This window comes from Cetorhinus maximus, chromosome 6, assembly GCF_964194155.1.
Source record: "Cetorhinus maximus chromosome 6, sCetMax3.hap1.1, whole genome shotgun sequence".
In the NCBI taxonomy this organism is placed as follows: Eukaryota; Metazoa; Chordata; class Chondrichthyes; order Lamniformes; family Cetorhinidae; genus Cetorhinus; species Cetorhinus maximus.
This window is the reverse complement of record NC_135884.1, coordinates 88,696,164-88,768,252: the sequence shown is the minus strand read 5'-3', so window position 1 is coordinate 88,768,252 and position 72,089 is coordinate 88,696,164. Positions and strand designations below refer to the sequence as shown.

The window sequence follows — 72,089 nt, the reverse complement described above, 5'->3', positions numbered from 1 at the left end:
TTTTAGTAGTAAAGTATCCAACTTAACAGTTTCGATTGGAGGACTGCTTGACTTTGTCCATCCTGGTAGATTTGAAGATAATTATCTTTGCTACAATAGAAACAGAAACTGCTGGTAATACTCAGCAGGCCTTGCAACATCTGTGGAGAGAAAAGCAGAGTTAAAGTTTCAGGTGGTGACCTTTCATCAAAACTAGGAACAATTAGAAACGCCTTTAAGGATGGGAGATGGGGGAGTGTGAATCAGAAGAATGGGATAGAATCCTTATAGAGTGCAGGCTGTGAGGAAGTGTAGTCGAGGTAGCTGTTGCAATCAGTGGGTTTATAATGAAGATTTGTTGGTAGCCTGACTCCAGAAATGGAGAGAGACATGGAGGAAGGGAAGACTCGGGAGGTGGACAATGTGAAGATAGATGGAAATTGAGCAAAGTTTATGACATTTTACAGCTCAGGGTGAGAGCAGGAAATGGCACCTCATCAATAGAGGGGATAAAAGAAAGATGAAGGAGGGGCCTGAATAAGAACAAGGAATGTTTCATATATCCCACATAAAGCCAGGCATATCTCGGACTGATGCAGATAGCCATGCGACTAATTTTTGAGGCAGTAAGATGAGATAAAAGAGAAGTTGTTCAATAAGAGAATAAGTTTGGCTAGGCAGAGGAGGGCGGTGCTGGATGGTGACCGGTTGTACCTCTGTTCAAAGAAGAAGCAGAGAGCCCTCAGGCCGCCCTGCTAGGGGATTGAGGTGTAGAGAGATTGTGAAGGGGAAATTGCTTTTGATGCTGCCTTAATGCTCAAGCAATCATTGCTATAAAGAAACAAATTCGGTTTATGTTACCAGATCATTGAATAAATACCAGGACAAAGTTTGATGATATGTTGAAAGGGTTGGTTGAAGTAGGTTGAGAAGAAGCTTGTGAGCCGAATGGTCTGTCTCAGTGCTATAAATGATGAGTAATTTAATGCAATCATGAGTGATAAGACTGGAAAACCCAATTAAGGGCAGATTACAATTGATTTTAAAATTATCTTCGTGGTCTTTATGGTAACACAATATCAACGTTTTTTTTTACCTTCTCACCACCACAAGTCTCCAGGCAGACTGGTTTGTAATTTGCCAATTCTGCATTAATCGCTTGCTCCAGATGATAATTACAATTCTTTATCAGGGAAAATGGGTTTTCTGCTATATGCAGCAATTGGTTTTCGCCGATTAGAATCTGATTTCATACGGGCAATGGCTTCTTCGTTACAGCCGATTTCGCTACAGTAATTAATTGCCCTGCAAGAGGAGGCTGTATCTATCTTCGTGTAATTCTATATTTGAATCACGTGAAAGCTGATTATTTTTAAAACAGTAAGAGCCTGGTTACGATAGCGGTGTCGTGGCGGACAGTATGAAGACTGCACCTGCAGCCGCAATCCTTTTTTTTTTCTTAGCTTGCAATCTAAGTGTCGATGTAGGTCAGTAAAATTGTGGGCGCAACTAATAGTGCAAGGATTCCATTAGAAACTTGGTTAAAATGTTGCTAGTCTCAGTGCCCCGTTGAACTCCAGCCCAAAGACAGGAACCTTTCCAGAATCAATGCATAACACATTTATAGTTATGGTCAGCTCACGGCTTAAGGGTATAAGAGGACAGAGGAAAAAGATGAACGTCAGGCAGTTAAGAAAGAGCAGGCAGGCAATGCAGAAGTCCCCTGAGTGCATTTGACTCCCCAACTAGTATTCAATTCTGAGTGCAGTTGTACTGGTTAGGACGATGGTTCTTCTGAGGAAGTGCAGCCAGAGTCAAGTCTGCGCTGCCTTGGCTGCCTTCGTTATACGTGGGGTGGAGGAGCAGGTGGAAGAGTGGAAAAGCAATATTGATATAGGATTCTATCGTTAGGAGGACAGATAGACGTTTGTCTTGTCGCAGCCGTGAATTCCGGATAATCTCTTGCCTCCCTGAGCTAGGAACGAAACTGGCAACGAGAACATCAAAGGTGGTCATCTCAGGGTCCAAGTGAGCAAAGAGATAGAAGGGTAGGTCAGATAAATGCATGACTGGAGAGATGATGCAGAAGAGATAGATTTAGATTGCTGTGAAATTGAGACCATTTTCGGGGGAGATGGGACATGTACAGGTTGGACGGGTTGTGCCTGAACATAATTGGGATCAATGTCCTTCTGGGGCCATTTGATACTATTGTCGGAGACAATTTAAATTGACTTGGCAAGGGTGTGTGCACCAGCATGTAATATTAGAGGGGGAAGCAAAAATGCACAGAGAATTGGATGAGATAGATAACATTAGAGTAGGATATATTAATATATTAGGTGTGGCCAGAGTAGGAAGGCCGGAAATAAGGCCGAGGTAAAGTTTACTGTGCGTGTATGTGAATGCCTCGAGTGTGGAAATTAAGGTAGGTGAGTTGCAGGCGCAGAAAGCAACATGATGTTGTGGCAATAGTGGACGCGTGGTTCAAAGAAGGATTCTGGGTTACTGGGTGTTAAATATTCCAGTATACAAGCTGTTCTGAAAATATGGGGAAGGAAAGAAAGGTGGAAGGGTATCAGTGTTGTTTCGGAGGAAATTTGCAGTACCAGAGAGAGAGAGAGAGAGGATTTCCCAGAGGCGTCAAGGGCAGAATGTATTTGGTTAGAGCTAGGAAGCAATAGAGGGAGCATTACATTGTTGGGTGTGTTCTATAGGCCGCCAACCAGAGGAAAACTTATAGACAAACACAATTGCGAAGAAATTAGAGAGATGCCAGAATTATTCCGTGGTTATAATGGGCGACTTTATCCTAATATGCAGTGGGATAATAACAGTTTAAAGAGCAGAGACGCAAAACCGTTTCTAGAATGTGTTCAGGAGAATTTTATGATGAATGGGGCATTGCTGGGTCTGGTTCTAAGGTTTACATTATCTGGGTTTAGGTTATCTGGTACTAAGGTTTAGGTTACCTGTGGAAAAGGAAAATAAGCAATTCAGGGTCGGAATAATTCATTCTGGGAGGCCCAATTTTATGGGGTGAGAAGGGTACTGACCCAGGTAAATTTGGATCAAATATCGGCAGACAAAGCTGTAATCGAACAATATGTTTTCTTTTAAGAGGAGATAGTTCAGGTACATTTGCATTGGGGGAATGGTAGGGCAAACAAATCCAGAGCTTCTTGGATGATGAACGAAACGGAGAGTAAGGTGAAGCAGGAAAAGTGAGCAGATGACAAATGTCAAGTGGATCAAACAATTACAAACCAGATTTAATGTAAATGTTTCAGAGGCGAACTGACAAAAATTAATAGGAGCAAGTGGAATATGAGAAAAGACTGGCAACTAACATAAAAGTTAATCCAAGAGACTTCGATGGGCATATAAACAGAATAAGGGTAGTAAATGAAGGATTGGAGACGATAATGGACCTAAAAATGGAGGCGGGAGCGTGACTGAGGTACTAAATGAATACTTTACTTCTGTCTTTACCAAGGGAGAAGATGCTGCCCAAGTCATAGTGAAAAGTAAAGAGGTTGAGGCACCTAATAAGCTAGTAAGTGAATAAAGAGGAGGCATTAGATAGACCAGCTATACTAAAGGTTCACAAGTCACCGGCACTGGATGGGGTGCAGCCAAGCATACTGAAGGAAGTAAAGCTGGAAATTGTGGAGGTGCTGGTCATAATTTACCAAGGCTCCTCAGGGGTACAGGGGTAATGCAAGAGGGCTGGAGAATTGAAGATATTTTTTTTTAAACTTTGTTCAAAAAAGGGTGCAATGTTAAGCCCTGCAATCACTGGCCAGTCAGTTTAACCTTGGTTGTGGGGAAGCTTTTAGAAATGATATTAACTGTCACTTCGGAAAATGTAGATTAATTAATAAAAGTCTGCACGGACTTGTGAAATGCATTTTTAACTAAGTTTCATTTCATTTTATTTCACTTATTTCATCCCAGAAGTATTTGTCAATCAGGAATTCGAAGAGAGTGAAGAACTCAAGAGAATTACAATCACAAGGGAAGTGGTGCTTAGCAAATTGTTCGTACAGCAGTTTGACAAGGCCTCGGGTCTTGATGGATTTGATCCTTTACTCTTAAAAGAAGTGGCTAGTGAGATAGCTGATGCTTTGGTTTGAATCTTCTAAAAATCACTACATTCGGGGAAGGTTCCATTAAATTGGAAAATAGCTAATGTAACTTACTTATTTTAAAAGGGAGTGAGACAGAAAGCAGGTAACTATATGCCAGTTAGTTTTATACCTTTCATAGGGAAAGTATTAGGAGCTATTATTAAACATGTTATAAGAGGGCACTTAGGAAAAAAATCATGATTATCAGGTACAGTTAACATCGTTTCATGAAAGGGAAATCCTTTTTAACCAATTTGTTGGAGCTCTTTGAAGAAGTAACAAATGCTGTGGATAAAGGGGAACCGGTGGATGTACTGTACTTAGATTTTCAGAAGGGATTTGGGAAGGTGCCTCATCAAAGATTATTGTAGAAAATAAAAGCTCATGATGTAGGGGGTAACATTGGCATGGATAGAAGCTTGGCTAGCTAACAGGAAACAGAGGGTAGCGTAAATGGTTCATGTTCTGGTTGGCAGGATGTAACGCATGGTGTTCCACAGATACCAGTGTTTGTGCCTTAACTCTTTACAGTTTACATAAACGATTTGGATGAAGGGGCCAATAGTATGGTTGCTAAATTTGCTGATGACATAAAGATATGTAGGAACGTAAGTTGTGAAGAGGACATAAGAAGGCTACAAAAGGATAAGGATAGATCAGGTGAGTGGGCAAATATCTGACAAATGGAGTATAATGTGTGAAAATGTGAGGTTGTCCATTTTGGCAGTACGAATAAAGAAGAGGCATATTATGTAAATGGTGCGAGATTGCAGAGTTCTGAGATGCAGAGATATCTGGATGTCCTGGCACATGAATCGCAAGGAGTTAGCATGCAGATGCAGCAGGTAATTAGCAGAGCTGATAGAATACTATCGTTTATTGCAAGGGGAATTGAATGTAAGAGGAGGGAAGTTATGCTTCAATTATACATGGCATTGCTTGAGATCACATCTGGAGTACCGTGTACAGGGTTGGTCTCCTTACTTAAGGAAAGATGTAAGTGCATTGAAGCAGTTCAGAGAAGGTGTACTAGATTAAAACTACGAATGGGTGGGTTGTCTTATGAGGAAAGGTTGGGCAAGCTAGTCTTGTATCCGCTGGAGTTTAGAAGAGTAGGAGGCGACTTGATTGAAACATATAAGATTCTGAGGGGTATTGACAGGGTGCACGTGGAAAGGATGCTTCCTCTTGGAGAACCCGGGGTCACTGTTTCAAAATAATGTGTCACCCATATTGGAGAGAGATGAGGAAAACAATTCTCTCAGATGCTTGCAAGACATTGGAATTCACTTCCTCAAAAAGGTGGCTGAGGCAGAGTCCTTGAATATCTTTAAGGCAGAGGTAGATAGATTCTTGACAAGCAAAAGGGAGAAAGGTTGTCCTGGGTAAGCAGGAATGTGGAGTTGAGGTTAAAAACAGATCAACCACGGCCTTATTGAATGGTGGAGCAGGCTCGAGGGGCTGAGTGACCTACGCCTGCTCTTAATTTGAATGTTCTTGAGATTTGCTTGAAAATTTTGAAGTAACAATAGCGGTTGATAAGGGTAATACGGTGCTGTGGTGTGCATGGAATTCCAAAGGGAACTTGATAAAGCGCTGCACAACGGGCTTGTGAACAAAGTTAGAGCTCATGGAACAAAAGCTATAATGGCAGCATGGATACGGAATTAACCCAGTGACAGAAAACAGAAGGTAGTGGTGGATGGCTGTTAATCGTACCGGAGGAAGATTTATGAAGGAGTTTCCCAGAGGTTGGTAGTAAGGCCCCTGCATTTGCCGTTATATATCCCTATGACATAGACCTGGGTGCACAGGGTGCAAATTCAAAATTTACGAATGACGCAGAATTTGAAAGTATTGGAGGCAGATTCAATCGAGTCATTCAAAGAGGAATTGGATAATTACGTGAAAAGGTAAAAAATATTGCATGGCTATGGAGTAGTCCGGCGAAAGGGGCTGGATCATTCACTCTTGCAGATGGTCGGCACAGGTAGGATCTTTTGCTGTGCCGTAACCATTATATGATTCTATGAAAGGTCAAGCCTTGATCTTAATTCATGCTGCAAGTAATGTGTCGCTGAGAAACTTAAATGACTTAACATGGAAGTAAAAGTTGAAGACAATTAATTTTGTGGCTTTGCATTGATTACCAATAGACCACGCCGAGTTCGAGAATCCCAGGGGACTTTCTCAAGACTCAGAAATTCCTACTGATTTCGAAAATGTATTACTGTTTCCCATAAGGAATTCTACTGTTCAACAGAGGAACTTCTAATTAATTAAAAAGACGATTTTAGAAATTTTAATTTAAAAATGACTGTTTTTTAGATTCTTAGGGGGCTTGACAGGATAGATGCTGAGAGGTTGTTTTCCCTTGTCGGAGAGCCTAGGACCAGAGGGCATAATCTCAGATTAAGAGGTCATCAGACAGAGGTGTGGAGGAATTTCATCCCTCAGAGGATAGTTAATCTGTGGAATTCTTTACCAAGAGGCTGGGTCGTTAAATATATTCAGGGCTGAGGTAGACAGGTATTTAATTAGCAAGGGAATCAAAGGTTATGATGAAAAGGTAGGAAATTGGAGTTGATAATTATCAGATCAGCCATTGAATGGTGGAGCAGACTCGATGGGCCGAATAACCTACTTCTTATGGTCTTATGGTCTTTAGCCGCAATAAATCCACTTGGTTGTAAAGCGATTCAGTGGCTTACTGTATCCCTGGTCTAATGCAGTAAGATGTTATTCGGGGCCACACAACCATTCCTAATGCCTGTTTGAAAAAAAGAAGCTTGCGACCCGAGACAAAATATCCCTGAATAGCAGCATCTCAAATCCACTTGCATTATCCAACTGACATGAAGTCAAAATCTGAATACCCAGCGTTTCATTTGTTAAACATCTGTTAGCTAATGCAGCAAGTAGAAACTGGGTATTCATTTAGGTTGAAACCACAAACATATATGCAGATGAACATGGTAATGTGAATGGACTGAAAATAAGGTTGAACTAGTTCTCCCTACGAGCTCATTTCCGCGCTCGAGCGCACGATCGCTGAATCAGTCCTGAACTTCCCCTGGTTGTTAGAGCTGACTTCCCGAGAAAACAAAATTGCGGCGGCTGATTTGGTACTGCTGCTTGTTTCTCAGGTGACTGTCAGTAAAATGGGTTCCGGCAAGTGCGGGATTGGCAGCTTTTCTCACCCTATGCCGCGACAGGCATAATGCATGCTGAAGATTCTATTCAGTCAGATATAGCGAACAGCGAAAATTTTCACGAATGCCTCACAGAAAAGTGGGATTTATAGGTAATGTTTGCAGTTCATAATCGGTGGCGTGGACAATCTCAAGGCAGCCTGAGATAGAAGAATCGATTCCATTCAAAATAAGTAAAATTTCTTAGAATCCACTCAATACCGTTTCCTCCATGAGTAAGCCGTACATCCAAAACCGAAGGCCATGGTGCTAGATCAAAGGAATGTTTTACGAATGTTAAAATTATCCTAAGCAGATGGTGGGAAATAATTGGGGTATTTCGCCAGGATTCTGAAGGGAAGAAATGCCAAGAAACTAAGAGGGAGAAACACATTGCTAAAGAGATTGGTCATAAGGATGGCTTCAAGACTCAGAGAAAGTGGTTAGGTGAAGATGGATGTGCTCAAGTTATTTAGATAAATGGAAGACATATGACCAAATTCAAAGGCACTTCACTATTCGGCCTTCCTAGTTCAAAATCTGTCACTTTTTCCTTACCCTTTGCGTTGCATGGCCAAGTTAGCATTCTATCATTCTCTTCAATACGGAAGGTATAAGTTTCAGAGTTTATCCTGTCAAGTAGAAACTTTAACGAAACACTGTGCAAATTTGAAAGATTTACATACAATCCATAGTCTTCCACTCTATCCATTCCCTTTTGTTTTTCCCCCACTCCCCTTTCAATTGCTTAAGACCTATTACACTTCTACAAACGTAAAATGCTCCGGATGCGGAAATCTGAAATTAAAACAGAAAATGCTGGAACTACTCAGCAGGTCATTGATCTGAAATTTTAACTCTGTTTATCACTCCATTATTACGATTCTAATTTTCCCAGTACTGAAGGAGGGTCAGATATAGAGCCTCATCGTCGCTAGTTCAGAATCCCGAGGACCCCTCACATCACTATGGGAGCACCTTCACCACAAGGAATGTAACGGTTCAAGAACACAACACATTACCTTCTCAAAGAGATTTAGAGATGAGCAGTAAATGCTAGCCTTGTCAGCGATGCTTAAGCATTAGGGGGGATACGATGGCGTCGTCGCTAGGCTAGAGGCCCAGTGTAATTCTCAGGTTCGAATCCCGCTACAGCATAAGTGAATGTGATCACACCATTGTCGATTTGTTGTTAAAAACCCATCTGGGCCACCAATGTCCTTTAGGAATGGAAATCTGCAGTCCTTACCTGGCCTGGCCTACACGTGAATCCAGGCCCACAGAAATGTGATTGACTGTCAAATGCCCTCTGAACAAGGGCAATTATGGATGGGCAATAAATGCTGACCTAGCCAACGAGGCCCGCATCCCATGAATAAAAAAAAAATCGCATGAATGTATTGAAAAGCAGCGCAGTTGATTTTGCAGTGTTTTCATTAGATTCTGAACCCAATGGGAACTTTCACCCCTCTATGAATTTACTATACCAATGCTTTCCAGCGATATCACTCTGTCAGCAGAAAGCAATTGCAAAAGACAAGAGCCGAAATCTCCGCATCTGAAACCTTCTTTCACCCAGTTTGCGTAGAGAATTGCAAGCCTGCTCTTACTGCTGCTAGTTTCTGAGTTCTGCATTACTCGTCAAATAACATAACTACTAAACTGTTGTTCTAGCTATGACAGCTTATTTAGGATAATTACACATCGTCTCAGCGACTGGTGGCAACTGGTAATTTGTGATAGGTGGCAATGGCTTCTCTTCCGGCTCCCACGATTTTACCACTGGCGTTCCCTGCCCTATTTCATTTGTACACGTTGCCCCTTAGCAACACCATCGAAACATACAGCTTCAATTTCCATGATGACACTCAGCTGTAACTTACAAAACCTCGCTCGATTCCTGCTCTGTCTCTAAGTTTTCAGACTGCTTTCTGAATTCCAGTGATGAGTGGAAATTTGTTCCAATTGTATATTTGGGTGAAGGAAGACATTGTCTTTGGTCTCTGCATCAAAACTCATTTCCTAACCGTCGGTTCCACGTCTCTCCTTGGCAACTGTCTGGAGTGAATCAGAGTCTTTGCAACCTTGGTGCTATGTCCGACTCCGAGAGGGTATGCTGAGCGTATATCTGCATCAGTGTCCAAACAGTCCGCGTTCGCCTTTGCAGCACCGCCCTCTCGGGTTGACTATTTCATTCACTCCTGGCCAGTCTCCTTCGCTGTACCCTGTGTGAACCTGAGGTCATCTAACAGTCTGCTGCCCATTTTCTAACTCTCATCAAGTCCCCTCATCCATCACCTGTGTGTTCGCTGATCTACGTTTGCTGCCAACAAAACAATGCCTTTTAAAATCCTCAACTTTGTTTTCATGACCTGCCCCCTCCCTACCTCAGTAATCTCCTTCAACCACAAAACTGTCGGAAGTCTCCGTGCTCCTCTAATTCCGACCTCATGAATATCCCCAATTTTGATCACTCCACCACTGGCAACCGTGCGTTCAGCTGGCAAACATCTGTAATTCCCTCCCTAAATCTCTCCGCCTTTCCACTACTCTCTCCTCTTTTAAGATGCTCCTTAAAATCTACCTATTTGATGAGGTGTAGTGGTGATGTCATGGGACTAGTAATGCAGAGCCCCAGCTAATGCTGTGGTGACATGGGTTCAAATCCCAGCAGAGCAGCTGATGGAATTTGAATTCAATTAATAAATCTAGTATATAACGCTCGCGTCAGTCGTGGTAACCATGAAACTATCACCGATTGTTGTAAAACCGGTCTGGTTCACTGATGTCCTTTAAGGAAGAAAATCTGCAGCCCTTACCTCGTCTGGCCGACATGTGACACTGGACCCAAAGTGTGGTTGACTCTTAACAGCCCTCAATAAAGGGCAAACAATGATGGGCAATAAATGCTGGCCTTTCCAGTGAAACCCACATTCCCATCAACGAATAAAACAAGAAGGTTTTATCGCCCAGGGTATCTTCTTATGTGGTTTGGTGTCATTTTTTGCTTTATAACTCTCATAAGAGCACCCTAGAACATTTTATTGCCTCAAAGGCGCGATAAAATAACAAGCTGGTGTTGTAAAATGATCGGTTAGAAATTCAGTTGTTTTAACTCTTATTTTTTTATTGAGCTTGTTAAAGGGGATTCCGGAAGCTGCCGAAGATCAGAACGGTCGCAAACGAGACCCATTTTTAAACCAACAGGCATAGGATGTGAAACGTCAGTTGATGGTTTACAGATTAAGTGCTCAGCAAACCGTTCACACAGTGGAAACCACGCCGTCAGTTCATTTAGACATCAGTTGAACCTTTATCTCGGAATGTTGTCGAATGTGGTCTTTCTGTTCATGTTCCTGTCCCGCCCGAGGATCATTTCAACAGGTACCGGAATATTCTCTACCCAGCTGTTCCATTATACAAAGCATATCTTTCATAGTTACCACATCAGTTGAATTCAATATACTTCATCCTTCTGCAAACTCTTTTGTATTTCCACGCAAAAAATATGTACTAAAATGCCTGGTTTCGCATTGAATGCAATTAATTAATACAAACCTTAAATATATTTTATAACAGGTGCTCCAGGAACCTCGATCAGCGTGTCTCAAAGTCCCACAGAGGTAACTACATTAAGGGGATCAGACATCACCTTCTACTGCATAATCCCACTTTCTCATGACAATGTAGAGGTCGAAGTACGTTGGTGGAAACAGGGTGAGGATGAATATCTGCAAAGAGGAGCCGATAAGAGAACACGCTTTGGTATGTATGCTAAGGGAGGTGGTTTCCTTGAGCTGCAAAACGCGACTTTCCAGGACTCAGGAACCTATCGCTGTGCAATGATCCGTCAGGGAAAATATAGTGGAAATGGAACAGGATCCCAGTTAACTGTCTGCGGTAAGTGACCGAATTGAGCAGGAACGTCAAGGGCGCTGTGTTGTCATTATTTTATTATGTTGTCTCTGATATTATCAAGTAACATTATGCGTTTACAGTGAAACTCTGTACACAAATATTAATTATGCGGTTGAATCTGACATTTCATTTGCTGTGTTGTTTAAAACACAAAGCTTATTACAAAGGCGATGTAATGCTGATTCTGGAAATCTGAAGTATAGCCATGAAATGCTGGAAATACTCAGCAAAGTCAGGGAGTGTGTGCGGAGAGGGATGAGGAGATACCGCCTCAGATATATGACCTTATTTCAGTAGAATGTGACAGGTTTATCTCAAAACGTAGTTTTTACACTAGACTTCTTATTCCAGCGCCCCTCCCTCCCGAACCTCATATTATTGATTCCCCAGCGGGGAAACAACATATCCTTATCTACCCTCTCAAGCACATTCAGTTCCAATGAAATCAACTTTCAACCTTGTAAATTTCTAAATTTCTCACGCTCCGCCTGTGCGAGCTATCCTATTCCCACTAAAACCCTCCTTTTATTTTCAGTGTTGGACAGGTTGTTTTTCTCTCTTGGGGAGACAAGTAGGTAGAACTATTGTTGCTAACAGGAGCCAGCAAGGATGCCATTCCTTTCCCATTTCTTATGCTCAATATCTCTCCACTAACCTGATTTTCCTAATTTTCTGTTCGCAGCTGCCCCAGCTCCATTAAAGATTTTTCCTAAGCCTCCCGCAAGCAATTCATCTACGTCTCTGACTCTTGTGTGTCAAACGGCTGCGTTTTACCCGGGCGAATTCACACTCGTTTGGTATAAAAATGGCATCAGTATCTCAACTGAGATAAATCCGATTAAACGGCAGAACTCTGAAGGACTGTATGAAGTCTCCAGCTCTTTGGAAGAGCCGCAGCCTGTGCAGAACGAAGCTGTTTACATCTGTTTGGTAACTCACATCTCTCTCCGGACCCCCGCCATTGCCATTCACACTGTTACCAATTCCTGCCCAGGTACGAGGCCAACAGGCCAAGAAGTGAGGTTAGCAATTTGTAAAATTCAAATAAGGGCATTTCTTAGTGTTTATTGACATTCATAATCATACAAATAGTTTTAAAATAAACTACCGGAAAATATAATCTTTCTAAGTAAAATATTATTGACCCAAACCTGTTATCAAACCGAAATAATATTCTTGCCGTCCACTTGTCTGTGGAGGCTCGGCAGGTTCCAAATTGTTAAAAAGAAAAATGAGCAAGCGGGTTATCTCTTCCACCCAATTATTTTACCTACCGTATTTATTATGAAACACTTCTCCAACAGATTTTATATTTTCTGTTATCAGTTTTCCTCACATGAGCTGCAGAACCATGAGGGACAGTATGTTTGTTTGGCATCATTGTAAATAGGTCAGAAGTTAGTCTTGTTGGCAGGCCGCAATGCCAACTTTCAGTGAACCAGAGGGTCGGAGCGGGAACGTGTTTCAAATGTTTCATTTGGATTGCAGTCCAGACCTGCAGAATAACTGGCTGCAACGCCTCTGTTTGTTAATATTCATTTTGTGTACTTAGCAAATAATCGTGCGTTTGGTTTCCCGCCACTTTCAGGGACGGTCTTGTTTCAGTTAATATGCTGCACACAATTGAGTTAACATATTAATCGAATTAATACATTCCACATTTTTTTCTTAGCAATGGTGAGTCACGTGTCACTAAATCGCTACGATTTTATCAAACAAGACTGTAAGAGCAAAGGAAAAGTCAAATGCAAGAACAAATCTTTCGCTACATGGAAATGGACTCAACGGAATTTTAACTCTCGCATGTCAATGCTTAGAATACCCAAAAACTGGTGCTCTCCCTCGCACATTATTCTGGTCTCGTGCTATCCATTATGAGAAGAAGTTCGTTTTTCCATAAGATCTAGAAAGATAAATTAAGAATATTTTGAAATATCGCTCTCCTCCGGATATACGGCCTAGTTGCAGCAAATATGCCGAGTAGTTTAACCAACACATTATTTCGATGTCTCTTTTTATTTAGTGGCCGATATAAATTAGAACCCAGCACCAATCATTTTAATCTTGCAGATCCTGATGGCAAACATCATTACATTTGGATTAATCGATGTGCGGTGGGTGGATTGGCTCTTCTGGTATTCATGACCATCATTGGGGTGAGATTCTGTTTGAAGAACAGAGGTAAGTATTACTTTAATCGTTTGATTTTAATGCCAATCTTCAGGGGTTACGGAAAGATCGTGCTAGGAGGTACTGCATAAGTATAGCGCGATTGCGACTTATCTGATGCAACAGAAACTGAAATCGTGTGCTGCAAAACGCGATTGAATTCACAATCTTATAATGTAAGAACTGTTACAGAATTAGACTGGAAAGAACCTGATTGTTTGTATATTTCCAAGGGAAATGTCCACATTTGGGTATATGACAAATGTTGCCAGTGTCCTCTCGCTATTCTTACTCTTACTAATGACTTCGTGGATTCGGGTTTTGAACAATCTCCAGAAAATGTAAGTTACCAAAAGAAGTGAAGATAGGAAAGCTACTTGCTCCATCCCAGAAATGTGGAATGTTTAATGCAAAATCCAACCATTTGCTAAGGGCTCTGAGGAAGCTTTACTGATTACTGGTGTAAGTGGAAGTTTATTCCAGATATTGTTCTCCGTGTGAGAAAGAATTATCATTGTTTTTATTCGTTCACGGGGCGTGGGCTTCGCTGGCTGAGCTAGCATTTATTCTTCATCCAAGGTTGCCCTTGAGAAGGTGGTGTTGAGCTGCCTTTTTGAACCGCTTCAGTCCACATGGTGTAGGTATACCCAAAGTGCTGTTAGGGACGGATTTCCAGGATTTTGACCCAGCGACAGTGAAGGTACGGCGATATAATTCCAAGTCAGGATGGTGAGTGACTTGGAGGGGAACTTTACGGTGGTGGTGTTCCCATGTGCCTACTGCCCCTGTCCTTCTAGATCATAGTGGTCGTGGGTTTGGATGGTGCTGTCTAAGGAGCCTTAGTGAAGCCCTACAGTGCATTTGTATAAGCGAGTGATTGAATGTTTGAGAACGTGTTGCCAATTTAGCGCGCAGCTTTGTCCTGGACGGTGTCAATCTTTGTGAGTGTTGTGGGTAATGCACTTATCTAGGCAAGTGGGGAGTATTCCTTCACACTCCTGACTTGTGCCTTGTAGATGGTGGACAGGATTTGGAGAGTCAGGAGGTGAGTTCCTCGTCGCAGGATTCCTAGCCTCTGACTTGCTCCTATAGCCACAGCATTTATATGGCTATTCTAGTTCAATTTCTGGTCCATGATAACCCCCAGGATATTGATAGTGGGGGATTCAGTGATGGTAATGCGATTGAACATCAAGGGGCGATGGTTGGATTCTCTCTTGTTGGAGATGGTCATTGCCTGGCACTTGTGTGGCGTGACTGTTACTTGCCACTTGTCAGCCCAAGACCTGGATATTGCCCAGGTCTTGCTGCATTTGGACATGAACTGCTTCAAAATCTGAGGAGTTGCGAATGGTGCCGTACAATGTGCAATCATCAGCGAACATCCCCACTTCTGACTTTATGATATTACCTCTGTTAACTGTTCAGCTTCCAAAGTTACATGTGTGGTAATATGTAGGTACGGCACTGTAGTATGTATGTTACTGCACGAGTAATACAAAGGCCTGGATTCATAATCCAGATTAGATGGGGAAGGTTTTGAATTCACTTTAAAAAAAGACAAAAATCAGTACAATTAATTTGAGGGCTGTCACAAAATGCCAAGTAACTGACTAAAGTCGTTTCCAGGCGGGATCTCAGCGGTCCAATGCGGCCTGAACTACATTTGACTCCAAAACAAAAACAGAATTACCTGGAAAAACTCAGCAGGTCTGGCAGCATCGGCGGAGAAGAAATCAGTTAACGTTTTGAGCCTTCATGGCCCTTCGGCATTAAAAGCTAAAAAAGCTTTTAGCTTTTTGTTTTTACATTTGACTCCAGCCCTACATCAGTAAGCTCAGTTCTTAAATAGCCTCTGAAGTGGTCACACAAGTCGTTTAGTTGTTTCTAGCTAAGGACAACTACAAGTGGACACCTGCTTCCTGACAATAAATTAAACAATATGATGGTTCAGCTTTTTCTGCACACTTAGTGTTCTCATGAATTTCCATTAAGACAAACAGGGTGCAGTCGCTTTCTTTGCAGGCTCATGGGTCAAATTTATTCCGAGTGTCCACATAACTCACTATCCGGACAATGAAAACCCAGTCCGGTAGCTCTTTGGGCTATCATTAATGATCAAAATTGGTTACAGTGTTCAGTGGTCCGGCTGACTAGAGCACTCTGCAGGTTGATCATTTCCTCGTATGACTTACATCACATTGTCTTGTCTATGTAGTTTAATGTCCTATAAGAACATAAGGATGTGAGAAATTGGAGCAGGATTAGGCCATTAGGCCCCTCAAGCCTGCTCCACCATTCAACAAGATCATGGCCGATGTGGCCCAGGCTTCAACTCTTCTTTCATGCCAGCTCCTCATAGCCCTCAACTCCCTGATATTCCAAAAATCTATCTACCTCTTTAAATGTTTGCAGTGACCTAGCCTCCACAACTCTCTGAGGTAGAGAATTACAAACATTCACTACCCTCTGAGAGAAGAAATTCCTTCACATCTCAGTTTTAAATGAGTGTTCCCTTATTCTTTAACTATGTCCCCTAGTTCGAGATTCCCCCACTAGTAGAAACTTCTTCTCAGCATCTACCCCGTAAAGCCCCCTCAGAATCGTGTACGTTTCAATAAGATTGCTCCTCATTCTTCTAAACTCTAATGAATAAAGGCTTAACCTTTTCAGCCGTTCTTGATAAGTCAACCCCTTCATCCTAGGAGTCAGCCTAGTGAATCTCTTTTGAACTGCTTCAAATGCAAGTATATCCTCTTTTAAATACGGGGACCACAACTGTACACGGTACTCCAGTTGCGGCCTCACCAACACCCTGTACAGTTGTAACAAGACTTCCCTATTTTTAAACTCCAACCCCCTAGCAATACAGGCCAAAATTCCATTTGCTTTCTGAATTACCAGCTGCACCTGCATGCTAACTTTTTGTGTTTCATGCTCACACACAGATCCCTCTATGCTGCACTTCTTTGGAGTCTCTTTCCATTTAAATAATAGTCTGTCTTTTGATTTTTCCTACCAAAGTGCATGACCACATACTTTCCTACATTAAGCTTCATCTGCCAAGTTTTTGCCCACTCACCCAACCTGTCTATATCCCCATGAAGATTTCTTATGCCCTCATCACAACATGCCATCCCCCCTATTTTTACATCTTTAGCAAATTTGGATACATTACACTCTGCCCCTCCTCCAAGACATTAATACCGATAGTAAATAATTTAGGCCCTAGGACTGATCCTTGTGGCGCTCCAGTAGTTATGTAATTCCACCTGAAAATGACCCATTAATTTGACTCTCTGTCTTCTGTGAGTAAACCAATCCTCAATCCATGCTAATGCATTGCCCCCAATAGAGTGAGCTCTTATCTTGTGCAATAACCTTTTACGTGGCACCTTATCGAATGTCTCCTAGAAATCCAAAGACACTACATCTACCGGTTCCCCTTTATCAACTCTGCTTGTTATATCCTCAAAGAACTCTAGCAAGTTTGTCAAACATGACTTCCCTTTCACAAAGCCATGTTGACTCTATTTGATTGTGTTAAGCTTTTCTAAATGCCCTGCAATTTCTTCCTTAATAATGGACTCCAGCATTTTCCCAACGACAGATGTTAGGCTGACTTGCCTATAGTTTCCTGCTTTTTGTCTCCCTCCCTTCTTGGACAGGGGCATCACATTAGCGGTTTTCCAATCCCCTGGGACGTTCCCGGAATCCAGAGAGTTCTGGAATATTTCGACTAATGCGTCCACTATATCTGCAGCCACTTCCTTTAAAACCTTTGGATGCAGGCCATCAGGTTCTGGCAACTTGTATACTTTTAGCCCCAATGGTTTCTCAAATACTTTGTTCCTTGTGATAGAGACTGTTACATGATCATTCCTCCCATTAGCTCCTTGCTTATCAGATATCTTTGAAATCATCATGAAGACCGATGAAAAATATTGGTTTAAATTATCTGGCATTTCCCTGTTCCCAGTTATCAATTCTCCAGTCGCATCCTCCAAGGGCCCCATGTTCACTTTAGCTATTCTCTTTTTCTATACCCGTAGAAGCTCTTGCTGTTTGTTTTTTTTTATATTTCTTGCCAATTTACTTTCATAATCAATTTTACCCCTCTTTATTAGCTTTCCCATTGCTGCTCCAGGTTGAATATTTTGCGTCAAGTCAACTAAACCCTTGGTCTCTTTCGGTTTCCCACCACCCCATCACCCCCCCCACCCCCCCCCCCCCCGCCCCCCCCCACTTAGTTATTTAAATAGAATCCATAGAGTTTGTTTTTTTCATCCCAGCTGCCGCACTGACTGCCATATATATGTGTGTGTATATATATATATATATATGTGTGTGTGTGTGTGTTTGCGTCAAACTTTACCTAGCCTCTAAAAGTACGTTTGAAAGCACAAATATAGAAAGTGACTATATATCGTAATCATTGAAAGTAATTAAATTGCATTATTTTCCAGGTAAACAAGAAAGTGTAACAATAATGAACCCCAATGACGAGCTGGTAAGTTCATATTGTTGATCCAGGAACAGGATTCTAATTTATATAAATCATGTTATAATCGAGGTACTTTGTCACAACCTATTTCGCAAAAACAGCTGCCTCTATTTGATTTGTCATTAAAATCGTGTTTTGAAAATCATTTGACATTTGTTGGGATGCTGCTGAAGGTGGGTAAAGAAAGATGAAAATTGAAATTGGTTGCTTCATTAACATACAGCTATGTAATTATGTTAAGTACAGCCATCTTTAGATTTATTTCGGGAGCAGAGATTACAGGCCCAACATGCTGAAATTGTCACTTGTGTAAACGTATCTGTAACACTATTGTACCGAAAATCGACAGGATGAATGTCAGCTAAAATTAACACTTTAGTTACCGGACTAAACATCGACACATTTTGAAATCTATTAACGGTGATTTCCGCATTTTATTTGCAGCCCAAGTCGCATTTATGTTCAGTGTTTAATCAAAAATTTGTAAACTGGTGACACTAATTAACTAACCAGATAACGAAATATTTTCTTTCTGTCCCATGCAGAGAGCTGAGGACAAGTTCCTGACATATGCTGCAGAAGACTTGAAAAAGTTCACTAAAACTCCAAGACAAAAAGGTGAAGAGGAGGTGACAGCAAACGCTCAGGTGGGTCTAAGAAGTAGATGAGAGAAATATCGATTACTTGTGAAGTGCCAACACTAATGAAATGGCCGAGTATTTGACGTTACTGTGTTGTCTCTAAACCTGTTTGTATAGTATTCTGATGACTCTGCCTTGAACAGAAACTACATACAGGTAAAAACGGCCAATCAACGACATATTGAAACGTTGTTTTTTTTCAGATAAAACAAGGGATGGCCCGGACAAGATAACATGTGCGGTTCTAGAATTGTTTGGATTTGAGACAGGGAGACAATGTAGAAATAACAAAAGAAGCACAGAGTATGCCGAGCTACAGACGAAAACACAAAGGCGGTTTACAGAAAAGCAATTTTGGACGCAGAAATCGGCTGTTGTTGTAGACTAATGTGCCCCGCATCTATATCAATTTCACTGAAAATGAAATATGGCGGGTTGGAAAGAGCCGGGATCCGATACGACAGTTTACCGCCTAAGCAGTGAAGGGGCAAATTATCCCCATGCGCGTGTATATCCTTATTATCCAATTACTGGGCCGTGACACATATCATAGTATATAAAATAACCACTTTGGCTCTTTAATTATTTGAAGATAATTAGTCGAAAATATATTAATGTAATGAAAATAAATTTCAAGTTAATTTTCTATTATCTGAAATATAACTATTATATACTGTCGTAAGTTACAAGATATGCTTGATATGCTTATCGTCATGCTGTAACTATCTTATTATCATGTAAACAAATGGATTTCTTACATCTATTTACATGCTTTTCCGTATCCTTCTTTAAAAGGACGTTCATGGCTTAACAAATCAATTTCAGTCTAATAAAGTCAAGTACAACATTAACTCTACCTGTTATTCTATTTAAGCCTCGACGCAAAAATACACTCAAGGGAGTCCATGTGGCATTTTATGATAACATCTTCAAAGGCTTATGCATCTACACAGCAAGGCCAATGCTCCACTGCACCATTTGAAATCCAACTCTTTAAGGTTCCTGGCGTTTATCTCCAAGCAAAAGTGCAAACATTTTTCAAATTCCTACATTTGTTGCTTAACCGGCCGAACTGCGATGCCTATCTGTGTTCCTCTGTAGGATTTCACATTCACCATACGCCCCTTTCCATTGGATGATTGCTTCAAATTTGGATGTTATTCCCAAAATTCAGGTGAACCGGTAATTTATACGTCTCGTAAAGAAGAACAGCACCAATTCAGGCGGCTGTGTAACATCAGTCATCAAATATTTCCATTTCTGGGAGCTTGCTTTTGCAATTGCGCTTTGCTTTCTACTTGCAGGGACCTTGCTATCCTTGTGACCAGATTCAACTTACTTCGTTAAGGTGAAGTCTCTTTCATGATTTAATTTCAAATGCCTTCCGAAAGCCCATGCAAATCACATCCACAAACTTCTCTTTGTATTTTCCCTCTGTTATTTCTTCAAAGAATTCTCTAAGAGAAAACAAGCGTTATCTACCGTTCAAAAATAGGTGTTCGTTGGTCTTGATGAATTTGTGTTTCTACAAATGTGTGGCAAATTTTGTCTAGAGTGATAGAGGGCCCATTAACTGTAACTAAATGATCAACAACTGTTTAACTACGATTATGTTTCAAATTATTGTCGCATTCGGTTTTCTCGTGTAATAATAGCATGTGTTGCAGCGTTATTTTGATGACTGGATAATGAAACATGACACGTTCGTGAGCAGTGAAAAAGTTAATGTGTGCAAGCGATTAGCTAAATATTCCGCTTTGTGGTTTTGCAATATTTACAGATATTGCGAAACATTGACACAAGCTTGCCGGTTTCTAAAACTAGACATGGCTCGATAGCTTATCTCCGCTGCAGCAGTGCAAGTTTTAAATTTAGCTGTTAATTGCAACACTCTGAAAATGTTCCTGGTGCTACGTAGCAACGATCATTGCGTCACGCGGTTCAGTGCAATTGCAGAGACAAATAATGTTTACTTGAAGCGGAGATTACATTTGATATTTTCCATTGTAAACTTTCCTAACTCATTTGAAATTGAACCTGCCATTGCGCCACCTTAAAGTGGCTGAATTGTTTCAATTTTTTTTCACTTTCCAATGCTATACTAGACCTTGTGGGGCATTGGTGGTTTCTCTACCTCTGAGCCATAAACTCCCAGGTTGTGTCCCACTCCCGGGTTTGATGGCCCCGGTAGGTGCGTTTATAACGTGGTCAAACAGGATGATTATCAATCTGAAAACCCTGCCTATGGCAGGAGCGGGTGAGTCCCCTGGTCAACCAGAACCGTGTGATAGCTGCAGCGCTATAGCCTCCTTACTTTAAAGGACAACAAGCGCAGATGCCTGATACGGTCTGTACTCCGTATCAAACGTCCTCTTCGCTTTGAGGAATTACAAGAGAGAGAGGTAGTCGCAACATCTGCCTAAATACTATTTCAGGTCGTTTATTCATCTACACACAAGTTTCAGCACGCTAAGCCTGCTTGTGCACTTGGCTGAATTTAACGTACTGCAATGCTGTCAGAATTTATCACATGGCATTCAATTTGTAAGTTGTGGACAAATTTCTAAAAATGTCAAAAGGATTTGATTAAAGTAATGCAAATTTTATTTAATTGCCTTTTAATTGTAGCAATTTTCAGAGCAGAGCTGGTAATTAATGTTATCCCAGTACTGTAGTTTGTAAAGGAATTCTTATGGGATATGTTGCTATTCAGCTTCATCCACATCGTGATTCTTTGCATACCACTGAAGGTGGCTTGGATATGTTGGAAAATTGTGCTTTCCCTTCAAAAACACACTGCATTTTATTGCATTCAAGACATGGAAAATTTCGAGCTCACAAACGGAAGCTCGAATACTGCCGAACACGCACGCTTGAGTACGTACGCGCAGACGCGGACACACACTCACGCCAAAATCAGTGTCTGATCCTACCCTGTGAAAAGGCATCTAATCTGCAGTATTAAAATGCATGCATTATTTAAAAGGTCAACACATCAATGAGAACCGTCTTGGAAGGCTCAGAAAGGGTAAAATTAATCATTTCGCTGCCTGCACCTTAACGCACAGCCAACTCCTTGTTACCAATCACGATCCCTATGTTCACAATTGCGTGGGCATGGCGCTTCATGACTTTTACACCATGGTTACACGTGTGAGATACAACAAGGTGGGCTCTCAGTTATATCCAATACATTGCAGACATAAGAATTAGGCCTCCGGCTCCATATAAACAGCTGTGTATCTCACCGACAGCGTCATCCGGAGTAATCGGCGTGGCTCAAACTGTAGTGCCTCCGGTGGAGATTTTAGTGTATAAAGATAGCGTGATATTTACAGAATGTATACTTCGCAAACAATGGAAACATGGTCTGCATCCGGCCTAGCCTTAGGCGATGGCATTTATGGCCAAGATAGAGGGAAGCTTCTAGCCGCAGGAAATTATTTTTTTCCTGTCTACTAAGGCAGAAACGAAGCTGAATTAATTTTTAGCTTGCAACCACAGACAGTTAGATACACGCAGATGTACATGTTCAATCATCTACAGTCAAGTACATCTGTAGCGGTTGCAAGTTTAGCAAAGAAAAGGCAGTTTCACCCTTATTTCAGAAATATTCAGGAACACGCACTTTTGATACAAATGCACCCTAATAATTACCTGAGCAATTTCTTTCTCTGTGACCTATTAACTGTTTTTCCATTTGAGGTTTTTACCTAAGATATAAGAAGGGTGTCTCTTGATATTGTGACCAGCTATACCAGATTGTCCTTTCAACCTCAGAGGAAGCACGGATCTTTCAAATATTTCTCTAACTCGCTGGGGGCTCAGGAAACAAATGACCCCAGAATTGCAGCGATGAACAACGCGGCACAGGAAGGTCATTATTTTCTAAGCCCTATTATCGATTGAAATAATGTTTACGCACTGAGGATTGACAGTCCGCCTCAGATGTCGTGAAGTTAGCTTGAAATTCGTGCATAGAAAAGATCAATTGGTTATGTGGTAGATCTGATTATCCACTGATGGACGAGAGAGAGCAAAATGTCAACTTTGTAACTAAAACTCCCGCCTCTAATGACTGCTTGTGTTATGCCTAAAGTGAAATAAGCCTTTGAACAGTGCCTCTGTTAACATTACAAGACATGTCGACATGAAACGATTGCTACGATTTGGGTTATTTTACGCTTTCTACTCTTCCTTTCTATCCGTTTCACTTTTTCCCTCCTTAGTCGCAGTCCGTGATCTCAGTTGGGACTCCAACCACGCAGCGATTCTATTGTTGGGTCTGCAGATGGATTCAGATTGACAGCGCTATTGTTCATCACAAATTAAAGAAGTGCTCATCCTCAATACTAACAACAGGGTGTAAATGCACCCTCACGTTACTTGGTTTTGATACGCAGTTGATGCAAATTTCGAGCAGTATCAATCTTATTGCACGCAATGCGGATATTTAAGGGGGCGGGGCTTCTTCTTGTAACGCTTCTTGAATATTCGAATGATTTATTTGCCGGAGGGCGCTTTGCCCAACAAGGTATTGACGCCGAATCTTGGATCTGATTGTTTCCAATCGATGATCACGCAATATAATCGCGCCTCTGACTCGCTGACCTGACATAATCATAAGATCTGGAGCTGAAGCACAAATGATTTTTTAAACACAAATATCTTCTCAATATAATAAATCTAATCTCTAATTTTTATGGATGGCTTCAATGTTAGGGCAAGGTAATCCTAAACCTTATGAACAAGTAGCTTTACCTGGGGAAAAAACACTTGATGATCCCAGTTCTTCCAGCCAGAAACCTACGATTCCTCTGTTACAGCATCCAATTGCCTCTTCGTGTTGTTTCCATTTAGGTACCTGAAGACCTCTTCCATTGTGGATCAGACTCTGTGTTACGAAATTCTTTTCGTTTTTTTGGCCCTGGCATCTAGCTGGCATTGCAAGGCCATACAAATTAGTGATGCGTATTTTGTAGATGTACTACAGTCTTTATTGAATGGTTAGGTATACACAACACATACACAACTCTAGGGTATTGACTCGAAAATGACGAAGGGAACGTTTCTCCATGTCAGTATGGTGTGAGACTTAACAGGAGCACTTGGAGGCGATTGAGCTGTCTTGACGTTGCTGATCTCATCCTGCTCGTTGGTGAGGATCGAACTGCTGTGATCTATCACCCCATAAGATCGTCCCTAAATAAGTTCTAAAGTGGCTTACATCCTGAAGCCGGATACTGCTCTGAATTTGCATCATAGTGCGTGTTTCACAGTGGCTGGTACAACCCAGCTAACAGCACAACTTTTAGACGATCAGCCTGAAATTTCACTCCCGTCTATATTTTCGTTTCTTTGAAATAAACACCCGAAACTCCATAATTTGCGAACTGTAAGATATATGACCACTGTATGTATTAAATTATCTTAATAATAACATGATGAATAATATAGCATGGGTCACTTTTGACAACAACGTGTTATTTCAGGACACAACGACAGTAAATGTCTAGGCCTTAACACTTAGAATTGTACCGACACAAATGTTATTAAAAGGCAGCTGATTAACCAGTGTTCAAGTTGTAACAATACTAAGTTAAGTTTTCACGAAATTATTTCAAGAAAATATATTGGTGGCAACGATTTTCATGGGTGACAAATATCACAATAATTAACCGTGTTCAAAATTTCCAAGCTAACTTTCCTGCCGAAGTATTATTTACCCATCAACAGCTCTTAACTGTCTGTCAAGTCCAAGGACGTCAATAATTGACAATGACCATAGATCTTGAGCGATACCGACCTCTTGGATACAGATGGGCATGGCAACAGAAATGGCCTCTTACCAACAACTGTTTTTATTCTCATTCCCCGTCTCTTTGTCCCTTACACCATTAATTCCTTATACTATCGCATTACTGTTAGCGCTGTCCCGAATGTTTCCCCCGTTTCACCTTCTGCTGTGAATATATCAACCAGGACGCTCTACCTAATTTCTGCAGACAGTTGAATTTAAGACTTGTTCCTTCTGCAGTCTTCCAAGCCATACACATTCTTTGCTTCCTCTGATACTCGCAGGGTTTTTTTTTCTAAAACTCGAATTACTATTAATACTAACTGTCTCATGATTTATCTTTTTTTCACCTTACGCTTTGCAATCCTAACCCTGAACGCTCCTGTACACTGCAGCTTCTGAATGTAAATGAAGTTACAATGTAGGGTGTATGTGGCATTGAGCTTGGAACATTGAGGCCCCACCTGTCACAATTACAGACGCCCACAAAACACATCGAGTTGCATTGGAAAGCTCAAACAATTCGACAAATTATTTTATCAAATACAGCGTATTATGAAACTTTAATGATACCTTTCAAAAGACACATAAGCCTGATGTTGCCTTGAGTTAACATTGGGTGGTGTAATGAGGGTTTTATCTGCATGAAGCATACGCCTCCATTTCATTCTTTAAGCACGGCCGTTCGCACCACATTCATAGGCATCTCGTCACATACGTCATCGCCTCATACTTCTCATCAGGTTATGCACTGTGTTATTTCGCCAGAATGAGACTTTTGTGTTATCTTCAAACGTCCAGGAACAATCGCTGAAATGACTACGAGGGCTGTGTTTCAGAGCATGCAGCTCATATGGATTATCTTCATTGGTACATTCCATAGTTCGCTCTTTGCCTTTATGTTTGTCTCTCGCTTTCTCTCTATCCATCTCCCTGTGTTTTAACACTAAAAGCAATGTTCATTTTCTTTAATAGTTGTTGCCGATGCTCTGCTTGAAGTGACCCAGACCCCTGAAAATACCTATTCGATGACTGGTGCAAATATTTCATTCAGCTGCACATTTTCTACTTTTCAAGAGGATTCAGGTGTGAACATTTATTGGTGGAAACTTGGCGAAAAGGAATTGATGCAGCCAGGATCAGACAGCAGGAGACGATTTGTAACTGAGAAAGGAAGAGCCTCCTTCCAACTGCTGAGTATCGGTGTCGAGGACTCTGGAATGTATTACTGCGGAGTGACAATTCCGGGAAACAGGGTCGCAAATGGAAGTGGATCAAGGCTCGTCGTCAGTGGTAAGAGAATTGTAAAGAGGCTAGGCTGTCTCACAGTCTCACAGTTATTCAAATAAATAATAACGAATAACATCCCTTCCGTGCCCTCTTGCGCTTTCTTTTAACATTTGCATTAGCAATCAAATGGTCCAATGGGAAAACTTTAGGTCTGAAATACAGATGCTGTTTATTTTTCAACATCTTACTTGCTTCATTAATAATTATTTCTGCTCTTTCATGCATTCTAACTTGCACAGGAAACGTTTACATGTCATTCAAGTGCGGATGCAGATTGTGAAATAACGTGAAGGGATTTCAGTATGAATAATATTTTGAGCAGTTAAAATGCGGTTTCCTAATCATCAAAAAATAAATACCATGCTAACAGTGTTCCTATTGAGTCTAATGTCAATCAGAACACGAACCCCTCTCTTCCTGCGCTAAAACGAATGTCCATATAGAGTTTGTAGTGTCTCTAAGAGTTTTACAAACAATAAAGTATTTTTGAAATGTAGTCATGTTTTAATGTAGCAACCTGGCAGCCGATTTGCACACAGCAACGTTCTACAAACATAAATGAGACGCCTACCAAGCAATTGGTGACCGTGTTTGGAGGATAAGTAATGGCCATGACATTATTTCAATGCTTTTCTCTGAATGGTGCCGGAGGATATGTATAGTTCAGGAGGGGCCTTGGTTTATCTCATCCGAAACACGACACTTATTACAGTGCAATGCTCCCTCCATATTATGCTGAAGAGCTAGCCTTGATTATGTGCTCAAATCCCGGGAGTAGAGCATGGAACGCATGACTTTCTCGGAGTTAAGGGTGCTGCCATTGAGCAATGGAGGGTATTGTAAAATCCAAGTCTGAGGAATCGGACTCTCAGATGCTTTGCTTTCATTTCTGTTCTTCATTCAGTCGCTTTGGTCAGTTCCTGCCTGATTAACCCAAGAACTTGAATCGCCTCAAATCCCTTCAAAAACGCATATGTCATCGATAAAGAATTTGATGAATTTATTCATGAGTTGTGCAAACTCTATTCACCGCAGTTCTTAATGCCCTGATGTATTTCACACGTTGAAGTAACCCGTGAAAGTTTAGCCTTTGTTAAGTCCCTGATTGCCATATAAACCACCCTCGATGATACTATGCCGACCCTTTTTATTTCTCGGATTACAGTAAACAACAAGAAGGGGATGGGTGTGGGATTACAATTCCTCTGCTCATTTTAAGTAGCGACACAGTCTGAGGGCAAGCTGCAAATTTCGTCGGGTCGCAAATGGAAAGCATATAAACTTTTCACAAACACACTTCTATTCACTACAAAATCATCACCAATGTTTCATCCGTGCTTTCGAATTCTTCGACCTAACTAGGTAATACAGGAAAGTCGGGTTTCGAGAATTTACACATGGAACAATATAATTGCACCGAATTGTCTGACCTGGAATGCACTGCCTGAAAGGGTGTTAGAAGCGGGTTCAATAGAATCTTCAAAAGGAATTAGATAAGACCTTGAAGGGGAACATTTGTCGAGCTCGGGGGAAGAACCGAGGCGTGAAACTAATTTCACGGTTCTTCCAAAGAGCCGAAACAGGCACGATGAGCCGACTTATTGTAGTCGTACTCTATGATTCTCTAACCTACGATAATTATACGGTAATGTTTTCACTTCAGCATTGACGCACAGATTGATAGCTCTTTTATGGTTACAGCCGACTCGAAATCAAACCTCGCGATTGGGAAAGGTCCGTCATAAAAGTGAATTCCACTCAATGTTCCAGAATAGACGGGATATTAACTTTCTTCTTCGACCTTTCACCAGCACCCCCAACTCCAGTGAAGATTGTTTCCCACGCATCTGAAAGTAATGTACCCGGCTCGTTGACTCTCGTGTGCGAAATGGCTTCATTTTACCCGGCGGGGCTGACTATCACTTGGTACAAAAATAATGGAAGCATTGAGACTGGAATTCATACCACCAAACAACTCAGCAGAGCCGGAATGTATGAAGCTTCGAGCTACATTGAAGAGGCACAACCTATCCAGGGGGGAACTGTCTATGTCTGTCTGGTTTCTCATGTGACCCTCCAGATTCCAGCCATGGCAAGCTACATGGTTCCCAATTGTAACTCAGGTATGATGTTACTTTTCATAGAACACAAAACATTTGACATGGTAAGAAATTTTTCTTCCGTTATTGAAACCGAACGTGTTGGAAATTCCACTACACTAACAGACAGTAGAAATAAAGTACAAAGTATGCTTGTAAAATCAGATCAACATTAAGAATGCTGCAATTTAATATTTTTTCCAGTCTAATTAGGTTTCCAGTTTCTGACCTACCACCTACTCTGGAATAATGACAACATTTAAAATGGAGGGAACTTCCAACTTCGACCGGGCGTAAAACTACCGGTGTAGGTAGTTACCGCCAGATTTTGCTTTCCACTTGTTGTTTTCCGACCGCCGATGTTGGAAGTTCGCCTAATGCAAGTACATCTCTGCTGCTCAGTAAACATTGCAATCCACAAAACACTTTTTTTTAAAAAGAAAATTCATTTTCCCCACTGGTCAATTTTATTCATCAATATCCCCACTTCATTCAAACTGGCTCACATCTGTCAAGTTTCAAATAGATAAACACTGGTTTAGTGCATCAGGATTGTAACGTTAAGTGGATTTCATTAGTCTGGAGCAAGTCTGAGACGTGTATTGAAGTTCTTCACTCGGAAGTGGCAAATGGGAACGAATTCCTGACAGCTCTATGGCAAATATATCTCTGAACATCACCTGTGCTCGCGGTTTCTCATAGATTCTGAAATTGGTATTAAGTAATACTCTGCTGGCTATCAAATACTTGCCGCATTTCGACCATTTTCTTGAAACAATGGCAGACACATTGTTTGGAATTATTGGAGTGTTGGCGATACAAAGGGGTCTTGGGAGAAATTTTACAATCATATTCGGCAGTGAAAAAGAATATGCCTAGACATAACTAACAGAGTAAAATTTCACAAAGATACAACTCCACATGGTGCTGAGGGGAAACAATACTTCAATTAATGAACTCCTTAAAGCAAAAAGATCTATTTTTCATCGCATCAATAAAAACCGCTCCTGTCTCCCAGTGTGAAAAAGGACACCGAGACGAAATATTGGTGAGAATTGAAAGGCCAGAGTTCACCCAGAGTGATAGCACAAAATGGGCTGTAGAGAGTCAGCAGCCCGTTTTTGCACTTCTGCTGATTACCTTATCGATTTCGGCAGATCAAAAGATGCGATGTGTCACTTCTCCACCCTTATCACTCTTGGTTTAGTTTTAAACAGCGGTAAATGCATTTCCATCAACTAACATTTTATTGCCCATGCTAAACTGATCAAACAATTCTTCAATGTCAGATTTTCTTTATGGGTGTGACTGCAGATGACACCCTCCACAATGTACAGCTCAGTATGTGAAAGTTAAATTAATCTTTCAGGTCGTGACAGTACTACGTTCTCATCTTATTTACCGATCTTTGGGTGCGCAGGGTTCGCATTGGTATTTTTGGTGTTGGTGACCATCATTAGAATGTTGTTCAAATTCAACAACTATAAAGGTAAGATCACGCTATCATTTAATTAAAATACAAACCACAATGAACAGGAAGCAACCAGTCAGCGGAGAGAAAAGATTGATCCCCGCTTGAACTCAATTTTCTGTTGCCGCTGGAATTGAGTTCTGCTGGTTGTTGGTTTTTGAAATAGGCCTGTGGCTTTGATTACAGCATTTATTTTAGATTGGTATGAGCTTAAAGATGGATCGTGTTTTCGGTACGCCACCTCCCAACGCACCCCGATCCGAAAATCTCATCTCTCGGATCCATGAGACTAAATACAGTCGGAGAAGAATTTATCCAAAATTATTTTCTCCATCGTTCAGGCTTTTTTTCTTGCACTGAGCAATTTTGCATTACTATTTACCATCCAACAACCTACGGCGTAATCACAGGTTGCGGAGTTTGATGATGCTTTCCTACTCAGTCCTCACGGTAAATTGACATTCGCTGTACTTGCTGAGCCTTATCGTGTATCATTAACAAAGGCGTTTTGAATTTTGTGTCTTGGTAAGCAGACTGAAACAAGATGAAGCAAACAATTGCGGCGAATCTGTAAGTTAATGCCATTCCTTCGACTGATGTTTCAAATGCAATGTGGTAATTTTGCGTTGAGCTGAGAACATTTCAAATCTATGTTAGATTAGTGTAACACTTTTGCATGATTAGTATTAATGTAACCCTGTGTGCTTGTCTAGTTTACCCATATCAAACAGGGACGTCAATACTTGTCAGTAAAAAACACTCCCAAGGCGAGGTTGGCGCCGAATTCGGACCAAAATCATTTGCACAGGCATTACATATACCAAGACAGCCCAGGCCCAGGGGTAGAGTTTTTTTTGACATGACCAGTATACAATCTAGGAGCATCCCCATTATAGGCAGGCTCCATGAGAACGCATTGTGCCCGGTTGGAATGGGACAAAATTTGAGCGAGGCTCCTTGAAGCAGGGCTCTGAGAATAGCAGCAAGCAGGCTTTGAAGGCTGGAGAATGGTTGGGTAACTTGGGTCCAACTTAACTTTTAGTGTTCTGCTTATTTTGATGCGAGACTTTTACGGCCGTTTTGTCTGAGATGAGGGCGGATCACGGCGCAAACACCATATTCACGTTGCATGCCAGCATTTAGATATCGAAAGTTATTCCTACAGAAAGCAGGCAAAAACAGCTCTTCCCTGTCCCTCCTAACCTTCATGACTATGTTGGGCTGCAGCTGCTGCAGCCGCCAGGTCCCAAAGTTACACGGGATTGGACCGCGTAATGAATCAATGTCATTGTTTTCCTGACCAATGTACCCAAAGGAAAATCATTTAATTAGGCAAAGATCTGGAAAATAAACTTCAAACGAAATTCAACGTTTGGTGTTTTATTTTTAAGCCTTCATACCCTTTCTCCTGAGATTGGCAGTTTAGTTTCAGTTTGGCGCAGCCCTGCAACAGCAAGGATTTTCTGGCCATCCCGCCGGGCGAGCTCCTAAGTAAAATGGAAACCAATTTGGAGCCATACAAGAAAATTCCAAGCTGTTGCCCACGGAGCATTTGCTGGGGCCAATGGCAACAAAATGAATTGTAACATTTACCAGTTTGCTTTTTTTTATGACTCATGTGAATCTAGTTAGGGACACACATAATGGTAGTTTTAGATTTAAGTTACACACTTTGGACACTCAAAGTTAATTCAGTCCACGTCCTGGAGGCGCATGTAGCGTTAGCATTTCAGAGTTTCAGCCTGGTCTTAGGTGTTAAATTCAATCTTTTGTGTTGACCTTCACCCGAAACTACTTCACCTGGATGGGAATTTGCAATATTTCCTCTATTACAATGGCGACCCTGTTTCGTAGGGAATCATTGGCTGTTCATTTGGATAGGCTGAGACCGTGAATGATGCTCGGTAAATAAGTAATTTTCTGTTTTTGTATAACTGCTGCCTGGAAATGTTGCTCATTGCTTGGAGTTAAGTTTAAGTTTATAGGCCTTACTAATACTTAGATTGATAGATTGATAACTGGTCGGGGGTTTTAGTTTTGGAGACCCTTTAATGTAAAAGAATAAAGATCCGAGTGAAGTATTCACACTTTGAAGGAGCTTGGAAAATAACTGGGGGAAATCGATTTCCACTGACGATGAGTGGGTAACTTGAGTATGGAAATCTAATATCATCAAAGGAGAATCTTTCTCAGCGAGAGGGTTGTTGGAAGGTGGAATTCCATACCGGAAAACTGGAAGCAAAATCCATATAAGATTTACAAAGAGGGGCGATACCTATTTCAAAAAGAAAATAAATAATTTGGTATGGGGGAAGAGACTAAATGGATACTCTGTTCTAGGAACTGGCACAAGGACAAGTATGCACAATTCTACAATCCCAGCACTATATCAAATATGAAACAGTGGATGCAATGGCCATTACATATAGTGCATCTGGGAAATTTTCTAATGAATTTTAAACTAAATTAACAGCCATGGTGAATTTGGGATGATCTATTTGAAGACATATTTCAGGGGATTGGATATTAAGTAAATGAAATTGCCCGAGGTAATTAGGTGGCTCAACAATGTAAATATGCTAACCTAAAGACGATCCAAGTATTATGATGACAATTCTGTTTTATGATGTAATCTGTAGATTAATGAAGTTAAGATTTAACTTTACAAATCATTGCTTTTATAGACCTTGTAAGAAGCATTTGATAACCCGCCAATTTACACAGCAGTCGAACTACTTAGTTCTAATAAAAATGGAAAACCTAGAAGGAAGGAAAAGGGCACAGAATACGCAGATATAAGGAGTGTGCGATTCGAGACATAAGCGTCGATAGTCCACACAGGATCAAATTTCAAATGACATCAATGCCTGTATGCGCCTTTTCCTGCCTCACATGACCAGAAAATCCACATAGGATGCCCTCTGTTTTCATCAACATCAGACCTTGTTATCACCCAGATTAAGTTCAACCCAATGTTATAGCTAAAGCTTTACAACTGGCCGGAATTTTGCGGTTGTAATAACGGCGAAACTGTCAGAAATCCCCGTCATTTTCCCCTGACACCGACAACTACTTTGAGAGTCCACACATGCGCAGAAAAAATCGGAAAACAAAAAGTTGATGTCAACGAACATCTGCTTCTGTTTAACGTGGGCTATGGAGGTCACCACGGACTGCAATTTCCTATACAATTATAATTTGACGGGACCATCCTCCTCTTTTGGGCTGTTAACCTGTTTGTAAAAATCCTTGGAAAAAATACGCCTCGGTGATTGAGGAGTAACTTGTTCCTTTTTTAAACAGCGTACTAACTTCATCATTACTGCGAAATACCTTGGCTCACCCTAAAAAGCCAATCTTATATTTGTGAAATCTGAAAGTTCTCCATTATGTTAAAAATACAATTTATTTTAAGTCATTTTACCGTCTGCTTTTAGTGATATATTTGCGTCTATCTAAACCCAATCATAATAATTAATTTTACTATCTGAAAATGTAAATGAAAAATGAAAGTGGTTTTAACTTCATCGTTTGCTGTGTGTGAACAATTCAATGTGGTTAGTTGCTTACCCGTTTGCTGGCATCACCCATGATACAGGCCAAGGCATATCGTTGACTTGACGTTAGGTTTAAACCACCATCGGAAAGAGAAGGATGCAAAAGGATTGTTGCATATTTTTGGGCAGCAGTCTTCGAGTTCAAAGGGCAGGACCATTACTTTGGTGCTGACGGGAAAACACGCAGCGTCCTGCAATAACACATTCCAATGACAAGGCGCGTCCTACTGTAGACTACATCACGCCTGCAATTATGAATTTAATTTTACCATGCAGGTCTCACATGTCTTACTATTCCCAAATTATGCAGCTTCAGATGTTTATTTCAGATAAACAAAGATGCGTGATATTTTGCGCACTGTTTAAAATTCACGCTGTGGACGCTTGTGTTCCATATATTGTATATTTTGCATCTACTATCAACTAAATGTTCCAAATGTTTAAATTTATTTGCAAACGATCGCCATGTTGGCTGCTCAACCGAAGGTATAAATAAAAATTAAAGGTTGTATTCAATTAAAATGTTTATTATCTCGCTACCTATTTAAGAACAGTAGCTGTAGTACACGATTGTCATGGATTAATTTACTAATAATTGTTTATTGATTCATTTGCCGGTTTAATGTTGTACGGTTAGGGCTCTGCATTTGACAGTTCAGTAATCTGAATAATTCTAAAATGTAGACCCCATGTTTGCACAGTCATCTCTATACAAACAGAACGGTAGGTTTAAGAAATGTTTCTCATAAATGACCAATTGAAACTTGTGAGCCACATCAACCAGCACTATTGTCTGTAAAAGATCAATGAACTAAACTGACAAATGGATGATTATTGGTCCAGATCAAAGGGGACACCTCTGCAAGATGTTGATAAGGGGCATGATTGCCCATTGTCAATTAAGGCTGGACACATGAACTTCCTGGTAGGCAGGAAACCCGAATTTGAACTGTTTTGGGGAAAATATTGGGTTCTAGTCGGATGACCATCACTTCGCGGCATATAAGAAGAGAGATTTTAACAGTTAGATACAGAGTAGAAGACAGGGACACATTGGCTTGCACAATCTCAGCGATGGAATTAGTCCCAAGAAAAGGCGGAATTTTGGCTACACCGATTACATTTTCAACTCTCAAATCCACTAATTGATAATCGGATTGTAGGATCAATTACCTCTCCATCTCCCGTATGAATCGAAGGCCACGAGAATTGAGATCGGCTTTCTAGCCCTACTACCTAGGTAGAATGTCAACAGAGCCAGAGATTGGAATAAAGTATCTGCTGCATGACTCAGTACTGCACTTTGGGGGACCACTTGTTAACTGAGCCACAGGCGAGTAACGGAGGTCGTTGGAAAATGCCGTGCTTCTCTGAGATTAAAAATAGAATCTGTTGCAGTTGGTGATGACCAGTTCTTCATAATTTACGGTAAAATATTCAACTGGTAAAATAGTCTGAAGAGCGTAGAGAAAGGACTTGCTCAGATATTTATGAGTGTGTATTTGTAACAAAAGTCTGTTTGCCAGATGTTTGTGAAAGAAAGTTTAATTATACTTCCAGTTGCAGAAGTGGAAGCCGCTGCGGATTTGCATGAGTGTAGGTGACTGAACTTGCAAGTCTGCGGGTATCAGATGATCGGTGTATCGAGCTTAGGTATACTTACCGATTCTGCTTGCTGCCTTAGATAGCTGACGGGTAACATTTTATAAATAAGCATCTCTGTATTGCCTTGTCCAATGGGGAGACATGTTAATTAACAAGCGTTGGATTTTCAATTAACTGGGTGGCAGCAAAAGGGTCAGTGTGTTTTTCAGCAGGAAGTTTTGGTTCCAAGTCGCACATTCTCCCTGACTTACCTCAATTAAAAAAGATTCGTACCAACAAGAAGCCGGTGCCGCTGACGCCATTACTGTGTGCCGCGAAAAGGTGGTCAGCGCAAACCCAGCACGTAGGAGCACGTGCAGTGCATCTGACGTCATCGTTGTGCGCCAAGCTGAACGCTCAGCACCCAATTGTTCACCTGACTCACTGGCCCCCTTACTCCTTTATATAAAAGCAAAATACTGCGGATGCTGGTAATCTGAAACAAAAACAAAAATAGCTGGAAAAATTCAGCAGGCCTGACAGCATCTGTGGAGAGGAATACAGTTAACGTTTCGAGTCCGTATGACTCTTCATCAGAAATAAGGAAAAATAGAAATTAGGTGAAATATAAGCTGATTGAGGGGGCTGGGACAGGTAGAGCTGGATAGAGAGCCAGTGATAGGTGGAGATTGCCAAAGATGTCAAAGACAAAACGACAAAGGGGTGTTGACGGTGGTGGTATTAGCTAAGGAATGTGCTAATGGTGACATTAAGGGTAGAACGCAGGACGAAAAAGTGACAGATGGCCCTAGTGAGGGTGGGGTGGGGGGAAGGGATCGAAATAGGCTAAAAGATGGAAATAAAATAATGGATTGAAATAAATTTTAAAATAATAGAAATAGGTGGGAAAAGAAAAACATATTTTAAAAAATGTATTAAAAATCATTAGAAAAAAGGGGGGTCGGAAAGGAGGTGGGGATGGAGGAAATAGTTCATAATCTGAAGTTGTTGAACTCAATGTTACGTCTGGAAGGCTGTAAAGTGTCTAATTGGAAGATGAATTGCTGATCCTCCAGTTTGCGTTGGGACATTGCAGCCGGCCAAGGTTGGACATATGGGCATGAGAGCAGGGTGGTGTGTTGAAATGGCAAGTGACAGGGAGGTCTGAGTCATGCTTGCGGACAGACCAAAGGTGTTCCGCAAAGTGGTGGCCCAGTCAGCGTTTGGTCACTCCAATGTAGAGGAGACCACATTGGGAGCAGTGAATGCAGTAGACTAAATTTAGGGAAGTGCAAGTGAAGTGCTGCTTCATTTGAAAGAAGTGTTTTGGCCCTGGGACAGTGAGGGGGGGGGGGAGTAAAGGGTCAGGTGTTGCACCTTCTGTGGTTGCATGGGAAGGTGCAGTCAGAGGAGGTTGAGGTGGAGAGAGTGATGGAGAAGTGGACCAGGGTTTCCAGGAGGGAATTGTCTGTACAGAATGCTGATGGGGGGGCTGAAGGGGAGATGTGTTTGGTGGTGGCATCATGCTGGAGTTGGCGGAAATGGTGGAGGATGATCCTTTGAATGTGGAGGCTGGTGAGGTGCTAAGTGAGGACAAGGGGGACCCAATCATGGTTCCGGGAGGGAGAGGAAGGCATGAGGGCAGATGCGTGGGAGATGGGCCAGACACGGTTGAAAGCCCTGTCAACCACCGTGGGTGGAAAACCTTGGTTAAGGAAGAAGGAAGACATGTCTGAGGAACTGTTTTGGAAAGTGGCATCTTCAGAACAGATGCAACGGATGCAAAAAGACTGAGAGAATGGGATGGAGTCCTTACAGGAAGCAAGGTTTGAGGAGCTGTAGTCGAGGTAGCTGTGGGAGTCAGTAGGCTTGTAATGAATATTGGTAGACAGTCTATCGAGAAATTGAGACAGAGGGTTCAAGGGAGGGAAGGGAAGTGTCAGTGATGGACCATATGAAAATGATGGAGGGGTGGAAATCAGAAGCAAAATTAATACATTATTCCATGTTTGGGCCTCTGTTCAAGGAAGAAGCAGAGGGCCCTCAGACCATCCCGGTGGTGGATGGAGGTGTAGAAGGATTGGATGTCCATGATGAAGAGGAGGCAGTTGGGGCCAGGGAATTGGAAATTGTTGATATGATGCAGGGTGTCAGAGAAATAGTGGGCGTATGTGGGAAGGGACTGGACAAGGGGAGAGAGAATGGAGTCAAGGTAGCAAGAAATGAGTTCCACGGGGCAGGAACAGGCTGACATGATTGGTCTTCCAGGGCAGCCCTGCTTGTGGATTTTGGGTAGGAGGTAGAAGGGGGCCGTCTGAGGTTGGGAAACTATGAGGTTGGAAGCTGTGGAGGGAAGATCTCTAGAGGAGATGAGGCCAGTAACAGTCCTGGAAACAATGGCTTGATATTCAGTGTTGCGGTCATGGTCCAGGGGGAGGTAGGAGGAAGTGTCTGCAAGTTGATGCTCAGCCTCTGTGAGGTAGAGGTAAGTGCACCAGACAACAACAGCACCACCCTTGTCAGCAGGTTTGATGACAAAGTCAGGGTTGGACCTGAGAGAACGGAGTGTGGCAAGTTCAGAAAGAGACAGGTTGCAGTGGGTGAGCGGAGCAGAGAAATTGAGAGGACTGATGTCCCACTGGCAGTTCTCAATGAAAAGATCAAGAGCAGGTAAGAATCCAGAAGGAGCGGTCCAGGTGGAGGGAGAATATTGGAGGCGGATAAAAGGATCCAATGAACGGGGAGAGAACCCCTGCCCAAAGAAGTGAGCACGGAGATGAAGATGGCGGAAGAAGAATTCAGCATCGTACCGAGTCCAAAATTCATTGAGGTGAGGGCGCAAGGGTATGAAACTGAGTCCTTTGCTGAGCACTGAACGTTCAGCATCAGAGAGGGGAAGGTCAGGGGCATGGTGAATACATGGCCAGGGCTGGGATTGGTAGATGGGAGGGAGTCAGAGGGACAGGCACGGTTGGAGGGCCCTGAATGGGCATTGGTATCGATGGGTTGTTGGTGCTTGCGTTCCTTTGCACCTGAAAGAAAGAGACAAAGTTTCTTGTTAAGGCATCGAATGAGACAAAGAATAAAATGAAACTGGGGGCAAGGACAGCTTAGAGATAGGGTGAGTCTGCGCTGCTGGAAGGAGAGGTCGAGTGTGTTGATATGGTGGTGCATGGCACTGAGCGTGGACTTCAGGACGCGACAAGAACAGCAGTCCGAGAAGCATTGTATGTCCCGGATATACCTGTAATCCTGAGTGGGTTCGAAACATGAGGGATAGAACTTCAGTTGGAATCCACGAGGGGTAAGTCAGAGGTGGAGACAGTCACTGAGGAAGGAAATGTGGCTGTGAAAGTGAGTTTTAGTAAACAACTTGTCAAACACCAGGAGAGAAATGAAAAGCAATGAAGGTGAACAGGGCAAAAGAGACAAGCAGAAATCCTGTTGAAGAGAAGAGCAGTACTTCTTCAAGGTAAGCATTCCTGGAAGAGAGGTAGCAGTCAATTAAACACTAAGATAAAAGCAAAATACTGCAGATGCTTAAAATCTGAAACAAAAATAAAAGTAGCTGGAAAAACTCAGCAGGTCTGGCAGCATCTGCGGTGAGGAATACAGTTAACGTTTCGAGTCCATTTGACTCTTCATCAGAACTGAGGAAAATAGAAATGAGGTGAATTATAAGCTGTTTGAGGGGGTTGGGACAGGTCGAGCTGTTTAGAAGGCCAGTCATAGGTGGAGGCAACACACCACCCTCCTTTCATGCCTACATGTCCGTCCTTGGACTGCTGCAATGTTCCAGTGAAGCTCAACGCAAAATGGAGGAACTGCACCTCATCTTCCGATTAGGCACTTTACAGACTTCCAGACTTAACATTAAGTTCAACAACTTCAGGTTGAAGTCTGTCCTCCATCCCCACCCCCTTTCCGATCCCCCTTTTTTCTAATAATTTTTAATATGTTTTTAATATATTTTTCTTTTCCCACCAATTTCTATTATTTTTAAATGTATTTCCATCCATTGTTTTATCTCCACCTTTTAGCCTATTTCGATCCCTTCCCCCCACACCACCCTCACTAAGGCCATCTGTCACTTGTTCGTCCTGCTTTCTATCCTTAACGTCACCATTAGCACATTCTTTAGCTAATATCACCACCGTCAACACCCCTTCGTCCTTTTGTCTTTGACATCTTTGGCAATCTCTTCTTTGCCTCCACCTATCACTGGCCCTCTATCCAACTCTACCTGTCCCAGCCCCCTCAAACAGCTTACATTTCACCTAATTTCTATTTTTCCTTATTTCTGATGAAGAGTCATACGGACTCGAAACGTTAACTGTATTCCTCTCCACAGATGCTGTCAGACCTGCTGAGTTTTCCCAGCTATTTATGTTTTTGTCCCCATTCTCGCTTGCCGCCCAACTCGCCGCCCCTACTGGTTGCTTTGCTTCACGCTCAATCATCAGCCCACTTTCAGCTTCGCTTGCCATCTCCCTCGCCGCTTTGCTCGCTACCGCAGTTGCCGTCTTGCTCGTCGCTTCTCTCGCCGCTTGTAGACAGTGAGGTAGCAGGACACTGAGTAAGGGGTCAGGAGCGGGGTGACCCATGAGGTAACTAGTAGGGTGGCAAACACAGTCGCGGTCCCAGAAATTTTAAGGCGTGTTTTGGGGTTCAATGTTCTGTGAAAACTGCAATCCTTAACCATGGTGGATAAGCACATTTTATTGATGCTGCCCTTGTTGAAATATCTTTACACTGCTCAATAATACGGACGGTCCTTTCCTTTGCTGCAAACAGCTGCTTGTGGCGTCGCCGTCAAAGATATCACAGGCCCTGCGAAGGTACATCCGGTGAATGCGCCTTTTGCAGTTCCGGTGGCAGCGAACAGAGGCGTGAATGTAATCTAACCCTCTTTCTTATCATACCGATGTGCCGATTGCATTCAATCTGGAGGCATTATGGAAGTGCCACTCCTATAATCACGGCGTGGGGTTTCTTGCCTCTTTTCAAAGTTCCGATGCATTAGGAACTGGACGGGTTGATGGAAGGAACACCTTGAGTGAGGACCATTCATAACAGATGTATTAGAATCACGGAGAAAACCAATAAAGTGGGGTTCTTTGGGTGAACTCTGTTGACATTTTGGACAACATGCAGAGCTCACAATTTGTGAGCCCTTGCGATCAATGTTACGGTATGGTCGAACATTGAGATAACGAAGTTCCCGTCGGGAATTTAATTAATTTAAATATACAGAAACTCTTGTTTGGATGAATTTTAAAAAAGCCTAATGCGATACATTAAAATTAAATGAATATTGGTGGGCTAAGCGCTTAAATCGAAACACCTACACATTGCCATCTGTACCGATGGTCAGGGTATGTGGGTTACTATGACAATTTTGTTTTTATTCAGTTACGGGATGTGGGCGTTGCTGGCTAGGCCAGCACTTATTGCCCGTTCCTAATTGCACTTGAGAAGGTGGCATTGAACTGCTTTCCTGAACCGTTGCAGTCACTGTGCTGTAAGGGAGGGGGGTTCCAGGATTTTGACCCAGCGACAGTGAAGGAACAGCAATATATTTCCAAGTTAGGTTGGTGAGTGTCTTGAAGGGGAACTTGCAGGTGGTGGTGTTTCCATGTATGTGCTTCCCTTGTCCTTCTAGATGGTAGCGGCTGTGTGTTAGGGAGGTGTTGCCTAAGGGGGCTTAGTGAGCTCCTGCAGTGCATCTTGTGGGTGGTACACACTGCTGCCCCTGTGCGTCATTGGTGGAGGGAGTGAATTCTTGTGGGTAGGGTGCCAATCAAGCGGATTGCTTTGACCAGGATGGTGTCAAGCTTCTGGGGTGTTGTTGGAGCTGCACTCATCAAGGCAATTGAACAGTATTCCATCACACTCCTGACTTGTACCTTGAGAACCACAGGGACTGCAGCGGTTCAAGAAAGCAGCTCAATACCACATTCTCAAGGGCAATTAGGAACGAGCAATAAATGTGTAAGATGGGAATGTGTCAGTCTTCTGCTTTAAGTTTTTCACCCACCTATATTCATTTAATTTTCATGTATCGCATTAGGGTTTTTTTTTCTTATTCATCCACACAAGAGTTTCTGTACATTTAAATTGATTAAATTCCCGACGGGAACTGCGTTATCTTAATATCCTACAATACTGTAACATTGATCGCAAGGGCTCACAAATGATAAGTTCTGCATGTTGTCCAAAATGTCAACAGAGTTCATCCAAAGAACCCCCCATTTATTGGTTTTCACTGTCATTCTAATAAATTTGTCATGAATGGTTCTCAAGGCACAAGTCTAGGGTGTGATGGTGGACAGGCTTTGGGGAGTCAGGAGGTGAGTTACTCATCGTAGTAATCCTAGACTCTGAACTGCTCTTGTAGCTACAGTATTTATATGACTAGACCAGTTCAGTTTCTGGTCAATGGTTACCCCTAAAATGTTGATAGTGAGGATTCAGGGATGGTAATGCCATTGAATGTCAAGCGGTGATGGTTCGATTCACTCTTGTTGGAGATGGTTATTGCCTGTCACTTGTGTGGCACGTATGTTGCTTGCCACTTGCAGCCCAAGCCAGGATATTGTCCAGGTCTTGCTGTATTTGGATATGGAGTCATGAATGGTGCTGAACATTGTGCAATCATGAGTGAACATCTCCACTTCTAACCTTATGATGGAAGGAAAGTCATTGCTAAAGCAGATTAACATGGTTGGGCCTTGTACAATGCCCTGCGAAACCCTGCAGTGATGCCCTGGAACCGAGATAATTGACCTCCAACCACCAGAACCATTTTCCATTGTGCTAGGTATGGCTCCAAACAGCAGTGAGTTTTCCCCGATCCCCTTTGACTCCAGTTTCTTTTAGGGCTCCTTGATGCCACACTCTGTCAAATGCTGCCTTGATGCCAAGCACAGTCACTCTCACCTCACCTCTAGAGTTCAGCTCTTTTGTCCATGTTTGGGCCAAGGCTGTAATGAGGTCAGTAACTAAGTGACCTTGGCGGAACCCAAACTGCGCCTTAGTGAGCAGGTTATTGCTAAGCAAGTGTCGCTTCATAACAGTGCTGATGGCCCCTTCCATCACTTTAATGATGATCGAGAGTAGACTGATGGGACAGTTATTGGCCGGGTTGGGTTTCTCCTGCTTTTTGCGTACAGAACATACCTGGGCAATTTTTCACAAAGCCGGGTAGATGCTAGTTTTGTAGCTGTACTGCAACAGCTTGAGAGAGACATGACAAGTTCTGGAGCACAAGACTTGAGTACAACTGTCGGATTATTTTCAGGGCCTATAGCCTTTGCAGTATCCAATGTCTTAAGCTTCTTGAGTGAATGGAGTTGGGTGAAGACTGGCAGCTGTGATGCTGGGGAACTCGGTTGGGGGCCGAGGAGAATCATACACTCGGTGCTTCTGGCTGAAAAATTTAAAATAGAATATCTGTTGAATGTGAACATGAAGTTTTGTTTCAATTACCCCGATACATGCAATGCGAACGTGATGCTGCTGTTCAACACGAGGTCGGTATTTTGTAGTCAACAGGGTTAAATGTAAAACTAGACGTGTTGCTACCTCGAGCAGAGCAGTTGAGCCGTCAGTTAATTTGAGCAAGAAATTCGCCTCTGTCAACAGTCAGCAATAGGTTAGTGTAGCTAAAACCACAATCCCCATGCAAAATCTCACGCTTCTTCAGAACTAACGGATCGCCAAACTATTTGCCTTTTAATTCTTGTACGACAAACACTATTTCGCTTAATTATTTATCAAAATAACCTACACGACTTTGTCTCAATTTGAAAGCAAGGAATTGTTATTAGACATTGGATAAGCAAATTGATGTACATTTACTTGCATTTTGCAGGCCTTTATCATTCGAGATATACGTTCTTGTAGAAAACTGGGCCAATTAAGTCAAAAATGTAGCGATTCAGGAAAAGTCAGATCATGTTTTTTTCCTTCTAGGGTGATTTGAAGAAACGGCGGAGAGAATAGATGAAGGTAATGTTGTAGCTGTGGATATATGCAGTTATTTTAAAAAGTGACACCATAGGATATTGACTCTTGGAAGCAGAATCATTGGGAACTTGCAAAACGGAATTGGATATATACTTGAAAAGGAAAAAAAATGCCAGAACTATGGGGAACAGCGCATAATTGGGAGTCATTGTCTTGCTCTATCAAAATGTCGACCCGGCCACAATCGGCTTCAAGGATTTCTTTCGTGTTCTAAGCTTCTATGATTTTACGCGGTCACGTGGGTAGATGTAGCTTTGGGTGACATAGAACAGCTGGAAGGTACTTTCAGAACTTTCATGGACGTATTCATCGAACTGAGCTGCACCGCTTCACACCAGCAGCGTTCATTGACTGGAAGTCATAATGCCAGGCATTAATCTCGAGACAGGTTTTACAGCATTAATCGCTAAAATGGGCACAAATTGTATATATTTTTCCTGACCTTACAGATGCTGCTATTTAGGTATATCAAAGTGATTAGCGTATCATTGCGATGTAAAGAGTGGAAATTTGCCATCAAGTAAATCAAGCGGATACAACCATAAAATTGGCCAGAATAGCTTTTTTCCAGGTAATTAAATAAAATTAATCAAACAATTGAACATTGATTAATAGCGATCGAATGCATTTCCTGAACAATTATTGGCATTATCTTACATTTCGGAGGGATGGTATCGCGCGGTACATACACGCCTGGAGTAATATAGCAGAGGAATACTAATTGATTCTTGTTTATTTATAGAAAATCTCTGTTTTTGCACTGTTTCTGCCTCTGCACCTGTGCATACTCTTTGCACATTTCGTTTTTGCTGTGTTTCCCCTTTTTCTCTGAACTAGCAATTGCAAGAGTCGCGGACGTGAGCTCGTCTCGGGCTGTTGCTTGTTGAGTCTGCAATATCAATGCTTATAAATGAAGTTGATTTAGCAGCTTTGCAAGCCCAATGGGCTACTGCACAAACGATCTTCAGAAAGTCGCAAAAATATCTTTAAATGCAACACACAACCGAAGTTAGGTGAAATATATACCCCTCATTCTCGCATTATCGTTTATGCTAAACTTGTGATCTATGTTTTCTTTCTGACCTGATACTCAGCCCTACCTGAGCGTAGACGGCTCTCTCATCTCTATGGTCACGTATTGGAGCTTTTCTGGTTCTGCTGAAATCTAATGCAGCATATTGCACGACTTCTGCTCTTGCTCCCTGCATAGGTCAGAAAGAAATTGTTTAGTTATGTAACCAGTTCATTGTTTTCGTTAGGTTACACACCACTGACCAAACATTGGGCAGATTGACCTGAACTGGAAAACGATTGCACAAACAATAATTTATTTTGATTTGCATAAGCGCCTATATTAGCACACTGTGGTTACTATATCCTAGCAGTATGCTCTTTGAATGGAGAGATTGCAAAACTCGGTAGTGCAGAGGGATCTGGGTGTCTTGGCACATGATTCACAAAACGTTGGCATGCAGGTACCGCAAGTGATTCAGAAGGCAAATTGAATGTTGGCTTTTATTGCAAGGGGGATGGAACTGCAGCCATACAGCGCATTGGTGAGACCACATCCGGAATACTGTGTGCAGTTTTGGCCTCATATTTGAGCAAAAATAAATAATTGCGTTAGAAATATTTCAGATGAGGTTCATTCCGCTCATTCCTGGGATGAGGGACTTGTGGAGAATTTTTGAACAGGTCGGGACTATGCACATTGTAGCTTAGAAGCATGAGAAACGATCTGACTGAGAATTGTAAGATTCTGGGTTGGCTTGACAGGCTAGGTATGCGGAGGATGTTTCCACTTGTGGGGGAGTCTAGAATTAGGGAACAATGTTTAACAATTAGAGGTCTCCCTTTTAAGACATTGACGAAGAGAACACTTATCTCTCAGAAGGTCGTTAATTTGTGGAATTCTCTTTTCCAAAGAGAAGTTGATATTGGGTGATTGAATTTATTCAAAGCAGTGTTAGACAGGTATTTGATAGATAAGAGAATCCTGGGTTATCAGGGCAGACAGGAAAGTGGAGTTGACACCAAAACCAAATCAGCATTGATCTTGTTGAATGGCGGAGCAGGCTGGCGCGGCTGAATGCCCTACTCCTGCTCCTAAGTCCTATGTTCCTACTAAAACTAATATTTAAACCTGTCTATGCTCACTCTACAGAAATGCTAAAACAAGCTTCCGCTTTGCGCCCAAAGAATAAATGAATCTATAGACAGTTATTACCAGGCGCACTTTGAACGAAATAAGTCGTTTTCTTCTCTGTCAGATAACTTATCTGTTGCCAGCAATGCGCCGACTGCCAAGCACATTTCGATCCACGATTTGAAGGTAAGATTGTGATCGGACAAATTATTTTTGCAATTGGACTTAAACTATTTTGACGTGATGATGATATATCCTTCCATTATATCAATCTTTCTTGACATTTCACTTATATGTCAGACTGAATGAATAAACATACCGCTTCTTCGCTGCGGTTTGATCCAGATACACGTTATTCTTTATCTCGAAAGGAATGAGATATAATGATGTTGAAGCATTGAAATATTTACTCAGTTTCCGTGATTGCGAAGCTATTTTTAGAGTCAAAACAAAGCCGAAAATGCTCCTCAGTCTGCATTGTGCCAATAGCTTTTGAAATCTCAGCCATTGTCGCGATCATGACTGGTCCACTATGTTTGACTTTAGTTTCAGAAACTAAAGCAGTCGTTTTGGACACTGACGGATTCAACAATAAGGGGATGGGGCTGGAAACTTCAGTTGTGGAAGAAGACCAGCTATGTTCTATTTGCACGAGAAGCAGGCTCAAGAGGCCCTACGGCCGAGACCTGTCACTCATGTGCACAACCATTCCCTTTTCAGATCTTCACACACTTTCAGTCAAACTAGTTGCGCCTCCACAAAGGAGTGATTGAGCAAATGATTGAGTGCCAGGGTGCATTTCTTTGATCACGCTGCAGAGGGAACATTTCCGCTGTAACATCTAGGAAATTACCTCAACTTTTATTAGGAGCCTGTGAACATTTGTACGTTATAACATGCATTGCAAACAATCGGCGGTTTCTGAAAACAGCTAAAACATTGTTTTACCTTGAAGCCCTAATCTAGCTCTCCTTCGTCGGTGTTACCGGAAGCCGTCACTCGCTCTGATGTTTTGTGCTAAAATCAAATTCTTGTAGTAGACCTTACCTTCATTTTACTCCAGTCGACATCGCAACCGAATAACGATCATTAGCACCAAAACATCCAATCCAATCACGGCACATCCGGGAACTCAGAAGTAAAGTGAATTAACAAAACTAACTGCAAGATTAATAAGAACCTTAATGAGGACGGATATTGGCTGAAAATGGGCACCAATATAGTTTATTGCTTCCACTTTAATGGTGATTTCAGAAACTTGGTGTTATAGAACAGCAACAACAAAGTTCAAATAGGAGCTTTTTGATATAATATTTAAAGTAACATCCAAGGATAGATTGAACATTTTGGATTAACCAGCGGAGCGGAATTTGAGGAACTCAGAGCACTGTTTCAGGAGAATTGGAATGAGAAAGCGATCAAATTTTCATGATCATTAAGAGTGCTCTTGCTCCTGATCTTCTTTATTTAATAACATATCCGTTGAGGAATTTGGCGGCAATCTCATAAGAATTTGTTCATTGACACAGCAAAATTCTGGATTGCAGTAATTAGATAAAGATAACCTTTCAATTTTATGTTTTGTGTTTACAAAAGTAAGAATGTCACTGAATAGTGAGGGAAATTAACAGGCGATGGATTATTCGTTTAACGCTCGGGGAAAGAATTGTTGACAGCATGATGCATTGGGCAGGCTTTTCTGTAGCTGGGCAGCCTTTTTTTGGTTCATTTATGGGATGTGGGCGTCGCTGGCTAGCTCAGCATTTACTGCCTATCCCTAATTTCCATTGAAAAGGTGATGGTGAGCTGCCTTCTTGAACCGTTGGAGTCCCTGTGGTGTCAGTACACCCACAGTGCTGTTAGGGAGAAAGTTCCAGAATTTTGAACCTGCGGCAGTGAAGGAACGGTCATATAATACCAAGTCAGGAATGACTTGGAGCGGGCTGGCATGTGGTGGCGCTCCCATGCTTCTGTGATGCTGGGGACCTCCCGTGGTGGCCGAGATGGATCATCCTAATTTTCCGCACTGATGTTCTGGGCTCCTCCATCATTGAGGATGGGGACACTTGTGGAGCCTTCACCTTCACTGAGTTGTTTCATTGTCCACCACCATTCACGGCTGGATGTGGCAAGACTGCAGAGCTTAGGTCCAACCCGTTGGTTGTGGAACCTCTTATTCCAGTCTATCTCTTGCAGCTTATCCTGTTGGGCTGCAAGTAACCCTGTGTTGTAGCCTCATCAGGTTGACACCTAATTTTTAGGTATGCCCGGTGCTACTCCTGACATATGCTCTCTTCATTGAACCAGGGTTGATTCCCTGCATTTTTGGTAATGATAGAGCGTGCCACATGCCAGGCCATGAGGTTACAGATTATGGTTGAGTACAATTCGGCTGCTGCTGATGTTAACAGCACCTCATTGATGCCCGCTCTTGAGTTGCTACACCTGACCGAAATCCATCCCTGTAGCACAGTGGTAGTGCCACACAACATTATGGAGGATACCCTCAATGTGAAGATGGGGCTTTGTCTCTACAAGGATTGTGCGGTGGTCACTCCTACCAATATTGTCATGGACAGATGCATCTGCAGCAGGCAGGTTGGTGAGGATGAGGTTCAGTGCGTTTTTCACACTTGTTGAAGGATCACCTGTCACAGATCCCGTCTAGCAGCTATGTCCTTTAGGACTCGGCCAGCTCAGTCAGTAGTGGTGCTACCAAGCAACCCTTGGTTGGACATTGAAGTCCCCAGCCCAGAGCATATTTTGCACCCTTGCCACACTCAGTGCCTCCTCCAAGTGGCGTTCCACATGGAGGAGCACTGATTCCTCAGTTGAGTGGGTTGGGGGGACAGTGGAGGTGGGGAGTACGTGGTAATCAGAAGGAGGTTTCCTTGCCCATGTTTGACCTGATGCCATGAGACTGCATGGGTTCCAGAGTCCATGTTGAGAACTCCCAAGGTAACTCCCTCCTGACTATGTACCATTGTGCCGCCTCTGCTGCTGCGTCTGTCCTGCCGGTGGGACAGGATATGCCCAGACATGGTGTTGGTCGTGTCTCGGGCTGGATCTGTAAGGTATCCCATGAGTATGGCTATGTCAGGCTGTTGCCTGACTCGTCTTTGAGGCAGCTCTCCCAATTTTGGCTACAAGCCCCCAGACGTTATCAAGGAGGGCTTTACAGGTTCCATAGGGCTGGATTGCTCGTTGTAGTTTCCGGTGTCCAGGTCGATTCCAGGTGGTCCGACCGGTTTCTTTCCGCTTTTTTGACTTTTTAGAGGTTTGATACAATTGAGTGGCTTGCCAGGCCAAAGAGTCAATCACATTACTACGGACCTGGAGTCACATGTAGGCCAGGCGAGGTGAGGGCGGCAGATTTCCTTTCCTAAAGAGCATGAGGAAACTAGATGGTGGGGTTGGGCGGAGGTGGGGGGTGGGGGGGGGGGGGCAATATTTAGGCAGGGGGATAATTTCAGAAATCTGCAATAGGAGTGAGGGTGGGGATGGGGATGGTGTATGAAAGGAAGGTGCGGCGTTCGGAGGGAGAGTTGAAGATCGGAAACTACACTGGGTGAATTTCGAGGTTAAGCAATGTGAAGAAGAACAGGCATCTGTTCATTTTTACCTGAGTTATCAAGTCCAAGACTCCGTTTACTCAGCAGACAAGTTCCAACTCTTTAATATTCGATATTTAGTATTCATAATCAAGAAAACTAAGTAAACCTGGGGGGAATTGGCGCGCTCCACATTTGTTTCACAGATACACAGTGACGAGTAATCTGCTGTTAAAATCAAGGACTTGGTCCAAATGGGACAGATTTCATTGCCGAAGGAAGACAACTGGTGAAATAAATTTATATTCAGTCAGACCACAGGGGGTTCAGCAATATCGTCCCTCTGTAAGATTAGTTATTGGAGGTTTGTTAGGCGACAACGTTCTGCTTCAAAAATGAGCTAAGAGCCCTGTATGTGCTGGGAGATGCGCATTAAATAAGTGATTTCATTCAGTTGCATGTTTGGAATTCATTCCGAACATCCTCTATCAGATAACAGATGTATAATTTGCTTTTGGAACTCAAGTCTAATTGAGCAATACTGATATACGTTGCAATATCCTGCGCGTGACATCGAATGGCTAAGTAGCACTTCTATTCAGCGAACATGACTATACACAACTTGTCGTGGTGTATTAATTGTCGTGTTTAAAGTGGCAATACCGTGCAATAAAACAATCACGAAGTACCCCCGTTTATGTTAAATATGCTTACGATTATTCCACTCTCCTGTGTTTCACACTTACCACAAACAATTAGCTATGATCCGGTACCATTTCCTCTTAGAATTCCTTAACACATCACCGCGCAGTGATACACTCCAGGGTCTTGGAAAGTTGCGTTCAGCAACTGGAAGGTACTGAACAATTTGCTGTTCAGGCTCAATCGTTTTCAGTCATTGTCGCCTTCTCGCAGGAATTCAGTCTCACCCCGTTTCCACCAATGCTCTGTGACACAGGAATCACCCTGGAAGGTGGACAATCTGCAGGCGAAGGTGATATTTCCTCCTCTGGGTACAATCTCTTGTTTGGGCTTCTGAGTCACTCTGAATGAAACGTGAACTGCTACTGTCAGAAAATATAGTCAATATAGTTGCACTCGGCACGACATGGAGAAATAAAGAGAAAAAATAACCTACAAAGCGAAATTACAGTTCACTAAGAGAATGTGGACATTACTTCTGAAACATTATATAAACTTAAAGTACTTGGAGCAATCAGTAGAAAGGTACCTGTGCAAGTGATCCCTTGCAGAGTCAGGCACATAATAACCATGCGCGCTGACATTCTGAGCAACTGATTCAATTGATCACACGCTGCAATAACTGTACGTTTGCAATTGCTAATGATAGTTTGCGATAATTTTCAATAAGATGCTTCGCAATGACGTTTGACATCCTGTAACTGCGGGTTTCGAAAATAGGCTTATTTAATTTAGTGGTGTTTTGTAACTTCTGCACTTGTTCAATTGCTAGAATATAACGTGTTATGGACAGCATGGTGTAAGAGAAACTATTTGAGAGTTAATTGCAGAATTACATAGCGCTCGCAGTCACTTCTGTTTCCTGTCAAGTAGCCAGGTTCATAATGAAGCAGAACCAGTGGAGAATAGTGGTGTCGTTGATCATGGCGAAGGTTACAGAGAAGTTGAGAACTCAAGCAATCTGAAGTTTCACATCATGGTCAAAGTCACTCGTATTGCAATTCTTTACCTTGATTAGGGCCCTTTTGGTGCCCCGGTCGAGCATCCTCCGACTTCTCCTTATCTATACCTATCATCGTGGCCCCCTATTCCTCGCCTCTTCATATGCTTGTCTGGATTCCCCTTAAATACATCTTTACTACTTGTTTCAGCCAATCTCACCCTCTGCACTCTTTGGGTAAAATCGTTTCCTTTTAATCTCCCAATTGGTCCAGAGAAACTCACAAGCTCCCGTTTCTTTTCCAGGATGCCGCACTCAAAGCAAAAGTGAGCGGACTTGGAAAGGCTGACTTCCGGGTTTCCCACTCTTTCCTGCAGGCCCAGCGGAGAGAAATTAGGAGCGGTAGAGAGATAGGCTATCCTATGGGCAGGAGGGTGATGGTAGCTACTTCAGCAAAGCAGAAATTGATCAAAATAGTTGAGGAAGAGATCAGCAGCAGTGCGGCCCTAACATAAACCGTGGGCCACCAGGATCCAAGACCTCATGAGAGCATGGTGAGCGGAATAACGCTTTCAGGTCCCAACACAAAAGCATGAAAATGCCACCAAAAGCTGCAGAATGTTTCTGACCTCGGGCAAAGACCGCAAATTAATGTGTGTTTTCGGGGGCAGCTGAACAATTGGCCGACTGGGAAAGTTGTGGAATCCCCTTGCAAAAGGTGCTCATGGCGCAGTCACTGTGTATTTCTTAAGGTTTGGACCAGTATCACTCATGGTTCAAGCTAACAGCGCAGTAGTACAGTGTGGGATAGGAGAAACCCTGAACCAGAGCCCACAGCACAGAATGCAGTCCAGTGGCCCAAGCTTCCGCCAATCAGTCAAGTGGAGTGGGGCGGAGGTGGGTGCGGTTTCAGGCAGCCACGAAGTGCACTGTACACTGATCATCCAAGTGGTGACCAGCACTCCCCTGATTGCATGAAGGGTCCTTCAGGCTTAACCATGAGAAGTCTTTCGGACAAATATGATAACCCACGCGTCTTTCTCTTTGATTCTGCAGGAGGTGAACATAGGATCATGGAGCCTTGTGATTTAGCAGCATGACTGATGGCTTGCATTGAGCAGCACAGAATGGGGAGGAGAGTGTGGCGGAGGCGTCTGGCTCGGCAAAGGGTGGAACTTCTCCCTCAAGATGAAGGGGCAGCATTGCCTGCTGCGCACACAGCTGAAGATCCACGGAGAGCCACCAATCCTAGGTGCCTTGCTTGACCCAATCTGTAGACTGCACTTGTCATTCATGCAAATGACTGAAAACGATCACCGATGACTTCGCATAGCTAGGAAATTGGTCGGTCACATATGCCACCTGCTACAGGATTTGGCGACGGGGCAGGGAGGGCATCCACTGCCAAAGGCCTGAAAGTGACCAAGGTAGTCAACTTTTACGCCAGTGGTTCCTCCCAGCGCTCCACAGGTAGCCAGTGTAGGATCTCACAAACCGCCTCACACAAGTGTATCCAGGAGGTCAGGAAAGCCATCTTTGTGGGGGCACAGAGCTTTCTGCATTTCAACTGGGGCTTGGAAAACCATAAAGCAAGAACAGTGGGGTTTGCAAAGACCTCAGGCTTCCCACAAGTGCAGGGTGCCATCGACTTCAATCACGTGGTGCTTAGATCTCCGTGACAAACAGTTAACTACTTCAACCGCAACGGCTTCCACTCACTTAATGTTCAGCTGGTGTGGGATCCTACAAATGCATCCTGCAGGTCTGTGCACGATTCCCAGGGAGCGTCCATGACTCCTACATCCTTAGTAGTTCCAGGTCACTGACTTCTTCCAGGATCCACAGAGGCTGCAATGTTGGCTCCTCGGGGATAAGGACCACCTACAGGGGACGTGGCTGATGAAGCCCATGTGGTGGCCTCAGACCACAGGCACAGCAAGAGCATCACGAGGCTCATGGCATGACCCTGACTTTGGTGGACCTAACAATGGGAATCTTGAAAATGAGGTTCTGGAGCCTCGATAGATGTGGTGGAGCACTGCAATGCAGTCCCCAGGGGGTGTCGCGCATCATTGTAGTTTGTTGAATGCAACACAACCTAGCACTGCTACGGGGGAGTGAACTTGGCTGAGGAGGAGATGGAAGGGCTGCATGTCTCCTCCGATGAGGAGGACGTTGAATGGGATGATGGTGATGAGGTCCTCGAAAGCAAGGATGCCAGTGATGAGGCCATCGCACTGGCCAGTCGAGGCAAGCACCCTCGGAAGGCCCTTACAGCCAGAAGATCCATGGAGGATGATGCAATGAGGACAATCCTGACATTCTCACCTTGCATTTGTGAACGTTTGACTCCTGTGTAACTGATGGCTGCGCACATACCCTCAGTGCTCAGGCTCTTGTCATGGAGATGCAACTCGTCCTAACAGTCCTAGATTCCAGGAGGACTATGACAACATGCAGCAAGGGCACTCCATGAATCGTCACATTGTCTCTGCGAATGTCTAACTCCTGTCTGGATGAGAGAAACTTACTTGTGCTCTGTGATTAGGTTCATATCATGGAGACACTGCTTTGAAACGTTAAGTGCACCTGATCATTTTTCAGCCTTCAGCATCTGTCCCCTTACGGAGCACACCATCACTGTTACAGATGCTGAAGAGATGGGGGGCAAGCTCTATCTCAAAGGTGCTGACAACACACAGCGAGAATGACGGAACTTTGTGACTCCTGCTCATGAGAATCTGGCAGCAATGACAAGCACCATCGTGGTGCAGGCTTCACTAATGTGTCCAGTGAGTGTTAAACCGAAGCATCACTGTGGTCTGAAGGTTACACATTGCATAGGTAAGAGGCCCTTGTCTGAGACACCTGTCCTTATCTTGTGCAGGAACCCAGGTTTCACATCTGATTGACACGGACAGTGCTCATCATAACAAGTAGAGATAGGCAAGAAGGCATTCTTGGGAGTTCATTTACAATAGTGAACGTTATGTACAAGTGATTAAAACCCTTGCCAGGCAGTGCAAGTATATCTTCTTGTGCTCGCTTCGGCAGCACATATACTAAAATTGGAACGATACAGAGAAGATTAGCATGGCCCCTGCGCAAGGATGACACGCAAATTCGTGAAGCGTTCCATATAGAGGTGTCAGCTGTGGCTCAGTTCATAGCACCCTCACCTTTGAATCAGAAGGTTGTGGGTTCATGTCCCACTCTCGGAAACCAAGAACTGTGAATGTACTCGAAAGAGTTACATGCGATCTGTTGATAACTCGAAAGAGTTATATCTTCTTATCCTTCCTAGCTCTGCTGCTACATCCCCAGCAACCACAACTGAGGTGGAGGCAGCCTGATGATGCCTATGCCCTGTCTGTGATGACTCTACGGTGGGTGCTTGCCACTGAACTCACCATCATTGCAGAAATGGTCAGTGCCCTCTGCCACCAGCTTCTATGCTTACCTCTCAAAGGGGGTGAGGACCTTAATGTCGGTCACCCCATCCCTCGTCCGGGCCCTATCCCGGTGATTGTGCGTGACTTTGTCCTGCATAAAAAACAGATGAGGAGATTGTGAGCAAAGTACATGCCAGGCCAAATGAGAAGGATGGCAAGCATGCGTGTGTGCTGATTGCAACCATGGACAGGATGAGGAGACTATTGCTAGAGGAGATGAGGCCAGATAGAGATGTAAGCATGTGTGTGAGAGGTGAGTGGTGAATTCCTTTGAGATGCCAGTGAATGAGATGCCAGTGAATGTGTGATAGACTTGTGTGAGTTGAGATTGATGAGATGGTTGTCGTACCCTGTGGCAGGGATGAGATCATTCATCCATTCTCTGCACTGGCCAGCCGACCTTTTGTGTGCAGTGTTAGCACTGACTACCTCTGCCACTGCCTACCAAGCTGGAGTGGTGAGCCTCATGAGCCTCCTACTGCCAGAGAGGGGAGAGAGGTCATCGGGGCAGTCTCTACAATGTCGAAAAAGTGTTCCAGGAGTGCGGTACTGATTCTAGGGGCTGCACTTTTCCTGGCTTTTGGGGCCATGTCTACAGTGGAGCAGTCCTGTGCTGCAAGCATTGAGAATTGTGCGTGCCACTGTATTTTATGTATAGCGCCCAGCATGAGGGAGTGATGAGAAGGTATGGTGGGAAATCGGAGGCCACCCGCCAGCGATCCAGCTTGTTCCCGTGATTGCATAATTTATGAGGTGGATAACGGATGATACCACATGAAAGCCGGTGGGTAAAACGTTCTTTTTCATGCCTGCTACCATACTTCGTGCAAACCTGGTAAGATTCTGCCCAGAATGTCTAATTGCACGCAAGCTGCCATTTGGAACCCAGTACAACACTCCCCCAGGAAATGCGGGAGAAGGCTGAGTCACTCCCATCCGTGGTCAATTTTTAAAACTTTCATGACCCCGCCCCCAACCCCCATGACCCCCTCCCCACTCCCCCCCCCCACAACCACCCACCGTCCCGCCCTTCGGCTCCAAACTCCCCACCATGGGCCATGGAAAATACCCTACACACCCGGTCATAGTGCCTAATTTCACTCAGTTAATAAGCTGGCTGATACTACAGCAAGAAATTAACATTTGAGTGAAAGCATTACCCCTGTGTTGCTTCGACTGTGCAAGCATCACCAGCTCATTCCAATCTTCAGGTTCTTCAGGGTGGTGCCCTCAGCCCAAATATCTGCATCAATGACCTTCCTTCCATCTTAAGGTCAGAAGTTCGCTGACGACTGCACAATGTTCAGCACCATTCGCGAATGATCGGATACTGAAGCAGCCCATCTCCAAATGCATTAAGGCTTGGGCAAATCCAGGCTTGGGCTAATATGTTGCGAGCAAAATTTGCGCCACACAGGTGCCAGGCAATGACTTTCTCCAACGAGAGAAAATCTCACCATCGCTGAATCCCCCACAATCAACATTTTGGATGCTGCCATTGACAGGAAACTGAACTGGGCTAGCTGTGTGAGTACTGTGGCTACAAGAGCAGGTCAGAGGCTAGGAATCTCGCAGAGAGTAACTCACCTCCTGACTCCCCAAATCCTGTCCACCACCTACAAGGCACAAGTCAGAAGTGTGATGGAATACTCCCCACTTGCCTGGATGAGTGCAGTTCCAACAACATTAAAGAATATTTCCACCATCCAGGACAAAGCAACCACTGATTGGCACCCCATCCACAAGCATTCACTCTCTCCACCACCGACTCACAGTGGCAGCAAGGAGTACCAGTTGCAAGATCCCCTGAAGGAACTCGCCAACTCTCCCTAGAGAGCACCTTCCAAACCTACGACTGCTACTTCCTGGAATGACAAGGGCAGCAGACACATGGAAACACCAACATCTGGGCGTTCCCTACCAAGACACCCTCCACGCTGACTTGGAAATATATCGCCGTTCTTTCACTGTCGCTGGGTCAACATCCTAGAACTCCCTCCCTAACAGCAATGTGGGTGTACCTACATCACAGGGACTGCAGCGGTTCAAGAAGACAGCTCACCACCACCTTCTCAAGGGCAATTAGTGATGGGAAAAATTGCTGGCCTTGCCATTGATGCGCACATCCCATGAATGAATCAAATTAGTGGCAGGGGCCATTGTGATGGGAGACATTCCACTATTAGATGCCTCCTGACGTTAATACATAAATAACAAAGCCGACGTTCTCTTCCCAAAACAGAGGTCCCTCAGCATTCATTTTGCCAGTATTCTTTCCTGGGAATGCGAAATTCTTGTTCGTCTTGTTTTATCATTTTCTCAGATTTAATTCAGGCGTGTAGTTATTTCGAAACCGTCCTAAAATATGTACGCGTGGCGGCTCCGCAAATGTCGGCTCCCACAAACGCATAAACATTGGCTACAATGGCAATCCTCCTGGGACCGAGTAATTCGTTAGTATGGTTTCATTCAGCGCACAGTCCATATGCTTCCTGTCCCCAATGCGTAGCCCGAGTCGCGGCTGGTGCATTGACTCCTCTTTAAAATCCATCATCACCCACAGTGCTTGATTCGTTATTGATTGGTTCGCTGTGGATGAAATCGAGCAGCCACGCGCCCTCCGCCCCCCACCCCCGCCCGCCCCACAAACAAGTCTCACTATTTCGAATTTCAGTCCGAGCAGTAGATATAGTCCACACTACATTTTCAGTTCTATTTCTGTATAAAACTCCAAGCATAACACTTGTAAATATCGATGTTTTTGAACATATTGTTAGGCCGCTGCCTTCAGCTGGTTGACACCTGTTACTTTATACTTCTGCGCAGCGCCCTGAGTGAGGTCAACTGATTTCTTGATTTTGGTGGACCCTCCTTTCCATTTAGATGCAAGGGCGTGTTCCTTACAGCCACAATCCATTAGCATTACCGTGTTACGGACCTGAAGATAAAAAGACGATTGCCTTGCCGCGCCCCGCCCTTCCCCTCCCCGCCCACGGCGGTCACCCAAACTCTTCCCGCAAATAACATCTCCGTGTAATTGATGCTGACTGAATAGAGCTGCGGAACTGGCGCGCCACTGGCAGCACTGATATTATTGCCCACCTGCCTCCGCTCCCTGGCTCAGGGGGGACTGAAAATCACGCGTCGTTTCAAGTCGTCAACTGAACTGCAAACCTGTGCCCTTTACTGAGGTCGCCGAGAAATATATTTACGGTGAGCGACCAATTGACTTTAAATTTCTAAAATTTGTGCGAGCTTTCTACTTCCTTGGTGAATTGGTTGTCAATGCAAGGTTGTTGTTACTCTACTTTCCTTCAGAACTATTAACCATGTAAACTGTTGTAAGTAGCTGTTAACATTTTTGCCTGAACCAATTCAATTGTGTTTTTTTTATTTTTGCATCTGCATTCATCATTTTAATTCGCTTTCTCTCTCTTTCTTGTGTGTGCACAGTCAGTAACATCCTTGGCTTCCATTTTCTCACAACTGCTGGTGATAGTTTTATCAAGTGGAAAAGCCTATGAATGCGCCACTGACATCAAAGAGCAGGAAATGTCTTCTAACGCGCCTTTCTCCATTTAGGAATATCTCGGAAGTGAGCGTTTGGGAAGGTGCAGGGAGTGTGCAGGCTGGCAAAATGACATGGAATGGTATCGGCGGAGCGTCGCTCTTTTCCCGCTGTCATGTCATTTTGCTAGCGCCGCTGACCGCGGAGAGCCCAAATGAGCCACACGTGGAGGCGTGAAGTGGAGCTAATTAAGCTCCACTTCACGCCTCCGAGGTGTCAGCTGTGGCTCAGTCCATAGCACCCTCGCCTTTGAATCAGAAGGTTGTGGGTTCATGTCCCACTCCCGGAGACCAAGAACTGTGATTGTACTCGAAAGAGTTACAATCTGTGACTGTTGATAACTCAAAAGAATTTTTAAGTGCTCGCTTCGGCAGCACATATACTAAAATTGGAACGATACAGAGAAGATTAGCATGGCCCCTGCGCAAGGATGACATGCAAATTCGTGAAGCGTTCCATATTTTAGATTTTCAAAACATTTCACCTTCTGCAGAACATGCACAATTTACACGTTTAAGAGGTGTCAGCTGTGGCTCAGTCCATAGCACCTTTGCCTTTGAATCAGAGGGTTGTGGGTTGGTGTCCCACTCCTGGAAACCAAGAACTGTGATTGTACTCGAAAGAGTTGCAATCTGTGACTGTTGATAACTCGAAAGAGTATCAAATAGGAGGAAGAGGTGTCAGCTGTAGCTCAGTTCATAGCACCCTCGCCTTTGAATCAGAGGGTTGTGGGTTCATGTCCCACTCCCGGAAACCAAGAACTGTGATTGTACTTGAAAGAGTTGCAATCTGTGACTGTTGATAACTCGAAAGAGTATTAAATAGGAGGAGGGAGGTGTCAGCTGTGGCTCAGTTCGTAGCACCCTCACCTTTGAATCAGAGGGTTGTGGGTTCATGTCCCACTCCTGGAAACCAAGAACTGTGATTTTACTCAAAAGAGTTGTAATCTGTGACTGTTGATATCTCGAAAAGAGTATCAAATAGGAGGATATACACTGCTTCAAGTGCTTTCGAATCCTACAATTATACAGCATAGGAATGGGTCATTAGAGTCCACACCATTGTTTTTCTCCAAGTGGACCATTTAGTTAATTCCAAAACAAAAACAGAATTATCTGGAAAAACTCAGCAGGTCTGGCAGCATGGGTGGAGAAGAAAAGAGTCGACGTTTCGAGTCCTCATGACCCTTCAGCAGAACTGAGTATAGTTAGGAGAGGGCTGGTTTAAGGTGATGGGGGGGGGGGGGGGGTGTGGGGAGAGAAGTTGGGGGGGGGAGGTGGTGTGGTTGTAGGGACAAGCAAGCAGTGATAGGAGCAGATAATCAAAAGATGTCACAGACAAAAGGAACAAAGGGGTGTTGAAGGTGGTTATATTATCTAAGAAAATGTGCTAATTAAGAATGGATGGCAGGACACTCAAGGTACAGCTCTAGTGGGGGTGGGGTGGAAAGGCTGACAAGTTAATTCCACTCTCATTGTCGGTTTCCATAAACTTTCCTATTCCATTTTCCTGCAAATACTTGCCAATGGAAAGGATTGCCTGCTTCAACAACGTAATGCAGCAGACAGTTCCAGTTTCCAGGCCCCGGGAAAGAGTGTTCTACATGTCCATTTTAATGATTTGCGAATGTAAACTTTTCCCTGCATTTTACTATCCATCTAGCCAGTGAATTGAAAAGGTTTAGCATAGCTTTTAAGCTCCAAGTCACTATAAAGCCAAGACTTCCCTATGCACTTTTACCCTAGTTTACTGACTTCCAGTGAGCATTGTTTCAATAGCTTCAGTTTATTATCAGTCAGAACCCACAGGTCTCTTTCAGTTTCTATGCAGGTTATTTACTTTCTGTTGAAGTAACATCTGAATACAATGGGGTAGTTTCCCTCTTGAGTGAGACTGAAGGTAACTGAGCCATTGTGATAGTTCCAGCCAGTTTCCCAGAAGGCCCAGTCAGTTGTGGCAGCCGGGTGTGATTTGTATATCATTGACCAGCTGTCAAGGCATTGGGATCATTGATAGGCAGATGGTCTGAATGCAAGGTGCGTGCTCTATTTGATACATCCAGCATTTAAAGGGTGAATTTAACTTTTAAAGCAAGCTACATAGTCATTCTCACAAGGTGTTGTCTGCTGACTGCAGGTGATCTCAGACCTGTTATTGGGCCTCAGAAGTGTGACTTCTGTTGCTTATCTGTGTGATTTTTCACGACTAGCTGTTCGTTCTGTGGTCTCGTGTGAGTTCTGCCGTTTTCCTAGTTGCTTGCAGAATGTGGAGGTGAACAGCTTCACAGCTCAGTGATCTCAGAGTGGAGGTACAGATGGAGCAATTGTGAGAGAGCAGGAAGGTCCTCTTCCCAAATTGATGCGCCAGGATAATGAAACATCTACAACTGCAGACCTGTAAGGAGGCTATCGAGCCCATGGCATTATCATAAGGACATTGAAAAGGAGATTCAACATTGGTTCTTCCCCCACCTCCCCATCCTCAACCTGCCAGCGCACACTGCATACTACTCTAATCACAGCAGATCAATCGATTCACTTTATTGGCCATGCAGAAATTCCTTTCGGGTACGTTGCTCATTTATTGAAAAATTACATACAAATGAATTATAACAATAAAAGAAAGGTAATTACCCAAGCACAGCACTCTAACTTTAATTAAAATATGTATTAAAAACTATTCCAATACATTAAAATAATCAGCTAGTGACTCCCAACCTGAGTGCATCTGCTCACCCATACATCAAACTCCTGTTAAAAGTTCTTATAGGGAAGGGCACAAATGGGTCCAGGGATCAATTTGTCCTGCATCTGAGGGATTGTACCCTTTCCTCTGAATGCAACCAGCAGTAATACTGAAACAAGGGATGATTCTCATTGTTCATGACATTCTTTACTTTCATCAAAATTCTTCGAGAGTAGATTTCATCAAGGAAGATCTATTGATCAAATACCCTTCCTGCCTGGTTCAATAATCTCTGGACCCTCAAGGAGTCTGCTTTCTTAAGACAATGGTGCCAGGTGAGACATCCAAAAAGGATAGCACAAAGGATAACTACAGCCGTATAGAATAGTTTCATGATTGTGGAATCTACACAAAAGGATTTTAATTTTCTGAGGCAGTATAATCGTGCATGTGAGGCAGTATAATCGTGCATGTCCCTTGGCCACCAAGTACATTGTTGCTTCCAGTTCAACTTACATTCTACTTTGCTATCCAAATATTTGTAGTTAGTAACTATTTTAATGTCATTTCATAAATCTTCATGGGAATAATGTTATTAAATGGCTTTTTCCTAAAATCTATAACTAGTTATCTCGTCTTGTTTTCAATCAGTTTAAGAGAATTGCTATCGCACCATTTTACAGACTTCTCCATCAAGTTCCTATAGTTTCCTTCTTTATTTCTTATGAGATTCACAAGTACCGTGTCATCAGCATACTTCAGGATCATTATGTTGTCGTACCTCTGATCGACAATCATTTGTGCAGAGGATAAAAAGTAAAGGTGAAAGTACACAGCCCTGAGGAAATCCAGTATTTGTTAACATGGGTTCCGGGTAAATCCCAGAAACTAACACCCGGTTGCGAAGGAATTCACTGATCCAAACTGTGAGAGTAGGATTGACATCAAGGCTTTGCAATTTTTCAATAAGCTTGGATGGTTCCATAGTATTAAAAACTGAAGCAAAATCAACAAAGGTGATGGGCATAGTTGCCTAATCTATCTGTGTATGTTAGGTCAAATAAAGTAAGGTCAGAATAGTGTCATCCACTGGCTTATGAGGTTGATAGGCAAACTGTAACTGAGCAAAATGTAGAGTACAAAGATCTAAAAGACACTTTGTTAGACTCTGTTAGACTGGATATGTTTTCAGAAATCATGTTGTAAATTTCTAATGGACCCATCCCTTTCATAGTGATCACAATGGGGGGAGGTGGTGATGTTGTGGTAATATCATGGGACTAGTAATCAAAAGTCCAGCCTGATGCCCTGGCAACATGGGTTCAAATCCCACTATGGTAGCTGGTGGAATTTAAATTCAATTAATAAATCTAGAATATAAAGCTAATGATCATGAAACTATCATTGATTGTTGTAAAAACCCACCTTGTTTACTAATGTCTTTTAGGGAAGGAAATCTGCCATCCTTCCCTGGGCTCTGGGCTACATATGACTCCAGGCCCACAGCAAGGTGGTTGACTCTTAACTGTCCTCAGTTCAAGGATAGTCAGGGATGGCCAACATATGCAGCCTTGCCAATGATATCCACATCCCTTCTAACACCTTCCCAATAAAGGATGTCAGGCTGATGGCCTGGAACCCCCAGCAGCTCTAAATTAGACAATTTTTAGAAAATTTGAACAAAATGAACGAGATTCCAGTTTTATGGAACTTTCAATGACTTTATTAGGCTAATGAAGATACAGGACCCGTCCCACATTCTTAATCAGCTTTGGATAAATATTATCTGGATCTGGAGCCCCATCAAATTTCATTTTTCCTAAACTATCCAAATGACATTATTATCCATTTAATGCTAATATTTCCCCCCCCCCCCCCCCCACCACCCCACCAACGTGGGGGGGTTGTGTGGGGGTGTGTGCGAGCGGGCACGGACCCGATCAGCACCCCCGATTAGGTCCGCGCCGCCATTTTCCAGTGTGACACTTGCCCAGAAGCGCTGTGTGGGCGGGGGGAAGGGGGGATTCCCTGAGTCGGGAGGACGTTCTTTTACGCATGGACACGAAAGAGGGCAGAAATCTCCCTGAGACACAGAGGTGCCTCAGGGAGATTAGTTTGAAGTTTAAACTGTCTAAAAAAATGTCATAAAAATGTTTTATGACATGTCCCCTCATGTGAAACTGTGACATGAGCTGGGACATGTGCATTAATTTTAATTTAAAAATTCTGAAAATTTTAAATCATTCATGAAACCTCATCCCTCCCGTGGATGAGGTTCCATGAAAAATGCAAAGGCCGCCTGGGCTCTTCGCCTGCCTGCCAACCTTAAGGTTGGATAGGCAGCTTTCTCAATGGGCTTAATTAGTTCATCAATGGCCTCAACAGGTCTTTGACAGTTTGGCGGGCACACAGCCGACTCGGCTGCGCACCCGCTGAGCTGAAAATCTAAATGACGCACGGTGACATCGGGGCACATGCCCGACCTCACCTCACATCATTTTATGCCTCAGCGAGCAGGCTCTGTCCCCCACTCGCCAAGCCAAATATTCAGCCCATAATGTTTTTCATTACTGGGCAACCCTCGTCTGGAACATAAGCATCATCTATAGGCTGATGCCAAATAATTAATTAATCAATTGTAAGCTCTGCCATAACTGAAAATCAGTTTGAAGCTGCCCTACAGTATCCTTTAATGGTTGTATGCAGGTATTAATTGTCTTCTGACTTCTGACATATGTAATGGGACTAAAACCTCACACTGTATATTTTTATAGTATATATATATCCTCATGGCTAATTTCTAAAATTTTGAAACTGGACAATGACCTTTTAAAATGGCTGAAGTTGTGTCTGCCTGTCACCCTCGAACAATAAAGAACTATTTGGTCGTATTGCAGAGATTTGCACCTTGTTATCTCTGAAGAGATGCCCCACCCACACTGTTTCTACTGGAACTACTATACCTTTTGTACCATCACCTGCAAGGCTGATTCATCTCTGCATGCCTATCTCTTCGTGAAAGCCATTTCTACTGGAAAAATGGAAAAGTGAATTATCCAGCACCAGTTTTCAACCTGCCGACCTCTGTGAAGGAGGTGAAATAAATGACTGGGAACCAGTGAATATGGCCAGTAGGACTAAGAGGAAGGGCAGGCAGGGAGAAATTACTGAACACAGTGGGCCTGGGGGTCTGAAATGCATTTGTTTCAATGCGAGAAGTATAACAGGCAAGGCAGATGAGCTTAGAGCTTGGATTAGTACTTGGGACTATGATGTTATTGCTATTACAGAGACTTGGTTGAAAGATGGACAGGATTGTCAGATAAATGTTCCAGGATTTAGATGTTTCAGGCAGGATAGAGAGGAATGTAGAAGAGGTGGGGGAGTTGCACTGCTAGTTAAGGGGAATATCACAGCTGTATGACAGGAGGACGCCTCGGTGGGCTCATGCAGTGAGGCAATATGGGTAGAGCTCCGGAATAGGAAGGGTGCAGTCACAATGTTGGGGGTTTACTATAGGCCTCCCAATTGCAGGCCTATAGTTGAGGAACAGTTATGTAGGCAGATTTTGGAAAGATGTAAAAGCAATAGGTTTGTTGTGGTGGGTGATTTTAACTTTCCCTATATTGACTGGGAATCACAGTGCTAGGGGTTTGGATGGTGCAGAATTTGTAAGGTGCATCCAGGAGGGCTTCCTGAGACAATATGTAGATAGTCCAACTAGGGAAAGGGCAATACAGGACCTGGTATTAGGGAATGAACCCGGCCACGTGGTCGAAGTTTCAGTAGGGGAGCATTTCGGGAAAAGCGACCATAATTCAGTAAGTTTCAAGGTACTGGTGGATAAGGATAACAGGAGTCCTCGGGTTAAGGTGCTTAATTGGGGGAAGGCTAATTATAACAATATTAGGCAGGAACTGAGGAATCTAGACTGGAGGCTGATGTTTGAGGGCAAATCAACAACTGACATGTGGGGGGCTTTCAAATGTCAGTTGATAAGAATTCAGGACCGGCATGTTCCTGCTAGGATGAAGGATAAGCATGGCAAGTTTCAGGAACCTTGGATAATGAAGGATATTGCGAGATTAGTCAAAGAGAAAAGGGAAGCATTCATAAGGGCTAGAAGGCTGGGAACAGATGAAGCCCGTGGAGAATATAAAGAAAGTAGGAAGAAACTTAAGCAAGGAGTCAGGAGGGCTAAAAGGGGTCATGAAAAGTCACTGGCAACCAGGATTAAGGAAAATCCCAAGGCCTTTTATACATATGTAAAAAGCAAGAGGGTAGCCAGGGAAAGGGTAGGCCCACTCATGGACAGAGGTGGGAATCTGTGTGTGGAGCCAGAAGAAATGAGAGAGATACTAAATGAATACTTCTCATCAGTATTCACCAAAGAGAAGGACTTAGTGGTCGATTTGTCTAGGGAAGAGTGTGTAGATAGCCTGGATCATGTTGAGATCAAAAAAGAGGAGGTATTAGGCATCTTGAAGAATATTAAGGTGGATAAGTCCCCTGGGCCAGATGGGATCTATCCCAGAGTACTGAGGGAGGCAAGAGAGGAGATTGCTGGGGCCTTGACAGAAATCTTTATATCCTCACTGGCTACAGGTGACGTCCCAGAGGACTGGAGAATGTCCAATGTTGTTCCATTGTTTAAGAAGGGTAACAGGGATAATCCAGGAAATTACAGGCCGGTGAGCCTTATGTCAATGGTAGGGAAATTATTGGAGAAGATGCTTCGTGACAGGATTTACTACCATTTGGAAGCAAATGGGCGTATTAGTGAGAGGCAGCATGGCTTTGTGAAGGGGAGGTCGTCTCTCACTAACTTGATCGAGTTTTTCGAGGAAGTGACAAAGATGATCGACGATGGAAGGGCAGTGGATGTTATATACATGGATTTCAGTAAGGTCTTTGACAAGGTCCCTCATAGTAGACTGGTACAGAAGGTAAAGTCGCATGGGATCAGAGGTGAGCTGGCAAGATGGATACAGAATTGGCTTGGTCATAGAGGACAGAGGGTAGCAGTGGAAGGGTGCTTTTCTGAATGGAGAGCTGTGACTAGTGGAGTTCCGCAGGGATCAGTGCTGGGACCTTTGCTGTTTGTAGTATACATAAATGATTTGGAGGAAAATGTAACTGGGCTAATTAGTAAGTTTGCAGATGACACTAAGGTTGGAGGAGTTGCAGATAGTGAAGAGGATTGTCAAAGGATACAACGGGATATAGATTGGTTGGAGACTTGGGCGGAGAAATGGCAGATGGAGTTTAATCCGGACAAATGCGAGGTAATGCATTTTGGAAGATCTAATGCAGGCAGGAATTATATAGTAAATGGCAGAACCCTTAAGTGCATTGACGGGCAGAGGGATCTGAGTGTACAGGTCCACAGGTTACTGAAAGTGGCAACGCAGGTGGATAAGGTAGTCAGGAAGGCATATGGCATGCTTGCCTTCATTGGCAGGGGTATTGAGTATAAAAGCTGGGAAGTCATGCTGCAGCTGTATAGAACCTTGGTTAGGCCACACTTGGAATATTGCGTGCAATTCTGGTCGCCACATTACCAGAAGGATATGGAGACATTGGAGAGGGTGCAGAGGAGGTTTACCAGGATGCTGCCTGGTCTGGAGGTTATTAGCTATGAGGAGAGGTTGGAGAAACTCGGATTGTTCTCACTAGAGCGATGGAGATTGAGGGGCGACTTGATAGAAGTTTACAAAATTATGAGTGGCATGGACAGAGTAGCTAGTCAGAAGCTTTTTCCCAGGGTGGAAGAGTCAATTACTAGGGGGCATAGATTTAAGGTGAGAGGAGAAAACTATAGAGGAGATATGCGGGGCAAGTTTTTTACGCAGAGGGTAGTGAGTGTCTGGAATTCGCTGCCAGAGGAGGTGGTGGAAGCAGGTACGATAGTGGTGTTTAAGAGGCAGCTTGACAAATACATGAATAGGATGGGAATAGAGGGATACGGACCCTGGAAGTGCAAAATGTTTTAGTTGACGGGCAATATGATCGGCGCAGGCTTGGAGGGCTGAAGGGCCTGTTCCTGTGTTGTACTTTTCTTTGTTCTTTGTTCTTTCTTCACACCATTGGACTTTTGATTCTGGACTTTGCACACATGTGAAGTAATAATTCTTCTCCCTGTGGTCTTTGCCCAGTACATCTCTCTTTTTCTAAACCCTATTTACTGTATGAATGCACAGGAGCAACATAGTGACCCCGTTTCCCCCCACCCTCCCCACCACTGCATTTTGAGTATGTGCAAATAAACTAAATCTTTGAGTTCATCCTATCACGAGTTTGCAGTGGGGTTATTAATAGGAATTGGATCAGACTAAACCAAGGGGCTGGGAAATACGCCACCGCTTATAAAGGGGGAAATCAAAATCAAAATACCATTCTGTTTATGGACAGGTGGTGAGAGGAGGGGATGTTTAAATTAAACCCCTCCTGTCTATAACACATAGCTAAAGAAAACCTTTTGCTAGTGCTACCACAATTACATACTGTCTTTTTCAAAGATCTCTTAGCTAATTTTATAACTATTTTTGCCTTCCTTAATTTCATATGGTACTTTTTCCTGTTCTCTTTTGAGTTAAAAGCCTTGAGTGTGTTAGAACCTTCTTTTTCAGAACAATTGGTCTCTGTACCTTCTTTGTCAACCATAATGGTTTTCTTTATACTAGGTACCATTCTTTAAATAGCTGGGACATACATTGGTTCATTCTGTTTGAGAGTTTATTTAAATAGGGTCTATTTATCCTCAATATTTGATTTCCTATCTAGCAGGTTTGCCCAGTTGACTTTTACCAGATTTAAGCCATTTTCTAAAGTTAGCCCTCTTAAAACCTGAGTCTGGCAAAAACGACTCATCAAATACGATTAAACCTAATTATGTTTTAACATCAGGGATCTGATTCAAGAGTGAAGGGAGCAAAAGTAGGAGTTTTGCAATAACAACTTTTTATAGCTAGGCTGGTTTGCAATCTTGTAATATACAAAAATTTGCAATTTGGCAAAAGGAAGTCTAGCATGGAAAATCATGCTAGATGTGGTGATTGACAATGAGGTCAGTTGTTCACTAGTGCTGTTTCACTAGGAACAAGGGCATCAAAAGTGGAGTTAGATGTGAAGGAATGGTTTAGTAGTCTAACAAGAGATATCATGGCTAATGGGAGCCCAATGTGTAAGGGATTGGGAGTTAGCACATAATTAGGAAGTTAATGGGAAGGTTTTGCCATGGGAAATGTTGGGTTATGATTGGAAGGGTCATGAAATATGGGCGGAAAGGAGACATAAATGTGCTCAGAGGTAGTTTTATTGTCAACAATTTGTATTGGTATAGCACCCTTCAAGAAAAAGTCAGAGAACTGAGCACCAGTTGAAGAAATGCCATGAGGAATGGTGAGGTCAAGAGGCGGCCTTTGTGTGTGCAAGGAAACTTGTGTAAAGTGTGGTGAATAACTAATGAGAAGACACAAAAACTGAAAGAGGCACCCAGCAGAGTTTATATACAAGCTGATGTCATGGAAAATAAAATCTAAAGCAAGGGGAGGAGAAAAGGAAGGATATTGCATTGAGGACATCAGTAGGAGCTGGCCAGGCAGGAAACAAGAAGGATTTTGAAAGGGAGGATGGAACAGGGCTTTGTTCAACGCCTCCATTCAATCAGCAAGTGTGAGACCAATCTTCCGGTCACCTGTCATTTTAATTCTCCACTTGCTCTGATGCTGACCTCTCTATCCTCCAGCTCCTGCAGTGTTTCAAGGAAGTTCGATGCAAGCTCAAGCTACAGCACTTTATCTCTCAGATAGGCACTTTACAGCTTGCTGGACTCAACATTGAGTTCAACAATTTCAGTGTGCAACCTCTGCCTCCATTTTGTTTCCTTTTACTTTGTGTGTTTTGGTTTTATTGCCTTGTTTTTCTCTTTTTTTGCTTTTGGATGACAGCTGTTCATCAATCTACCATTCACACCTCCTCTAGGCACATAGTTTGTTTCTTTATTATCCATTATCATTCCCTTTGGTTTGCATCATCTACCCTTTGCTATTTAATTTCTCTTGCCTTCTCCCCTGTCGCAGGCCTTCCCTTGTGTTCTTTTTCCAAACCTTCTGCCTTTCACTTGCTTAAAAATTATTACATTTCTAACTTTTCACGTTTCTGATGAAAGACCACAGACCTGAGACATGAGCTCTGTTTCTCTCTCCACAGATCCTGCCTGACCCGCTGTGCCTTTCCAGCGTTTTCAGTTTTTATTTCGGATCTCCAGCAACTGCAGCATTTTGCTTTTGTCTCAGAACCAGGTGGAGTGTTTGATAGAGTGCTTGCCAGAGGAGTAGGGAAAGAGGCCAAAGTCTGATTTGGTGATCAGACCTATACTGCTGCCATGGCAACTACCGCAAGGAAAATGGTTAAAAGTATAACTTACTGCTGATGTTTCAGTTCGGGGAGAGAAAGTGTTTGATAAGCTCGAGAGACAATTGAGGAGGGCATACTGCTGAGAGTAGGGGAGGAGTAAGGGGTATGATTGTTGGGAAGAGTGCATGGACACATGAGAAAGGGACATATTTGAATAGGAATTAGTTGAGGAAAGAGTAGAAAAGAATTGTATGTATAGGGGAAGATAAGCAGTCCAAAATTAGAGGAGCCAAGTGAAAGGAAGCAAAACTGGAATAGAAACTAGATGAAACACAGTGAAGCAAAGGCGCTGTTAACACACTATCAGTGAGTGGAGTTAGTGTACACATAATCCAGAAACCACCTGGATATATGGTCAGAAATCAACTCAGATCTACCCAAAGGCATATGGAGGAGGTTGATGAAGACGTGGGAAGCCAGCAGCGGAGCAAATTCATGGCATTTTATCATTTGTGCACTATTAATACTTCATGGGATTGCTACATGTCGAGTGTGGGTGATGGAGGGGGATGGACATTTTCTCTGAGCGAGCTCATTAATTAATTTCCTCCCTTCGATTTGTAATTTAATTCGTAAATTTGAATTGTCCACAATAGCCTCCAATACATGAATTTTAATCTGAAGACAATCTCGTTCGAAGAAAAGAGTAAAATACTGAGGATGCTGGTGATCTGAAATAAAAACAGAAAATGCTGGAAAATCTCAGCAGGTCTAACAGCATCTGTGGAGAGAGAAGCAAAGTTAACATTACGAGTCCAAATAACCCTTCTTCAGAGTTCGTTAGAAGAAACCCTTGGCAAAAGGAAATTCGTGGAAGGAAAAAAATCTACAGTTCATGATCATTGCCCTAAAGACAGAAAACAGAACTAATCCTGACTGCAGCTGTTCAGCAACCATTATCTCTAAATAGGGAAGCAATATCCTGGTTAAGGGAGAGGGGTGGGGGTGGGGGGCAGCACATATATACCTTGAGCTGAGGGCGAGGGACAATTCAACTTGAACCTGACTATAATCCCTGAGGCAAGAGCAACCGAGCATGGTTTAGGGTAAATCCAGACTCGGCAGCTTGACTTTTTTGCTGGAGGTAGTAGTAAATACAGACTTTGGGCACTGCGCCCTCCTGTGGTAAAGATTGCTAAATACATACTGTGGTGCAGCGTCCCCATGTGGGAGCGACGGGTAAGTACGGGTCCTCAGAGGACAACAAATAAGCTTATCAGAGGCATAGGAAAACGTTGAGATTGGAAAATATCACTTGTCCATTTGCCTTCCCTCTGTGTTGAATTTTCCCTATGATTCCAGATATTTTTCAGATATAGTTTTCTTTGTGTAACCATTTAACAGGGCGAGCTGGCTATCAACCAGCCGATGGCTCAAACACATTACAAACTTAAAAACAAAAAGCTAAAAGCTACTGCGGATGCTGGAAATCCAAAACAAAAACAGAATTACCTGGAAAAACTCAGCAGGTCTGGCAGCATCGGTGAAGAAGAAAACAGTTGACGAAGAAAAGGCAAACATTACAAACTTCACTGATAAATCGCAAGGTTCCAAGTTCAAAGTAATTTAACTGACAATTTGTAGTATTGACACCAAAAAAATTCTTCATTTTTGCCTGAATCATCAAGGATGTCAAAACGTGGTGTTCCTGCACTCAGTGTTCTTCTCATAACAAAAGTCGTACCTCAGGTGCAGTGGGGCCGGGAGGTTGAAGAGAAAGGGGATTTGGGGTAGAAATTCATTGTGTGTTTTAACACATCAATACTCCATTCCTTCTATTCAAGCTGCATTGGCTAGGTTGATGGTTCTGCAAGGATGAATCCAGATCAGAGGCATAGCAAAAGCTCTGTTTAAGGAAGGGACAACTGTGTGGACTTTTTTTTATTCTTTCATTAGCACGGGCAACGCTGGCTAGGCCAGCACTTAATGCCCATCCCTAACTGCCCTTGAGAAGGTGGTGGTGAGCTGCCTTCTTGAACTGCTGCAGTTCATGTGGTGTAGGGACATCCACAGTGCTGTTAGGGAGGAAGGTACAAGTTTTTGACCCAGCGACAGTGAAGGAATGGCGATATACTTCCAAGTCAGAATGTTGTGTGGCTTGGAGCGTAACTTACAGTTGGTGGTGTTCCCGTGTATCTGCTGCCCTTGTCCTTCTTGATGGTAGAGGTCACAGGTTTGGAAGGTGTTGTTGAAGGAGCCTTGGTGAGTTGATGCACTCCATCTTGTAGATGGTACACACAGCTGCTACTGTGTGTCAATGGTGAATGGAGTGAATGTTGAAGGTGGTGGATGGGGTGCCAATCAAGTGGGCTGCTTTGTCCTGGATGGTGTTGAGCTTCTTGAGTGTTGTGGAAGCTGCGCTCATCCAGGCAAGTGGAGAGTATTCCATCACACTCCTAACTTGTGACTTGTAGGTGGTGGACAGGCTTTGGAGAGTCAGGAGGTGAGTTACTCACCACAGAATTCCAAGCCTCTCACCTGCTCTTGTAACCACAGAATTTATATGGCTGGTCCAGTTCAGTTTCTGGTCAATGGTAACCCCTAGGCTGTTGATAGTGGAGGATTCAGCAATGGTAATGCCATTGAAGGTCAAGCTGAGATGGATTCTCTCTTGTAGGAGTTGATAATTGCCTGGCACTTGTGTGGCATGACTGTAACCAGCCACTTACCAGCCCAAGCCCAGATATTGTCCAGGTCTTGCTACATATTGGCACAGACTGCTTCAGTACCTGAGGAGTCACAAGTGGTGCTGAACATTGTGCAAGCATCAGCGAACATCCCCACATCTAACCTTATGATGGAGGGAGATCGTTGATGAAGCAGCCGGAGATGGCTGAGCCAAGGACACTACCCTGAGGAACTCCTGCAGTGATGTTCTGGAACTGAGATGATTGACCTCCCAATAATCACAACCATCTTCCTTTGTGCTAGGTATGACTCCAACCAGTGGAGAGTTTTCCCCCAATTCCCCTCGACTCCAGTTTTGCTAGGGCTCCTTGATGCCACGCTCGGTCAAATGCGGCCTTGATGTCGAGGGCAGTCACTCTCACCTCATCTCTTGAGTTCAGCTCATTTGTCCATGTTTGGACCAAGGCTGTAACGAGGTCAGGAGCTGATTGGGCCTGGTGGAACCCAAACTGAACATCAGTGAGCAGGTTATTTCTGAGTAAGTACTGCATGATATCACTGTCAACACCCCCTTCCATCACTTTGCTGATGATCGAGAGTAGACTAATCCGGCAGTAAATGGCCGGATTGGATTTGTCCTGCTTTTATGTGCAGAGCACACCTGGGCAACTTTCCACATTATTGGGTAGGTTCCAGTGTTGTAGCTGTACTGGATCAGCTTGACTAGCAGGAGGTAGAAACATAGAACCATAGAAAAATAGAAGCAGGAGTAGGCCATTTGCCCTTCAAGCCTGCTCCACCATTCAATATGATCATGGCTGATCCTCTGTCTCATCGCCATACTCCCGCGCTCTACCCATACCTTTAGAGTCTAGAAATCTATCTATTTCCTTCTTAAATACATTCAGTGACTTGGCCTCCACTGCCTTCTGTGGTGGAGAATCCCACAGGTTCACCACCCTCTGAGTGAATAGTTTCTCCTCATCTGAGTCCTAAATGGCCTACTCTGTATCCTGAGACTGTGACCCCTTGTTCTAGACACCGCAGTCAGAGGAAATATCATCCCTGCATCCAGTCTGTCCATGCCTGTCAGAATTATATATGTTTCATACATTCCCTCATTCTTCTAAACTCCAATGAATACAGGCCTAGTCGGCCCAATCTCTCCTCATACGACAATCCTGCCATTTCACAAATCAGTCCGGTGAACCTTCACTGCACTCCCTCCATGGCAAGTATATCCTTTCTTAGGTAAGGAGACCAAAGTGGCTCACAATACTCCAGGTGTGATCTCACCAAGGCCCTGTTTGGCTACAGTAAGACATCTTTACTCCTGTGCTTAAGTCCTCTTGCAATGAAGGCCAACATACCATTTGCCTTAACTGCTTGCTGCACCTACATGTTTGCTTTCAGTGATCAGTGTACAAGGACACCCAGGTCCCTTTGTACATCAACATTTCCCAATCTATCACCATTTAAATAATACTCTGCCATTCTGTTTTTCCTATCAAAGTGGATAACTTCACACTTATCCACATTATACTGCATCTGCCATGTATTTGTCCAGTCATCACCTTGAAGCCTCTTAACATCCTCTTCATCACTCACATTCCCACATAGTTTTGTGTCATCAGCAAACTT

At 43.2% G+C, this 72,089-nt stretch overlaps 2 non-coding genes across 2 annotated transcripts; both read left to right on the top strand.

Moving 5' to 3' along the window:
- Positions 1-52,735: 52,735 nt before the first annotated feature.
- Positions 52,736-52,842, top strand: LOC144682351 (U6 spliceosomal RNA). The gene has a single exon (XR_013577002.1). It is a non-coding gene; the product is annotated as a U6 spliceosomal RNA (small nuclear RNA).
- Positions 52,843-57,075: 4,233 nt separating this feature from the next.
- On the top strand, positions 57,076-57,182 carry LOC144682348 (U6 spliceosomal RNA). The gene has a single exon (XR_013576999.1). It is a non-coding gene; the product is annotated as a U6 spliceosomal RNA (small nuclear RNA).
- The last annotated feature ends 14,907 nt before the right edge of the window (positions 57,183-72,089 follow it).